At 35.2% G+C, this 72,089-nt stretch overlaps 3 protein-coding genes across 7 annotated transcripts; 1 reads left to right on the top strand and 2 right to left on the bottom strand.

Annotated features, from left to right (window-relative positions):
• The first annotated feature begins 28,568 nt into the window (after positions 1 to 28,568).
• LPXB (lipid-A-disaccharide synthase B) lies at positions 28,569 to 37,140 on the top strand. 5 transcript variants are annotated; one of them, XM_082883988.1, is made up of 11 exons: positions 32,180 to 32,274; positions 32,702 to 32,795; positions 33,530 to 33,776; positions 34,057 to 34,090; positions 34,245 to 34,344; positions 34,527 to 34,632; positions 34,728 to 34,951; positions 35,120 to 35,198; positions 35,726 to 35,964; positions 36,055 to 36,281; positions 36,830 to 37,140. In XM_082883988.1, coding segments are annotated over exons 4-11 (1,164 nt in total). In that variant the 5' UTR covers positions 32,180 to 32,274; positions 32,702 to 32,795; positions 33,530 to 33,776; positions 34,057 to 34,088; the 3' UTR covers positions 37,017 to 37,140. The 5 variants fall into 5 exon arrangements, with proteins under 5 accessions (XP_082740110.1, XP_082740114.1, XP_082740112.1 ...); XM_082883984.1 differs by lacking the exons at positions 32,702 to 32,795; positions 34,057 to 34,090 and adding an exon at positions 28,569 to 28,587 and having other exon boundaries at positions 32,184 to 32,274; XM_082883986.1 differs by lacking the exon at positions 34,057 to 34,090.
• Positions 37,141 to 37,872: 732 nt separating this feature from the next.
• LOC145798230 (uncharacterized) lies at positions 37,873 to 39,816 on the bottom strand. Its single transcript, XM_082885735.1, has 4 exons — positions 39,405 to 39,816; positions 39,029 to 39,274; positions 38,192 to 38,815; positions 37,873 to 38,069 (listed from the first exon to the last, which is right to left on the bottom strand). The coding sequence occupies exons 1-4, from the start codon at positions 39,814 to 39,816 to the stop codon at positions 37,873 to 37,875; spliced, it is 1,479 nt and encodes a 492-aa protein (XP_082741861.1).
• A 415-nt stretch (positions 39,817 to 40,231) lies between these two features.
• On the bottom strand, positions 40,232 to 41,542 carry LOC145798231 (uncharacterized). Its single transcript, XM_082885736.1, has one exon. It carries the CDS (start codon positions 41,540 to 41,542, stop codon positions 40,232 to 40,234), a length of 1,311 nt encoding a protein of 436 aa, XP_082741862.1.
• Positions 41,543 to 72,089: the final 30,547 nt, after the last annotated feature.

Raw genomic sequence — 72,089 nt, forward strand, 5'->3', positions numbered from 1 at the left:
CCCAATTCACAAAGTCCTGGATAAAATTCGGAACCAACCCTATTTCAGAGCGCTAGCGAGGGCACCAGGAGAGTTTATGGGAAGAAACCTTGGCAGACATTGTTCTTACCACAATGAAGATAGGCACATGACTCGGGGTTGTAGAGCCTTGAAAACACACTTAGAAGACCTGGTGAGGCAAGGCCATCTAAGAGACCTTGTCGATGAGGCCAGGACAAGAGAAGAACAGGCAAGACTGCCACAGGCACCAGCAGACCTGCCTCCCCCAGCACAGCAACCTCAGGCAGGAGGACCTCGGGTAATTAATGTAATTCACTCAAAGGTCAACGAGAATGAAATTAGGGGGGAGACTCAGAAAGTAAAGCACTTGCAGCATGTCTACCAAGTCGGGGAGAAGAGACATTGGGCAAAGGAGTGCCAGGGACCAGTAGTATCCTTTACAGAAGCCGATCTTAAGATGGTGCAGCATCCACATAACGATGCCTTGGTAATATCCCTCCAAGTTGGGGAATGCCAAGTGAAGCACATCTTGATTGACCAAGGCAGTTCTTGTGACATCATGTATGTCAGGTGTTACAAAGAGCTTGGCCTTCACCCAGACGATATGGATCAATCCAACGGCCCAATGGTCGGGTTTAATGGAACGCCGACATGGGTACTGGGAGCAGTAAGCTTAGATGTGCAAGCTGGCATGAAGAAAATAAAAACGGAGTTCACCGTAATCGACACACCATCCCCTTACAATATCATCTTGGGAAGGCCATGGTTGCATGCAATGGGGGTTGTTCCCTCAACATTGCATCAACTATTGCGGTTCCCAACAAAGCATGGGATTGAGGAGGTCAGAGGAGATCAGTTGCAGGCAAAGAATTCCTCTATGGCAGCAATGAAATCTACCTGTAGTATAAGAGAACCAGAGAAGGCAGAGATCGAAGACGAGGACATGGAGGTCCTAGAGGATGTCGGTAAGGAGCCAGCCAAGAAGAGTAAAGAAGCACTGAAGAAAATCCTCGTCCAAGAAGGGGATGAAGAACGCTTCTTCCTTCTCGGCTCGGGCTTAGCCGAAGAAGAGGAAAAAGAGTTGGAGGCTTTCCTGAGAACAAACATCGAAGTGTTTGCCTGGACGCCTTACGAAATGCATGGCATTGACCCCAAGGTCACTTGCCATAAACTGAATGTTGACAGGTCGGCCAAACCTGTAATCCAATGAGCAAGAAGACCGATGCTGATGCACGTCGAGGCAGTGAAAGAGGAAGTAGACAGACTTCTAGAGGCCAGGGCCATTCGAGAGGTAAACTACCCGATATGGCTATCGAACACAGTGGTGGTGAAGAAAAAGAATGGTAAATGAAGGGTCTGCGTTGACTTTACCAGCCTAAACAAGGCCTGTTCGAAAGACAGCTTTCCTTTACCTAAAATTGACCAGCTGGTAAATGCCACTTCAGGGCATGGAAGGATAAGCTTCCTGAATGCCTACAGGGGGTATCACCAGATAGCCATGTACCCCCCAGATGAAGAGAAGACTACGTTTATCACCCCAAAAGGGCTGTATTGCTACAGAGTGATGCCCTTTGGGTTGAAAAACGCAGGAGCAACTTACCAAAGATTGGTAACCAAGATGTTCAGACACTTGATTGGCCGAACGGTGGAAGTTTACATCGACGACATGGTCGTGAAGACCAAAGAACTTAAGGGACATCTGGCCAACCAAAAAAAGTCTTTGAAATCCTTAAAACATATTGGCTCCGACTTAATGCATCAAAGTGTGCATTTGGAGTTGAATCTGGTAAGTTCTTGGTGACCAGAAGGGGCATTGAGGCCAGCCTAGATCAGATCAAGGCCATCCTGGAATTGAAGAGCCCGGCGTCGGCAAAACAGGTACAAATGCTGACTGGAAGGGCCGCAGCCCTGAATAGGTTCATAAGCAAAAGTTCAGACAAGTGCAAACCTTTCTTCAATTTAGTGAAGAAAGCCACAGACTTCTTATGGATCGAGGAGTGCGAAGTCGCCTTGGCCGACTTGAAGAAGTATCTGACCACAGCTCCAGTTCTTTCAAATTCAAAACTTGGAGATGAGCTATTCCTGTACCTGGCAATTTCAGAACATGCGGTAAGTGCAGTGGTAATCCGAGAAGAAAAAGGGAAACAAAGGACTGTGTATTATGTAAGCAAAACCCTGGCTGATGCAGAAACCAGGTATTTACCCCTAGAGAAGTTGGCGCTGGCACTAGTAATGGCTTCAAAGAAGCTGAACCATTACTTTCAAGCCCACAAGATTGTGGTATTAACTGAACATCCATTGAAGTCCCTATTGCAGCAGGAGACCTAACAGAAAGAATAACCAGATGGGCAGTGACCTTGGGACAATATGACTTGGAGTACAGACCCAAAACAGCAATCAAAGGCCAAGTTTTGGCCGACTTCGTGGCCGAGTTCACACCAGAATCCATCGTACATCGGGCTCCGTTGAGCCGAGGTGAATGATGTCCAAGCAAGCAAGGAGAAGCTCAGTCGAATGCAACAGAACAAAGGAAGAAGGAAAAACTCAGACCCTGCAGCATTTATATCGGCAACTCCTTTCGACTGTTTGTCGATGCGAGCTCGAACCGACAAGGAGCGGGGGCAAGAGTAGTACTGGTATCTCCAGATGGACAAATAGTGGAACAGTCCATTCGCTTGGGGTTCAAGGCCTCAAACAATGAAACAGAGTATGAAGCATTGATTGCAGGACTGAAGTTGGCAGTAACAGCTGAAGCAGATGAAGTAATAGTCTTTTGCGACTCCCAGCTCATAGTCAACCAGACAACAAGCGAGTTTGCAGTCCGTGATGAAAGGATGTCGGCCTACGCAAAAGAGGTCAACAGGTTGGTGGCCTTGTTTCAGAATGGCCGACTACATCAAGTTAGCCGAGATAATAACAGTCACGCTGATGCATTGACCAACCTGGCTAGTGCAATACAACCTAGAAAAGCAAGGATGATAATGGTCAACTACTTGTCGGGCCCGAGCATCGAACCACTAACCACAGAGCGTGAAGCAATGTGTGTGGACATGGAACCAAGCTGGATGGATGCAATTATTACATTCCTGAAAGAAGGAAAGCTGCCAGATAACCACAAGGAGGCACACAAGATCAGATTGAAGTCGGCAAGATTCAGTCTGACAGCAAAATGACATCTTTACAGAAGATCCTTCACTAGACCCCTTTTAAGGTGTGTACATCCCTCACAAGTTGAAGATTTTTTATATGAAATACATGAAGGAGTTTGTGGAAGCCACGCTGGGGGCAGATCACTTGCCCATAGGGCCATTACGCAGGGGTATTGACGACCCTACATGTAGAGAGATGCAGAAGCCTATGTGAAGAAGTGTGAAAAGTGCCAAAGGTTTGCACCTCTGATACACCAACCTGCAGCAGACCTAAACCCAGTATCCAATCCTTGGCCGTTTGCCCAATGGGGCATGGATCTCGTTAGACAACTACCCCAAGTAACTGGACAAAGGAAATACCTGCTGGTAGCAACAGATTACTTCACCAAGTGGATAGAAGCTGAGCCCCTAGCCAAGATCCGAGATGTGGACGTGAAGAACTTCATATGGAGGAACATCATCACCAGATTAGGGATTCCAAGAGCAATAGTTGCCGACAATGGAACACAATTTGACAGTAAGCTAATCAAGAGCTTCTACGTAAAGTTCAAAATCAAGAATTACTTTTCTACCCCGAGTTTTCCTCAGAACAATGGACAAGCAAAAGCATCCAACAAAGTCATCTTGGATGGGATTAAGAAGAGGTTGCAAGCAGCAAAAGGAAAATGAGTGGATGAACTGCCAAATGTACTTTGGGCATATCGAACTACACCGAGAAGATCAACAGGAGAATCCCCCTTTGCCATGGCCTATGGCACAGAAGCTGTCATTCCGTTGGAGGTCGGCATACCAGGGATCAGAACCCAGGGAGTAGAGAACGGGACTAACGATGTACTCTTAGCCCGAGACCTGGATCTACTAGAAGAAAGAAGGGAGAAAGCTGCAATTCAGCTAGCAGCATACCAGCAGTAGCTTGCCAGGGCTTACAATAAAAATGTTAACCCAAGTGAGTTCCAAGTTGGCGACCTAGTCTTGAGAAAAGTCGTCGGCAACAAGAAGTGTAACGACCCAGAACCGTATACGATGATTACCAGTAATTAATTATGTGTTAGTATGATTTAATTGAAGATTATCTGTTGAACTTAGAAAATACCTGTTGAGATTACGACTTCAGGACTGAAATTGATGACCGTAATGGGTTCAGAAAACGAAATTGAGCACGCCTATGTGATACCGGGAATTTTTAGAGCCATTTGGGAAAATAAATTGAGAACTGAATTTCGTCTGATTCGTTAGGCCATGTTTGGCTCAAAGTTTGGCACAATTGTTTATAAATGATATATAGATAAGTATAAGGGCCTTTATTGACTCTTAGACTCAAAAACAAAAGAGAAGAAAAAAATCTGGAAAGGAGAGAGAGAGAGAGAATTCGTGAGAAAGGGGAAGAAGAGGAGGAAAGAGAGAGTCAAGCTAAATCTTCTACAATTAAGTGATTAAGGTAAGAATTCCTCTCTAATTTCCTGAAATAAGGTTGATACATCAATGATCTCGTGTTAAATAAGAGGATTGAAAGGGGAAATATGTTTAATTTGAGCATGCATGGCATGAATAGATGATTTGTGGTTATATTTGTCATATTTTGAGGAAGAACCTCCATGGATTTAAGAATGAAGCTTTTATGCTCAAGTTTATGATTTTCTTTTTTACTCCAAGATTTGATCTTCTATTGTTCCATATGGGTTTTGATTTGAAGTTTTGATGTTGATTTAAGATGGGTTTTAAGTATTTTGGGTCTTGGATTTCATAAATGTGGAAAGTGATTTTGTAAATAGGAGAATGAAGCTTGGAAGAAGAACCAGAAATTCGGATTTTTGCTCTGTACGCTCGAGCGGAGGGAAGCCCGCTCGAGCGGTGAAAACAGCCTCCCAGCAGTTTTGGGACTTTTTACAGTACGCTCGAGCGGGACGGCCTTTTTCAAGAAAACTTTGGGGAAGTTGCAGACTTGATTTTAACATGTTAATTGCATCATTTATCATCTTATGAACATGAAATGAGTATGAATCAAAGTAAAGAAAGATTAGAATGAACATGAAATGAAGTAAAGGAAAAAATGAAGTGCATGAATTACAGGATTTAATGATAACGTGTATTGAGAAATGTGTATATGTTGATATTTGCAGGTCAAGATTTGAAGACCGTGCATTCGGTTTCGGAAACCCTCTGTGAGTAACATTTCTGTAAAGATATGTTATTATGAACTATGTTTTAAATGTATTACGTTATGCTATGCTTTGAAATGAGAATGTTTTCCGTGAATGAATGTCCTGATTTGCGAATCTAGTATGGCATCCATAGATAGTTGGGTCATGGGGGCGGGAACATGCAGGCCCATACGTCATGAGTCATGGGGAACGGTATGGAAGGACAAGCCCATGACTAGTTACGAGATCTCGTAGACTGTTGACTGATAGACTGTTATGAAAGGTTCTGTGGAGTATGCCATTACGTATGTTCTTATGATGACTGATGACTGATGACTAATATATGTTTATGATTGATTTATTGTGGATTTATGAAAATGTCGGACTTCGTTCACTAACCTCTTTACTGTTATGTTACTTGCTGAGCTCTAGCTCATTGTTTGTAATTATGTATTATAGGTGAGCATTCTGGAAGTCAAGCCTAGGCGGAGTCCGAGCCGAGCCGCCGTTTTGAAGCCTACCCGGTGTTTTGGTGCCACCGAGTTGGGGCTAGGCCTAGGAAGGCCGTTAGGAAGCTTAGTTTTGGTTGTGCATATGGCGTGAGCCTATGTTTTGTACATGAATTTTGATAATATGTGATGTAATGTAGTGGGTAAATTAACATTTTTGGCATGTAATGTATGTTCATATAAATGCACAGCTCTTTGGACTATTAGTGGTTATTGTTTTCGCTTCCGCGAGCCCCTTTTATTTATGTTTTGTATAGCAGGGCCTGTGGTAATCTAGGATTACTGGCCGGTCTCGTTGCCAAACTTCTAGGGGCGAGTTTGGGGCGTGACAAGAAGGATCCTAAGGAGGGCAAGCTTGGCCCAAATTGGGAAGGACCCTACAGAATCAATTCGGTATTGGGCAATAGGGCATACCAGCTCAAACATAATGAGGGCAAAGAGTTGCTAAGACCCTGGAATACTTGTAATCTGAAAATTTTCTATTATTAGATTTTCCTTGTTTTTTGCCGACGTAATAAATAAAATTTTAGCAGAATTCTTCTACATTTATGACTGATAAGATACTTGCCGATGTTTCTAGAATACATGTGTAATGAGAACCCAAGTGGAACTTAAGTTCACATTAGGGGGTAGAGAGTTGGAAAACGGTTCTAACACTTGTTGAAACTTGAGAAAAGTTTACAAGTTGAAGTTAAACCGAGATCATGTTTAACACTTGTTGAAACTTGAGAAAAGTTTACAAGTTGAAGTTAAATCGAGATTATGTTTAACACTTGTTGAAACTTGAGAAAAGTTTACAAGTTGAAGTTAAACTGAGATTATGTTTAACACTTGTTGAAACTTAAAAAGTTTACAAGTCAAAGTTAAACCGAGATCATGTTTAAACACTTGTTGAAACTTGAGAAAAGTTTACAAGTTGAAGTTAAACCGAGATCATGTTTAACACTTGTCAAAACTTGAGAAAAGTTTACAAGTTGAAGTTAAACCGAGATCAAATGTTAAACTTGAGAAAAGTTTACAAGTTGAAGTTAAACCGAGATCATGTTTAACACTTGTTGAAACTTGAGAAAAGTTTACAAGTTAAAGTTAAACCGAGATTATGTTTAACACTTGTTGAAATTTGAGAAAAGTTTACAAGTTGAAGTTAAACCGAAATTATGTTTAACACTTATTGAAACTTGAGAAAAGTTTACAAGTTGAAGTTAAACCGAGATTATGTTTAACACTTGTTAAAACTTAAAAAGTTTACAAATTGAAGTTAAACCAAGGTTAAACACTTGTTAAAATTTTGTGAAAAAATTTACAAAGTTGAAACCAAGGTTGTGCCAAGAAAGGTACTTGGGTACTTGCCGAGATAAATCATTAGTTTGTATAACCGAGGTGTGTCACCTCGAGAAGGTTGCACAAGATTGAGGTGTATATTAAAGATATACAAAATATTCTAAGTATGGAATCATACAAGAGTAGTAAAGAGAAGGCAAACATACAAACGTTCAAAACAAAGAAGTTGTATTTATAAGAAGGCACTTCGACCATATAAAGAGCTTACACTGTTTCAAAAGAAAAACAAAAGTACAAAGCACAGAAGAAAGAGAAAAACATAAAATTAAGATTCTTCAGCATCATTAGCAGGCTGGGTTTGGACTTCAGAGGATTGCTAAGAAGACATCTCGGCAGCCTTCTCAGTCGCAAGCTCGGCGTCAATTTCTTGAAGGGTTAGATCGAGGATCTTGTCGGCAAGAGGCACGTCCAATGACACCTTCTCAGGAGTGGCATCCTTGGGGACTTCCTCACCCTCCTCATCTTGAGTCAAATCCAGGACTTGCTCATTCAAAGAAGGGGACTTGGTCCCAGCAGCCTCCTTTGATTTCCTCACCAAGGCTTCCTCTTCAGACTCTGATTCGTCGTCGGATTGACTTAGAGTTTGAGGGAATGGAAGAGGAATGATGTCGGTGTTCCTGAGGGGCGAGTCCTTGGGGACTTCAAGCTTTTTTAGAAGAGACATCCAACCAAGGGTGAAACCCTTGTTGCATGCCTGTTTCACCTGCTTTTCATAGTCTGCCGTGACATCAGCCACCCCCTCGTTATAGCCCTTCTCATCGGCGGCCTTGACTTTGGTCTCTTTTGTGGCCAGGGCTTCTTGAAGTTCCTTCTGGGCCTTGGTCATCTTTTCCTCGGCCTCTCTCTTTTCGGCCTCAAGAACCTTCTTGATTGCCTCGGCGGATTCTGCTTTTTTCTCGGCATCATCCTTAGCTTTGATAGCAGCCTCTTCCTGATCTTCCAAGGTCTTTATCTTTGATTGCAAATTTTTATTAGTCTTCTGTAGACTAGCAGCCTCCCTTTTCTTGTCGACCAGCTCCTTCCGATTCTCAAAAGCTTGCAGTGAGAAAGAATGAGCATGCTAGATGGCCTGAAAGTGAATAAAGCAGAAGTCATTAGAAAATTTTTATAAGAAAAGAAAGAAAGATGCCAAGTATGAAGACTTACTTGAACAGAGTGCTGGAGCATCAGGACAAAATTTTCATACTCAGTCATATCGGCGTTCCGGTTTAGATCGCCGGGAAGAAGCAGTGCGATACTAAGGGCGACGGCGACATTAACATCGTCGGTGCTATCGCCAGCTCTGACTGGCCTGTCTTCCAAAGTGATTTGGGGGGCCCAGGGGGAATCATGCTTCAAAGATCCCGAAGTGGTTGCAGAGGATGACGTCGGCCTCTTTGATCTAGCAGACTCGGATGGTTGGGTCTCAACAGGCCTCTTTTCAGCGGCAGAATTGGACATATCAATCTCAGCCAGTTTGGAGATTGGCAAGGTGTCTTCAGTGTCAATCTAAGTCACATTTGCCTTTGGCTAAGCCTTCTTAATTCTTTTTTATTTTGGCTTCGGAGGCTGGGTTTGTGCTGGTTGATCACCAACTTCATCAGGAATATTGGCCAAGAGGTCCTTTGCAACTACTTTCTGACGGCCCATCTCGGCAGCAAAAACCGTTCGTCGCCGGCGTTGGCGCTGGGATATTGGGATCAGATATGGAGCCGAAGTTGACAGCTGCTCTGCTGGATCAGAAGTTGATCCTTGGTCTGGCCGAGATATGGAGGCAGCTTGAGGAGTTATGGCGGAAGGAGGAGACAGACTCTTCTTCTTATTCTTTGGAACGTCGGGAAGAACCGACTTATAGGTCGGGATAAAGTTGAGTAACAAGGGAGCTTTGCCCTTGTGGACTGGAAGGTCCAATAGCTTCTTCAAACCTTTGCTGGGGAAAAAAGACTTTCGAAAGCCTTTTTCTGCTTTTGGAAGAGCTACAAGAAAAAACAGACATTAGAATAAACAAAGTATTGAAGACTTTAAAAACAAGTAAGTATGAGCACAAGACTCTTACCATTACCCTCTACAAAAACTGTTCGAGGAAGAGGGTAGAGGTGGAGGTCCTCGTCTGGAGCGAACTCCCAGTTTCCCGAGGTGATGAAGTAATCATCCCCAACTCCCTTGTTAGAATTTGGGAGGTCGGCAATAATTTTGTACTCTGTGGACCTCGGTTTGAGGTAGTAAACATAGCCTGTATCTTTTTTAAGGCCACACATGGTATAACAATATTGGATATCGGCTAAAGTAACCCTAACATTTTCTTGTTTGGCTAAGGCAATTATACCATTTATGACTCGGTAAGAATTGATGGCAAGCTGCATTGGGTTCAACTTATAATAATGGATTATCTCACGAAAAAAGGATATCGAGTGGGAGCCGAAGTCCTCACTCGATGAAAGCTACAACTAGGAGGGGCATAGAATTAGTTGTGGGCATGATAGAGTCATCCTCCCCAGCCAACCTCAGATTTACGTCGGCAGGGATGGAAAACTCTCGCCTAAAGTATTCTAACTTGGTCGGGGTGTCTACCCTATGCCTCCACATACCCATAATATCGACTTAAGTGAAAGGTGTGAGACTTCGGAAGGGAATGTTTTGTGATGATTTCGAATGACCTCGGCTAAAATTGACGACTGAATACGTTTCAGTTTTTCCTAAGAAATTGTGGGCTCTACAAACAAATTCCAAATCTAGATCTATGGAAACAAAGATTGGAGGCAAGAATCTGGAAAAGACACAGAAAATAGAAAACAAGAATGTGTTTCAGAATCAAGAACAAGGATGAATTACCAAGAACACTGTGACAGAGTGTGTGCAAGGATACAAGGCCAAGAACAGTGGCAATAATGAACAAATGTGTGTGCAGGTTATGAATACTCAAAAGATTGGGCAAAAACAGAATCGCGGGGCAACCATACTCAGATACATGAACAGATTAAACTAATCAAGGACATAAGCAAGTTCGGAAAAATGACAGCGATTCAAGATACCATCAAGAACTGAAATGAGAAGTTAAATCGAGAGGAAACAGTAACTCACCGAAGAAAAGAAGCCGGTGTTCAGTTTGCCGAGGTCAGACGAACAACAGCTTCGGAAAAGATTAGCAAGAACCTCGCCGGAGGAGGTAGACGGAGCAAGTTACAGAGCTTTGGAAGCTTGGAACAATGAAGGATTTGAGAAAGCTAGAGAGAGGGAGAGCTTCAGAAACGGTATAAAGTGAAGAGACGAAGAGAAGGGATATTGGTTTTGTCCAAAACGCGAAAAGGCGGCAAAAAGTAATTGATGAGCCTAGAAAAACAGATTTGTCAGACAGAGCATGCAGGCGCAAGACGACTTACAAGCTCGTACGGAGTACGATCTAGTAAAAAGAAGACACGTGGCTGAAACGGTTGAGTTATTTTGCATGACAGCTCATACGCGTGAAAGAGATCTTGGAATCTGTAATCCTTAAAGAGACATGTCGGCCTATATGATGATCTCGACTAAGAAACTTTAAGCTGATGCATTGGCAGGGAGTGCCGATATAGGTTCCATCACCTTAGAATGTCGAGGTAATAGAATCTAGGGGGCAGTTGTGGGGATACATTTTCAGAGTACCAACACGTGGCCAAGGTGATGCCGACGTGTCAGCCGAGGTGCCACGTGTCCTGGTCATGACGCCGAGATCATCTCGGCTAGGCCGAGGTTATCTCCGAAGATATCGAAATCCGAGATAAGCGAATAAGGCACAAGAGTCCTAGAATGAGGAAGGACTTTAGCTTGGATAAGGATAACACTCTTAGGGAGAGTGTATCTTTATTTCTTGGAGAGTCTAGGATAAGCACTGAGCAGAAGTCCATTGAAGTTAAGCTTCTATGGGGACTAGGATTGAGTTAACTATAAAAGAAAGGCACCCCCAATGGGTCTAAGGTACGCAATTTATACTGAGAACAGTGAGTTTAGCAATTGATTATCTTTGAGAGATATACTGATTTGATCGTCGGAGTGCCCCCGGGTGGATGAACCACCGTCGGAATCTTCTCTTTCTGTTGCAGGTCAGCCAGGTGTCATTTATTCTGCCAGTACTCTCCAGCTGAATACTAAGTTGGCAGTGTGATCGGAAATTCACTCACACAATTAGTAACTAAAAGTAAATTGTGAAGATTCAAACTCAAAACAAATACAAATTTTAATAGGCAATACTATATAAATAAAATTTATATCATAATTAAAATATAAAATGTTAAATTTAAAATTTTGGAAAAAGACATTTTAAAGGTATTCTTGTAACATATTTTGGTAAAATTTAACATTCAGTATAGAAAAATGTTACAAGAATATTCAATTTTCATTAGCAATACAAAAAACAAAACAAAATAAAAAAAAAAAGAATATTTAATTTCAGCTACCAAAAAATATGGCCAAGCGCAACTTGGTTTTATCAATTAATGTAAACATAACTCATGCATGTTTTTGAACAAATAATAATGACAAAGAAAAAAAATCACTGATTTTTAAAATTGGTAGTGCTACATGCACCAATTAGTACAACACTAATTATGACATTATTATTAATCACATTTATTATACAAATTACAAATATAAAAAAATCTTAAATTATATCACATTATCAATTGATATACTAATTGATATATATAACATTATTCTTTTAAAATACTTACTTTTGTCTACATTCAATTTTCAGCTACCAATACAAATATAGCCAAACATTATATGACACAAGGGCCATACTCAGGAATGAGATGTATTATTTGGTCCATATCCTTTTCAATTATTGTAAACATAACTCATGCATCTTTTGAACAATTAAAAAAGTAAAATAAAATCAACGTCTTGATTTTATTTTATTTTTTTAATTTCTTGAAAATTTTCTATCTACATCTCAACATCTCAAATAAATAAATAAAGGAATTGCTATGGTTAAGACAATAAATGGAAAACTCTATAAGACTAAATTAATCATTTTGTCATTATGTTGACCACATGATATGGTAATATGAATTAGAGATTTGGCAGGATTATAATTTCATATTTTTTGCTACAATTAATTGGTAAATAAAGAAGAGTATTTTTCAAGTATCCTACTTTGATGCGAAAGTAGAATCATTATTGAATATAGAAACTAGTCATCTTTCTACCTATAAAAAGACATTCAGACTACCCATCAAATGATTCTGAATTCAATATATTCTGAAGAGGGTCAAGAGAAAGACATTTTTCTACTAATATTGATATTAGATTGGGGGATTTGGTGATAGATCCCTCACTGTCTTATTTGTCTTTCAAAAGGACAAGAATTATATAAGTACTTTCAAAACCCCCTAATATTTTAAAACTTGTTTCTTTTACTATATTACCCTCATATCTATCAGCTCTCCTATTAAGCCATCTTCACAGTGTATTTCAGAGTAAAATTTTACTTTGAATCATTTTTACACTGAATCAGAGTAAAGTTTACTATGATTCAAAGTAAAATTTTATATCGTTAACCAAATCAACATGTTTTTAACTAGAGCAAAATTTCAGAGTAAAATTTTATTTTGAATTAATCATAGTAAACTTCACTCTGATTCAGAGTAAAATTTTACTCTGAAATTACAATTTTACTCTGAATCAGAGTAAAGTTTACTATGATTCAAAGTAAAATTTTATATTGTTAAGTAAATCAACATGTTTTTAAACCAGAGTAAAATTTTACTGTTATAAAAAATAAAATACATACTACATGAATGAACCAGAGTCAAATTTTACTCTAAGATCTATTAACCAAAAAAAAAAAAAAAAGAAGCCAATTGAAGACAAAGAATCAAAGACGGCATTTAGATTCACAATACAATTTGCAACAAATGCCTTACTACGTCCCCCTGTTCTTCTGTGCAAATAAAGATCACGACTCAATCAGGACACAACAAGCCACAGTCGACAAACAATTGTGCATGTGATTTGCGAAATCAGACTCGTTCAGTATGGATGACAATTTTCAAGAAAGGAGAACAAATCTTAACAAGTCGCAGCATTCCATGAAAATACAAGAAATCACAAAAATCAACTTCCAATTTCCAAACTAAGATCAGATTGCAGAAACAAATCTATAGCGATCCCGGTTTTTCCCCGTCATTTATTGTATTCCGGACTCGGGTTCCATGGTTGATTGTTGTTGTCTATATCTTGTTTCCATCCTTTAATTCTTTGTATTTGAGTTGTGGGATGTGTTGGGTAAGTTTGGAACCGGTTGGTTGTGAGTTGAAACAAATGGTTGCTGCCCAGGATTTGGCTTCTTCGCACAAGCAAGGCTTTTTGCATTCAAACGAGCCTTTTTGAGCTCGAGCGAGCCTTGGGTATTTGCTTCTTCGGTCAAGCGAAGGTTCTTGCACTCGATCGAGCTTAGTGAGGTGTGTTTATTCGCTCGAGCGACACTTTTACGCTCGAGCGTGCGTCTGCATCTCTTTTAGACTTGAAGGATGGCATTCTTCTCTCGGGCGAGCTTTCTTGCGCTCGAGCGAGCCCTTTGTTGTTTGTTTCTTCGCTCAAGTAGGAACTCTTGTGCTCGAGCGTGCGTCTGCGTTGGGTCAGACTTGAAGCTTCGCATTGTTCGCTCGAGCGACTCTTCTTGCGCTCAAACGAGGTTGTTATTGTGTCTGGTTGCTCGAGCGACCAGTCCTTCGCTCGAGTGAGCCTCGCTTATATCAGATCGCAGCATGGGTCTTCTTCTTCACTTTGTGATCCTCTTTTCACTAAAAACCCTAGATCTGGCTGTCCCTCTCCCTAAACTTTCTCTCTCTCTACAAATACACCTTGTTTTAGAGGTTTGCTACCCTAGTCTTTTTGTATAAAAGTTAGAGGTTGGCTTGGGCTATCTATTGATCCGAAAAAGTTTGGTTTTGGAGCATCTTCAACTTTCTTTTCCTTCTCCTTTGAGCTCTCCATTTGAGGTAGGGATAAACTACTCATTTTTATGAGCTTTAACATAAGTATTAGTCATTTTATATAAATGGTGTGATTTGGAGATTTTTGGGAAGTTAGGATTTGAAATTTGTAATGTTTGAAAGAGGGGTTTTCTTTTTGGACTCCATTGTGTACGGGAGGTTTTGAAATGGGGTTATCTATGTATAATTGGTGAAATTTGGCCTTGGGAGCAATATTTGCGAAAATGGGGAAAATGCCTTAAATTGAATTATGTACATTATTTGTACAAAGGATAAAATTTATGTGGAAACATGAAATTGGTTTGGGAATTATGAAATTGAAGGAAATTGTGATTAAATGGTGTAGTTGGATTGATATATCGCTCACCAATGGAAAAATTGATGAATTATCTGTTTGATAGATTTATTTATCTGTTTAGAAATAACTGTTTGGGACTATCGATGGAGGAAAGTCATGATTGTTGTAGAAACTGCATGTTAATTAGGTAAATTGAAACTAATCAATTGGTTTATGTCATTGAATATGACGGTTGGATATAAACATTGTAATTGTGATTGAATTGGTCATTGTATATGAAAACTTATGTAAATATATTGTATATGTATATTGTTTGGGAGGAAATAGGGGATGCACTCCATTGTTTGGAAGGAGATAGGGGATGGACTCCATGAATAACTAAGTTGGCCAGAGTGTCCAGGGTGAAAGTCTCGAAATCTTGTATATTTTCGGTGCCGGTTCCCTCGGATGTAGTTCCGTAAAATGGCAAGTGAATGGAAGTGTTGAATGATGTCTTTTATTGAAGTGTTGATACATGAGTTGTAGTTTCATTTTTAAACTGTTTGGATAATATTGAGATATATCAATGAATTGATTGAATTGAATATGATGTAAATGTTGATTGGTTATGGAAATGGTATAAGTTGGTTTACGGATGTTAAACATTTATCGAATACTAATGTTTTAGTTAATTCTCATATACTGTTTAGCATATCTTTACTGAGCTGTGGCTCACCTTACTTAGGACACCATTTTCAGGTACAGGTGATATGCCGCCTCCAAGGACATAGCTTGGGAGGTTTTGGGGCTGTAGTCCCCATTTTGTTGTTTCATTTTATGTTTATATGTTTTCCTTTTTCAAGCCGAGAGCTTTAATTGTAAAGGGCTTTTGACCCTCTTTTGTTGTAACCAAGTGTTGACTTGGAAAGTTGTAAGCCTGTGGGGCAACTATTTTGTCGTTAACATATAATATCTTATGTAAAGAACACTCTGATGAATGAAAATACAATGTTTCTTTTCTGATTATTGATCTCATGTATGATTTAATTATGTTGTATTTTGAGGGCGTTACAAAATCTCAGTTGCAAATCAGAATATCAAAAGCAGATGTCAATTTCCAAAATCGAAGCATAACTTCAGATCTCTGTCGAAGATCAAATAGCAACATTGAACCAAAGGTGAGGGTCAAGTCATCAATCCAGATCTTAGGCAAAATTTTGAGCTACAAGGTCGACTCCAAATCAAAACTCAAAATCGAATTCGTAATGGAGAAATCACACCAAATTCGAAATGCCACAAACCAGATCTGAGATGTTATTAGTCAAATCCAGATCTAAGTTGAATCAACCTTACCCAAACCTCTTAAGCATAGATCACAAACTCAAATTAGGGCTCCTCTCATATCACAAATTGAACTGAGGACTGAAGGAAGAGAGAGAACCTTTGTTAGAATTTCAGTCCAGTAAACAAGTGAATGGAGTATGGTAGAGGTGCATGAAGCCTCTGGTTTCTATTCTAGTGTTTCCAGAAGAGAAATAGAAGGCTTGACTAACATTGGATACAGGGGAGGGGGTGGCACCGGGAATCATGGCGGTTGGTGGCCGAAATACATTGGCGAACGGTGTTCTAGCGGCTGAGGTGGCCTCTGACATGGCTATGAAGAGAAGTTGTGTTTAGAGGGGGACGAGAGGGATGGAGAAGGTGGGGAGAGAGTGGGGGAAGAAGGTGGGAAGATTTAGTTAAGGGTACAATAGTCTGATAAAATATTTAAATAATAAATTTTGTCCTTTATGCAAGACTTTATAATTATGAGGTGGTTTAGAAAGTATAATTTTTTTTCTTAGTCCTTTTAACAATGAAAGGAAGGTAAGGGGGTTTATAGCCAAATTTCCCTATTAGATTTACATTTAATCAATTATGGATCACTCGAAGGTTTCACATAACTGATCCGAGTATGTTACTTATTTTTCGCATTATGTTATTATTTGTGAAAATCATGATAGTTCACAATTTTAGATTATGAAGGTTGTTATACACATAACACCATAAAAGTATTTACATGTGGTATTAGAGCTCATATTTCATAACATTATGATTTTTCGATAAATATTAATTTTGATTACAATTATGATTGCCTCGATCCAAAATTTTCAATTTGCTAAACATGATATGAAATTTAATATGCAACTCTTATGTTTCTACTTTAGATTGGATTGCATATTATATAAATAATATTTATTTAATGAGTGCTAATTCTTTGATGATAAACCGAATGTATCAATATTTTGATAATTGAATACTATGAATGATTTAATTAACTTTATTATGAAGAAATGTTTAGTGGATAATGACCATTGTATTGTTTCATTTAGTAATGCCTACAAATATTCGTATTACATAATGAATCATTATTATTCATGTTTTGCTGAAGTTTATATTATCTATTTTTTTGTGAGACACATTAAAGTGTTATTAAATTTTAGTTTGAGAAAACATATTAAAATTTTATTGTGATTTTTATAGTATCAAGCAGATTGCTATTTAAGGATCTAATTGCAACATCTAAAATTATTTCAATATGATGTTATTACCACAATTATGTACGATTTTGATTTTTGTGGGTGGTTTGATGAGGTACAAAAGTGTACGAGCACGAAATAATTCTTCTCGTATAATCCTATTGATCAAGTCTGCGCTCCTCCAAACGTCGTCGCTTTATTCTCTGAAAACACAAACGTGAGCTAGCCGGCGGGTGTGTGCCGGATACCTCTCCGATGCCTAAGTCAGCAAAATAGATAAATAGACAAAAGCTCTGTGTATTCTAGAATCAAAGTTGTGTTGCCTCTCCATAGGTGATGTTATGAGCTTTTATAGGTTTCGCGTGGCACGATCCTAGTAAGACTCTTATTCCTCTATGTAGAGTCCTTTTAGGAATCACACTCCTAAAAGATAATGCTTATCCTTCAACACCCCCCTTACTGCTTAAACCAAGTAAGATGGTTTTACCTCGGTAGTATGACAAAACGACCGAGCTAACATGGCCATGCTAAACTGGCAACAACGACCGAGATCTAACTAGCTTGGTTCTTTCCTTCATAGCTTATACCTCGAATTGACCTGTTGAGACCGAGCTAACCATAGCAAGCTTGGGCCGAACTAATCTAGAGCTAGGCCCTGAGGAAAGCTCAATATATCTCGGCTCAGAATGGTATGACCGAGCTAACTATTACTACTCTGAACGTGATGACCGAGCTAACTTCAAGGCTCTCTTTAGACTGAGCTAACTACAAGGCTCTTTTACTCAGCCCTTTCTTACTGCGGCCCACAGAACGGCCCATTACACAGCTCGGCCCAATTTACTTATAAATTACCCTCTCAAAAAGTATATATATTCTTATGTAACATAGAATATGAATTGTGTTAATATTTGTTGTCTTAATATTATTCTTATGATTTAGTAATATGCATTATGATTATGATGATGAATAGTTGTGAACAAATTATTATTTATTCCATAATGTCTATGTAAAGTTTTTATTTTGATTTGAAATCTAAATTATGATACGATTGATAGTTGCCAAGTGACCTAATCGGGATGACACATAGATATCAAATCAAATAATTGAAATTTAATACCCTTCCCAAGTATTAAAAAATGACTTTGCAAATCACAATTCTTTAATTATAAAGATATTAGGTTGGCCCACAGGTGCACACCACTTCTAAGTAATTGTTGAATTAAAATAGGATAGTTGATGGGTATTCATAATTGATATTGAAATGAATACCCAAGGGTAACAGACTTACTAAATTATGAATATTTTATCAACTAGTTCTATTAGTAAACGGAATCACCATAATTGTTAAATAGTATGCCATTAGATTTTCCCAAAAGTAGATCACAATGATACTATTTGTTATTGTTTAAACATGTGTTTATCTTGACTAATTGTCAATTATTGATTACTCTTAGCATTAATGTAGTAAGCATGAATTATTGATTAAAGTTTTATTCCGCTATATTTTTTATACCTTGTTTGTTTCGATTTTAAATGGAAATTTTTTTTCTCAAAATGAATAGATCAAGTTCAGTTTTATCTTGATATTCTAAATTTTGACTTAGTGTTACTATTTGAAAATTTTACTGCTATTATGATTCAAGCAATATAAAAGAAAGAAAAGACTTTTCATAAAGTATAAAAGGATCGTACAAATAAAGTTTATGTTTTTATGCGAGTGAGTATAGAAAACATTAAGTTTTAACTTTTTTAAATTGATAATGCTATATAATGTGAAAGAACATTTCTGAACTGTTAATAAGTTTTTTTGCTGGGACACTTATGGGTAAGTTTACCAACATAAAGTTTGATGGTATGCATGAGATGTATGAGCATGTTATTAAATGGTCTAACTTGACTACTCAATTAAAGAATTTAAGAATATTTGTGAATGACTTTATTTTTGTGCAATTTATTTTGAGTTATTTATCTTTTCAGTATGGGTCATTTATATTAACTATAATTCTATGAATAATAAGCAGAAAGTTAATAAATTGACTAGTATGTTTATTTAAGAAGAGACAAAACTTAAGTAATTGAGATATCATTTGTTGATCTTGTAATTCAAGGAGTCAAAAAAAAAGTAGAATGCGTAGAAAATGACATAAGGAAATAGCCAAATAAAGAAAATGAGTCTGTTCAAGATTTTCAGTCTCATAAGAAAGAAAAATGGCCACTCTTGTTTTTAATACAGTGTAAAATTATTTTTAAACCAATTATATTAAAACTCCAATTGAAATTATTGGGTTTTATCGTTTATTTTTTGGGCATTGATCATTATTTAGACTTTGTTCAAAAAAAATTATGTTCATTCTATTTTTGGAAAAAAAAAAATTATTTATTAATTTGCCTAAACTTAATTAACCTTGATGGTTATTTTCAAAATTTAGAATAAAAGTTTAATTTATTGAAAATACCTCTTTTGCTAATTTTTGTATTATTTATGATGGTTTGTATAAATTAAAATTTAATGATTTCTCAAAAATTTAATTTAACTTGCATCATTATGTTGGTCCTAAATATAGCTTGATAAATGAAAACTCCTCAAACTTGTGACATAAAAGATTGTACTATTTTTGTGAAAGAAAAAAAAAAAAGAAGTTATAAAGACTAGTAAATATGAGATTCTTTTGAATTTAGATTTTATTGCTTTTAGTGGGAGTGTGGGTTGCATTAAGGAAAAGCAGGGTTTCTTCATATTATCCAAATAAACATTAACGTGCCCTTTTGCTACTTCATGTTTAGTAAATAAAGTTATTTTATCACTTTTATTTTATTACATAACAGATCTCGAGTAAATGGACATCATTGATGTGTACATTATTAAGGAAGAAAGGCAATTAAACAAAAAATGTGAAAAACATAAAGATAGTGCAAAGCACAAGTCTATTTGCTAAACTCACTACGCCAAAACAGGGCATTAACGACGGTTTTTTTAACGACGGTAACGAAAACCATCGTTAAAGGTACTATTAACGGCGGTAACGAAAACCGTCGTTAAAGGTATCATTAACGGCGGTTTTGTTACCGCCGTTAAAAAAACCGCCGTTAATGCCCACTTCTAACAGCGGTAACAAAATCGCCGCTAATGCCCAATCATTACCGCCATTAATGACGGCGGTCTTTGCCGGCGAAACTCTGGCGTGCTTCGGCGACACTCCGGCGAGCTCCGGCGAAACCATCTACAATAAAGTAAAAGTAATGTTTAAATATTTATTTAGGGAATATATTTCATGAAGAGTGGCTATGGTAGAGTGGTTAGTGTGGATGGATGAGAGGTTGAGGGTTCAAGACTTGGGAAGTACAAGAAGAAAGAATTATTTTTGAAAAATTTGAACCTATTTACAGCGGTAAAAAACCGCCATTTTTGATCCTATGTTACCGCCGTTTTTGGTCGACTTTTAACGACGGTAATTTACCTTTTTACGACGGTTGTACTTTTTCCGACACACGCATAAACGGCGGTAACAAAACCGTCGTTAATACCGCCGTTAAAGGCTTTAACGGCGGTTTTACAGCCTTTAACGGCGGTAAAAAACCGCCGCTAAAGCCCAATTTTGGCGTAGTGACTTTATGAAAGGCGTAATGCATCAGCAGAATGATATAGTTGAGAAACATTATTGTACTTTAATGAATATGACTATGTTAAATAATTTCTAAATACCCATAATATTGTGGTTTATTATTTTCATATAGAATCTGGTTCTTAATAAGGCTATTCCAAGCACTCACTTTGAACTGTGAACATGAAGGAAATCGAAGTTAAGACACCTGCATATTTGGGATTCTCTACAAAATTAAAATTATTGATCTACATTAAAAGAAATTGAATTTTAGAATAATCATTGGTTATTTTGTTGATTATTTTGAAAATTCAAAGAGTATTAGTTTTACTATCTTGGTCATAGTACAAGAATTGCAGAAACTGATAATATCAAATTTAATAAGAATGGTGAAATTAGTGGAAGTGATAAATCATGAAATGTGATTATTTAATAAGTTTGTGTATAAGTATCATTACCCATAATTTGCAGGAAATTGTCGTTCATATAATTGTTAAACAACTTAATGTCTTGGAACAACAAATGAATAATTAATTACTCCATAATATAAATATCACCAATGAAAAGTTATTGAAGAACCACAAGAAATAATATTAAGAAGTTATCATAAAATAAAGAGATTTGTCATTTCGAATAATTATGCAGTATATCTATAACAATTTTATTATAATATTGGGATAAGTAAAGACTCGGTTTTATTGTCACAAGCCATAGAGAAAGTATTGATTCTACCACATGAATTGATGTCATGAATGATGAGTCAAAATCAATAGACCAGAATGAAATTTGGGATTTCATTGAATTTCCTAAGGGTACAAAAATATTTATAGTTCTAAAGGCAATATAAAATGATATAGTGCTAGATATGTGGCCAAAGATTTTACTCATAACGTAGACATTGATTACAATGATATATTCTTTTTTCACTTGTATCTTAAAGAGTTGATTTAAAATCATTATGGCATTAGTAACTCATTATGATATTAAGTTGCATAAAATGTATGTGAAAATTAATTTTCTAAAAGATAATTTAAAGAAGAATTTTGTGTAGATCAACTCAAAGGTTTCTCTATTGAGGAAAATGAAAATGTGATTTGCAAACTTAAGAAATCAATTAATGAACTTAAACAAGCTTTTTACAAATTATATCTTAAGTTTTATGACACTATTTTTCCTTTGGATTTAAAAAAGATATTTTTTTTATTAGTATACAAATCCAAAGATTAATAAGAGCAAGTTTATACTTATGATTTTGTATGTTGATGATATTTTGATTGTCAATAATGTACGTGATTTATTGTACGAGTTAAGAAATTTCTCCTTAAGAACTTTGAAATGAAATATATCAGTAAGATAACCTATGCGATAGAAATTGAAATATTTCTGAATAAATCACATTAATTGTTGAGATTGTCTCAAAAGGTATATATTAAAAGTTCTATAGAGATTCAGAATGAAAGAATATTCACATAAAGTCATCCATGTTTTGAAAGGAAATAAATCCAGTCTTATGCAAAAAAAAATTTATAAAATGAATTGGAATGAAAACGATTCTTGATACCTTTATTGTAAGAAGTGTAATACTCAAATAAGGAAGTGATAAGGTAATCATAAGGAATAAAAGATTACTTGCTCACATTTATGAGGTCTAATAATCTTGAATTGATTGGTTACTTAAATTTAAACTTTGGAAGATGCATTGATAGTAAAAAATTCACTTTTGATTATTTGTTCTTACTATGTAAAGAAGAATTTCATGAAAAATGTGAAATGAACTATAATAAATATCTCCTATGAAAGTTGAATTTGTGGTGTGCTTTGAGACCACAATTCATGAATTGTTATTGCTGAATTTTATCTCAAGACTTGGGATTGTTGATTTTTGTTGCCAAATCGTTGAGAATTTATTGTGATAATATCGCAATTATTTTATTTTCTTAAAATAACAAGTATTCTAATAATGCAAAATACATAGAATTGAAATACCTTGTCGTTAAAGAAGAATTTTAGAAACAAAAAGTGTCAATAAAACACATAAGTACATAATTTTTAAGTGCACATCATCGTTAGATCTCTTTATACTCTTCTGTCATGACCCAAACCCACCTTATCATCGTAACCGGCCAGTAATCCGTGATTATCCAAGGCCTGCTTAACAGTATTTGCAGTAATACGGTATAAAGGGGGCTGGCGGAAGCCAATCAATAATAAGATGATGTCCAATGAGCTGTGGGGACCTGGATGAAAATAAACTTTCATGCACATAGCCGTATTCACAACCATTAGTACCAAAAATAGATATGTAAGCCATTATGCAAGTTAGGGACATAATCCCATCATCAAAAGCTGTATAAACAGGAGTCTTAAACATTCTTTACATTAGCAAAGACAAAAGGGCGAATTTGAGTCACTCAAAAAAGCGTTGACTCGTGCAAGTTCGGAACCTCGTTATGAGGTACAACGGCTGGTTGACAAAACGTGAGCTCGAGTCAACACCTCTAGCTTTGATCTGGTGCCTGGCCACCTATATATATATATACAATAAACTGTGAGCTAAAGCCTAGTGAATAACGAATGTGTAAAGGGGTTAAGAATGAATGTCATTTTAGTATTTAAAACAGTCAATTACATCTGTAGATCAGTTATTCAATCAATGTCTCATATTTCATGTCATATCATTCATTTAGAAATCATAGCAGTCATACGTGGTACATCCAATAGCAGAACAGTACAGTAGGTCTTAATAGACCAAACAGTCAGTTGATGGCCATCAATACAGTAGCAGTAGTTCCAAGAATAGGAACTGACAGAGATCTCTTTAACAGTAGCAGTAACAGTAACAGTAACAATAGCAGTAACAGCAACAGTAACAGTCAGTTGCTATGGATGCCACGAGTACAGTTCATAAAATAAGACAAACATTCATCCGGTAAACAATATCATTTTAGAAAACAGTACAGTCAATCGTTCAAAAAATAATTATAATTGAACATAGCTTTACAACATTGTTACTCACAGATAACAAGGCTGTAAGTAGGCTATTCAATTTCCTTGAGGTGCGTAACCTACACAGTTACAGAACGAACGTATACTAAATTACACACCCGAAGTTAATAACTTAGTCCTCTCTACTTGTTTTGGTGTGGTTCTACTTCATTAACCTCATTATGATGCCTTAATCATTGCCTAGGATGCCTAGGATGGAAAGAAGATACAAAAATATACTTGAAAATGTTTGTCAAAACTTGCTGAAAATAGGGGTCTCGCTCGAGTGTAGCTTTCTTCGCTTGAGCGGACATACCGCATGTGATTGGTCGCTCGAGCGCACACTCCCTCGCTGCGAGCGGTCTGCAAAATGTGAAAAAGTTCTTGTTGCGGGCAATTTTCGATCGACGCTCGCTCGAGCATGAGGCACGGGACCTCGCTCGAGCGCAAGTCTTGTCGCTCAAGCATGCTTCCAAACACGCAAACTTCTGAGAGCATGCAATTTACACTCGAGCCAACCTTTCGTCGCTCGAGCGGAAGTGTGAAAATAAATGTGATCGCTCGAGCGTGGAAGCAAAATTTTGGGTTTTCCAGATCTACTCCCAAAGTTCAAAACATGAATTTAACACTCCAAAACTCATCATTTTGGGCCAAAATTCTGGAAAACACTTAGAAACTCATAACACGTCATGATTTAAAGATCATTTCATAAAATCAAAGCCTAAAAGCACGCCAATTGTACACAAATTCAACTTAAACTTTATGAATGTTTCAAGAACAAAACATGCATGAATTTTCTTGAACTCCACTGCTTCAAAACATGATCAAACTTGGCAAATTGATAGAAAACATGATGACTTCCTACAATTAAGCTCAATCTAGGACATGCATGAGAGAATTCTAAGCAAACATGCTCCAAATATAATGAAATGAGCATACATGCATGGATTAATCTTCCTTCCTACTTCTTAAGCTTAATTCTTACATCTCATAGCTCAATTCACTTGAATTCATAGATGAGTCAACTTAATTTCAAGACTAGGGACTTGACTTCTTACCTTAGATGTTCAATTGGGTCCTTGATGCCAAATTCTTAAGCTAGATGATCAATCTCCAAGGTCCCTTCTTCTATTCTAGCAATTCTTTTCAATTGAGTTCAATTCTCATGCCTAAGACTAAATCTCCCTACTCTCTCTCTTTCTCACGTTTTTTAGCATCAAAGAGTAGGAAATGAGAGTGTAAAGCCAATTAAAGGAGTTAAAGTAGCTTTATATAGGCTTAATTATAGTGACTTAATTAAATTGACTTATGTTAATCACATTGGCACTAATTATTCTAATTTTATTCGTTCCGAATCAAATTTTAATCAAACCTACTATAAAATTCTATAAATCTTAATTAACATATAAATCAAGGCAATTTTTGAATCGGATGCCGATAGGGCCTCCAATTCGCAAATCGAAACCAAAACAGGGACAGGTCTTTCTATATCAAACAGATAAAATTGCATTTAAGGCAACACACTCATGTAATTAATTTAGGATTTCTTCTTAATCATTTACTTAACATGCTTAATCATGAATTAGCATCAATCATGGGTCAGGGTTGTCACATTTTCACTTAAAAGGGCTATGTTGAACTAGCTGCTAGCGTTATACTATATGGAAGAGATTATATTGCACTATTGGTGTAGAACCGCCATGACTGACATTAATGAACTATTTAATTATATTATTATGATGATGACCAAATAAAATGTAATATTGAATATAGTTTATTGTGTGCCTAATGTTAACCTTGTTAAATCTTGACGCAAGTTGTCATATGAGCCAAATGGGAGAATGCAGGACTAAATTAATTATTTATTATGTTGACTCACATGATATAGTAATATGAATTAGAGATTTGACAGGATTATGATTCCATATTTTTTGCTACAATTAATTGGTAAATAAAGAAAAGTGTTTTCGAAATATCTTACTTTGATGGGAAAGTGAAATCATTCTTGAATAAGAAAACTAGTCGTCTGTCTATCTATAAAAAGATATTTAGACTACCCATCAAATGATTCTGAATTCAATGTATTCTAAAGAGGGTCAAGAGAGAGAAATCTTTTCCCACTAATATTGATATTAGATTTACGTTCAATCAATTATGGATCACTCGAAGGTTTCGCATAACTGATCCGGATATGTTACTTATTTTTCGTATTATATTATTATTTGTGAAAATCATGATAGTTTACAATTTTAAATTATGAAAGTTATTTTATGTATAATACCATAAAATATTTACAAACTTTTCATGGATAAATCCATTAAAGGTAATATTTATTCTGAACTCTTTATATTTAAGAATTCATAGAAAATAAAATATTACGATTCAGGTAGTAAATGGAAAACAATTCACAAGTAACGGCCTATTTTAAAAAGTGGGTTAAAAGTTACTTTTAGACTTTTAACCTACTTTTCTTTCTCACAAAAAAATTAAAAAAAAAAAATCAAAAAATAACTTTTAACCATCCCTCAAAAAACACTCCATAATTGAAGAGATTCAAGAGACCACTCTTCTGAAATAACACAATTTCTTCTAAAATCCTAGTTGACTAAACGGTACTATTTGGACTTATAGAGCTCCCACTTTGCTAATTTGAATTATTTATTTTTAAAAATTATAATTTATAGATTATTTATTAAAAGAATTAGATTAATTTAGTAACTATATAAAAACGTATTTTATTACATTTATCGTCCAAAATATAAATGGTATAACTTTTAAATAATATTTATCATTTATTTTTTTTAAAAAGGGCCTCGTTTTAGAACAAGTTATTTTAGTAACTTTTGACTTTTTACGAAAAAATATGTAGAAAAATAAAGAGAGCGATGTAATAACTTATAGTAACTTTTTAATTTTTTTGTTAAAATAGTTACTCCCCAAACGAGGTATAAATGTCATAAATTAACGTGTTTACAGTTATCGAATCGATCTAATTTTTTTCATTATCATTTAAAAAATAAAAAATTTAAATTATCAAAATAAGGGGTTGTTTGGGATGACCTAAATAAGTGTACTTTTTGTCTTTTTACGAAAAGATGTGTAGAAAAATGAGAGGTAATGTGATGAAAAAAAGATAAAAAGATAAAAAAATAAAAAGATGAATTATTTTATGTATGTCAAACTTGACCTTATGATAGATCTCACCGTCCAAAATAATATTATGGAAGGGAGAGAAGCGGCCTCTCTTCCGTAATTTCTTTTCATTTCATCCAATTTGTTTTCTTATTTATTTTTATTAATTAAAAAAAGCCATGTGAATGCTATTTAAAAAAAAAATCAATTATGAAAATTATTTATTTTTTGTAACATCACTTTTTAACTTAAAAATTAAAACCTTTGTTTGAGATGTGAGTTGACTTTTTAACTTTTTGATTTTTTGACTTTTAACTATTTTAGCCTGGGGCTAAAAAGTTTCTTTTGTGATGAACTTTTTGATTTTTTTGATTTTTGTGAGAAGAAAAATAAAATGATTATGATTTGAATGTGATATTTTGTCTTATTGAGTTAAAAAGTCTATTTTGTCTTTTTGTAACTAAAATAGCCCAAATCCAACCCAAATCTTCATGCCAAACGAATCCAAAAAGTGGCCTCATTTGGAAAGTAGTAATTTTAGTCTAAGGCTTGGTTTAGCATAATCAAAAAAAGTCATAAAGTCAAAAAGTCACTATCCTATTTAAGTCACATCATCTTATTTAAGTCACATCACTTTTCTATTACATCACTTCAAACCCAACCCATACGCAACCCATATTTCATAAAAAGACAAAGGGCATGTTTGATTGGAAGGATTAAAGCATGGGATTAAGATTATTAATCCGTGGGCCCAATCATCCTATGTTTGTTTTGACATTTTGGTTTAGGACTATTAATCCAATGGATAATTAATCCAACAAATTTGTAGGATTATTAGTAATGGGCTAGGGGTGGGATAGTTAATACCACATTAATTTGATAGGATTATTAATACCTCACTATTAGCATTGTGAATCAAACATGACCAAAAAGCACACTTATTTAGGACACCCCAAACAACCCCTAAAAGTCAAAAAACCTATAATCTATACCAAAACGTCAAAAATTTATTTTCTCTCTACTTTTTACACATCTTTTCGTAAAAAATCAAAAAGTCATTTCAAATATACAAGTTTTTTTTTAAAAAAATGCTATAAGCCCTAAATTTTATTCCAAATGGGTTGTTTGGGAAGTGCTAAATTAGTATATTTTTTGACTTTTTAAAAAAAAATATGAAATATAAATTGGGTTTGAAGTGATGTTGTAGAGAGTTGATGTGACTCAAATAAGAAGTGAGGTAACCAAAATAAGATGATTGTAACTCAAATAAGATGATATGCTAAAATAGCACATGCCAAACAACTACTAAGGCTTGGTTTGGGAAGTGGGTTGGCTTTTTAGTTTTTTTGGTTTTTTTGACTATTTTAGCCTGGGCTAAAAAGCTTGGTTTGGGAAGGACTTTTTGGCTTTTTGACTTTTTTGACATTTTTTGCGAAAGAATAGTGTAATGATTATGGGTTGGATGTGATGTTTTGTTTTTTGTGGCTAAAATAGCCTATTTTGTCTTTTGTGGCTAAAATAGCCAAAAAAGCCCCTAACCCAACTTGCCAAACGGAGCCTAAATGTTTCATGGGTGTGTGGTCAATAAAATTATGAACCCCACATCCATATGAGATATTTAGTCATTTATTTGGTAAAATTTTTTGTATCCCTTGCATTACTCATTTTTTTATCTCATATTTTAATAAAAAAAGTTACTGAAATAGTCTCAAATGACCAAAAAGCCAACAACTTATACTAAAAAATCAAATATTTCATTTTTTCTTTATTTTTTACACATCTTTTCGTAAAAAATTTAAAAATTATACTAAACATACTAATTTTTTTACATCATATTTGAATCAAAAAAATTATTAAAAAAAATACGTTTCCAAACGAAGTTTAAAAATAAAAATAAAAATCAGCCGATCCAAACCGACTTTTAGAATAAAACAAAATAAATTGAAAGGAAGGTTCCTTGCCCTAAATCAAACACAAACATATCCAGCAAGGTGAAGGCTTTCGTTGTGTTCAAGCTCTCCACCTATAATCGATTACTCTCTATGCCTCTCGTCTTTGACCGTAAGTTCTTACTCTTCCCCTCTTCTTCTTTTTCGCTTCTTGGGGTTTTTTTTTTTCTGTTTTTTTTTTTTTGTTCTTCCTTTAATCTTAAACCATACTGTGATTCACTGTTGACTCAAACATTAATGGGTTTCACTTGGAACACCCACTTCATTGTTTGATTTAATTTGGACTTTGGTGATTGAATGGGTTTGCATAGACAATTTAATTTATATAAACCCTCTTGCTAATGGAATGGAATGGGATGATTCTATTTGCAATAGTATTATGATGATGACCAAATCAAATGTAATATTGAATATGGTTTATTATGCGCCTAATGTTAACCTTATTAAATCTTAACGTAAGTTATCATATGAGCAAAATGGGAGAATCTATGACTAAATTAATTATTTAGTTATTATGTTGACGCACGTGATATAGTAATATAAATTAGAGATTTGACAGGATTATGATTTTATATTTTTTGCTACAATTAATTGGTAAATAAAGTAAAATGTTTTCCAAATATCCTACTTTGATGGGAAAGTGAAATCATTCTTGAATCAGAAAGCTGGTTGTCTGTCTACCTATTAAAAGGACCTTCAAACTATCCATCAAATGATTCTGAATTCGATGTATTGTAAAGAGGGTCAAGAAAGAGAAATATTTTCCCACTAACATTGATATTAGGTTTACGTTCAATCAATTATGGATCACTCGAAGGTTTCGCATAACTAATCCGGATATGTTACTTATTTTTCGTATTATATTATAATTTGTGAAAATCATGATAGTTTATGAAAGCTATTATGTGTATAACACCATAAAATATTTACAAACTCTTCATAGATAAGTCCATTAAAAGTAATATTTATTCTGAAGTCTTCATATTTAAGAATTCATTGAAAATAAAATATTACGATTCTGGTAATAAATGGAAAACAATTCACAAGTAACGGTCTATTTTGGGAAGTGGGTTAAAAGCCAGTTTTCAACTTTTAACCCACTTTCCTTCCTCACAAAAAAGTAAAAAAATAAAATTCAAAAAATAGTTTTCAAGTAACACAATTTCTTCTAAAGTCCTAGTTGACTAAACGGTACTGTTTAGACTTATAGAGCTCTCAACTTTGATAATTTGAATTATTTATTTTTAAAAATTATAATTGATAGATTATTTATTAAAAGAATTAGATTGATTTAGTAACTATATAAACACGTTATTTTATTACATTTATCTTTCAAAATATGAATGGTATAACTTTTAAATAATATTTATCGTTTATTTTTTTTTAAAAGGGTCTCGTTTTAGAATAAGTTATTTTAGTAACTTTTTGACTTTTTAACTTTTTATGAAAAAATGTGTAGAAAAATAGAAATAGTGATATGATAACTTATAGTGATTTTTTAAATTTTTTGTTAAAATAGTTACTCCCCAAACGAGACATAAATGTCATAAATTAACGTGTTTACGGTGATCAAATCGATCTGATTTTTTTTCATATATATACAGTATCATTTAAAAAATGAAAGATTCAAATTATCAAAATAAGACTTGTGATGATCTCACAGTCCAAAATATTATTATGGAAGGCAGAGAAGCGGCATCTCTTTCGTAATTTCTTTTCATTTCATCCAATTTGTATTTTTATTTATTTTTATTAATTAAAAAAAGCCATGTGAATGCTAAAAAAAAAAATCAATTATGAAAATTATTTATTTTTTGCAACATCCCTTTTTTAGCTTAAGTATCAAAGCCTTCTTTTGGGATATAGATTGACTTTTTGACTTTTTAGCTTTTAACTAAGTTTAGGAAGACTAAATAAGTGCACTTTTTGACTTTTTATGAAATATGGGTTAGATTTTGATTGGGTTTGAAGTGATGTGTTAGATAGGTGATGTGACTTAAATAAGATGATGTGACTTAAATAGGATAGTGACTTTTTGACTTTTTAGATTTTTTTTGAGGATGCCAAACTTGGACTAAAAAGTCTCTTTTGGGATGAATTTTTTTACTTTTTTGATTTTTATGAGAGAAAAAATGAAATGATTATAGTTTGACTATGATATTTTGTCTTATTAAACTAAAAAACTTATTTTGTCTTTTTTGTAACTAAAATAATCCCAATCCAACCCAAATCTTCATGCTAAAAGAATCCAAAAAGTGGCCTTGTTTGGGAAGTAGTAATTTTAGCTTAAAAGTCAAAAAGTTATTAAAAAAATCAAAAAGCCTATAACCTATACTAAAAAGTCAAAAATTCATTTTTCTCTTTATTTTTTGCATATCTTTTTGTAAAAAATCAAAAATTCATTCCAAACATACAATTTTTTTTTTTTTGAAAAATGCTATAAGATCTAAACTTTATTCCAAATAAATGACTAAGGAGTTGTTTGGGAAGTGTTAAATTAGTATATTTTTTGATTTTTTTTGAAAAAATGTGAAATATGGGTTGAGTTTGAAGTGACGTTGTAAAGAGGTGATGCGACTCAAATAAAAAAGGATGTGACTCAAATAAGATGATATGTTAAAATAACATGTGCTATTTTAGCACATGCCAAACAACTACTAAATGTTTCACATGATGTAGGATCGACAAAATTGCGGACCCCATAGATATTTGGTTATTTATTTGATAAAATTTTTTGTATCCCCAACATTACTCATTTTTTTTTACCTCATATTTTAGTCAAAAAGTTAGGCCAAGTTTGGGAACTTGTAAAAAAGTCAAAAAGGTACTCAAAAAGTTAAAAAGTTAACACTATTCACCAAAAGTCAACAATTACGGCTGCACAACTCCCAATTCGAATTTTTCCCTACAAATCAATTTTTACAATTTTTTATTACACATTTTTCTATAAAAAGTCAAAAAGTTAACCCAAACATCCATATTTTCAACCTCAATTTTTTAGTTCAAAAAGACAAAAAACGTACTTATTTAGGACACCTCAAACATCCCTTTAGTACTAAAATAGTCCCAAACAACCAAAAAGTCAAAACCTATACTAAAAAATTAAGGCTTTGTTTGGTTTGTTTTCCAGAAAAAATTTTGGGAAAAATTCTTTACAAATAAATTTTCAAGAGTAATCAAACTAAACAAGTTTTTTCAAAAAAAATTCAAAATTTTGTTTGGTTACCAACTTTCCAAAATCACTCTCTCTCTCATACACATCAAATCAATCACTTTTTTTTAAAACTCTTTCCTCAAAACAATTTTTCAATACCATTTCTAAAAAAATGCAAACCAAACAAGTTTTCGTACTTTTTATCTCAAAAAATTACTCTACAAACACAAATCAAACACACTCTAAATATTTCATTTTCTCTTTATTTTTTACACATTTTTTTTCGTAAAAAATTAAAAATTCATTCCAAATATAATAATTTTTTATATCATAATTTAATCAAAAAAATTCAAAAAAAAAAAATCTAAAAAAACATGTTGCCAAATGAATTTTAAAAAAAATAAAAATCAGCCGATCCAAACCGACTTTTAGAATAAAACAAAATAAATTGAAAGGAAGGTTCCTTGCCCTAAAATCAAACACAAACATATCCAGCAAGGTGAAGGCTTTCGTCGTGTTCAAGATCTCCACCTATAATCTATTGCTCTCTATGCCCCTCGTCTTTGACTGTAAGCTCTTACTCTTCCCCTCTTCTTCTTTTACACTTCTCGGTTTCTTTCCTTTTTTTTTTTTTTTTGTTGGTTCTTCCTTTAATCTTAAACCATACTGTGATTCACTCTTGACTCAAACATTAATGGGTTTCACTTGGAACACCCACTTCATTGTTTGATTTAATTTGGACTTTGGTGATTGAATGGGTTTGCATAGACAATTTAATTTATATAAACCCTCTTGCTAATGGAATGGAATGGGATGTTTATGATGATTCTATTTGCAATGTATTTTTCATCATTGAATTGAACCAAGCACTATCTTTGAGACATTGAACTTGATTGCTTAGTGAATTAGGTTTAAATGGCTGCTGAATTAGAAAGTTCTATTAGTTGGGATGGTTTTAGTCATTGTTTTCTCCTTGGTTTGGATTATCTGCAACAGCATTGGATAACTTGATGTGTACGGGCAGTCCCAGTACACGAGGCTCCTGCTACCAGAGGCAGAGGCAGAACCAGGTTTGGGATATAAGATTTAGGTTTGTGAAAAAAATCAGTTATCAATATTTCATAAATATTCCAATATCATACATACCACTACGATAAAATTATCTTAATAATTAAATCTAGAGAACTCTCAACCAATATGAAATGAAAAATACCAATAAAATACACATAACAAAAAGGAAATGATTTCTTTGAAGAAATGAGGAACTAATCTATGTTTCTATTCTAATGGATGGTATGTCGAGTTTGTCAGAAAAATAATAAGAAAAATTTAAGGAACATGAATAATTTTAGAGCGGAAAAATTGAAAGCATTTTCAAAACTTTAGACTAAAAGGTAATTTTTAAAAGTTGAGGAGGGGCCTTTCCTGGTCCTATAATGGCTTCGTCATTGCCTTCCACTGCATGGTCTAGTGAGGGTCAGAGGTACGCAGGCTTACCCCGCACGTAGAGAGACTGTTTTTGTGGTTTGAACCTACAATGCCCAAGTCACAATGTGTAATGATACATTGTTGACTGTAGCTGGGTATGCAAACAAAAGTAAATTTTAAGTCCTAGAGAACTCATCTCAAGCATCGGGCAATACCTTGTTTCATAGTGATTATACATATGGGTAATACTAATGTGTAAATGTGCCTGTCAATACATAACTGATATACATAGCATGATAGAACAGCATGTAGATTTACCATGAGTCATTTATTTCCGATGTTAATTACATTTGCAACTCTTGATGGACCAAGTTTGTCATGTGCTCATATGCTCAGGATTTTTGGGGATGTTGTTTAGAACACTCCGGAGTTTGAAGAGTGGAGATAATGGGGGTTTCTTGTGGTTAGCAAGAAGATTTGTCTCAGTTTCAAGTATAGCTGCTATAGATATGGCTGCAAAAGATGGGGAACTCAAGGTCTTTATAGTTGCAGGAGAGGTTTCTGGGGACACTATTGGTTCTCGTCTCATGGTTTCTTTGAAAAAGCTCTCTCCTTTTCCCGTCCATTTTGCTGGTGTTGGCGGGTTAGCTCTATCTCTCTTTTCTGGCTATCATGTGAGATTAAATAAGATCATAATATATTTATGTTTAACAATTATTTTGCCGGTGTGCCTGTTTTGTCAACTGTTGTTATGAACTGCTTACTGGATGGATGTTTTGTTTGTTTTCCCATTATTTTGGTATTCTAATTGCCAGTTTCTAACTCTATCTCTGTCTCTGTCTCTCTATTGAATGATTGGCTAAGTAAGTGGTCGAGATCTTAAATTTTAATTAATTTTTTTTTTTGGGTCTCTGTTTTCTCAGCAACCAAATATGTGACACTAATATTTACAAGAATGTGAGTACTTGTTATGTAACATTTTTGTTCTCTCTAAGCATTGAACTATAACATGAGATACTTCTTTTTCTTTTTTCCTTTTTCAAAGATATTTAATTTTTTGGATTAATTGTGGATTTTCTATCTGTAATATTATTTTGCTGCCTTTGTTCAGGTCCATGATGTCCAAGCAAGGATTGAAATCTCTGTTCCCTATGGAGGACATTGCAGTAATGGGGATCTGGGAGTTATTGCCACATCTGAATAAGTTCAGAGTGAGTACTGAGCAAGAGTAATATTATATAATTTATATTCACTTCTGCACATACAAATTAATGTGATATTCTTCCTTCCAGGTTTTTGTGTTGTAGTTAAGAACTCATAGTTTGGTTAAATAGGAAGCACCAATGCACGTCTGATTTTGACCTGACTCTTGCATTGAACTTTGGAATGAAAGGTTAAGTTGAAGGAAACAACAGAGGCTGCACTTCTGTTCCAGCCTCACGTTGTTGTAACTGTGGACTCCAAGGGGTTCTCGTTCCGTCTCCTAAAGCAGCTACGCGGTAATTTCAAAACACTGCCTTCTGAGTTTAATGCTAGCATTTTGCTTGTGTAAACAAAAGCATGGTGTAGGAAAATGGGGATACACTTTTTGCAGCAAAATATGGTCAGCAAGGATTGGTTAGCCCTTCATACTTCCACTATGTAGCACCATCATTTTGGGCATGGAAAGGGGGTGAAGCAAGGCTCAAAGGACTCTCTGAGTTTGTGGACCATATCTTATGTATACTTCCATTTGAGGGAGAAGTTTGCAGATTGAATGGATTGGCTGCAACCTTTGTGGGCCACCCCATACTTGAAGATGTTTTCAAGTTAAATTTGGTACAACTACATGTTCCAATGATAAGATTATTTTTGTTCTATCCATTCAATTTCTTTGTTAAGAAAAATAATCATGTTATCTATAAAGTTTGGATTTTAATGTCCTATCATTTCCATTCACCTGTGTAGTAATTTAATTACTTACATTCTGAGGGATTTCATATTCAGGGAAAGGGTAACATAGAAAATGGATGGAAGGTGCAAAGACACAGTGAAGAATTTCAAAGTCAATTTGGAATACCTTCAGGTAATGTAATTCTAATAATATAGTTATCACAGCTCTTGCTTGCAAAAGAACAACTTTCTGTTTTTTTTTTTTCTTTTTTTCTGAAGGGTGGGCAACGTTACAATTGGAGATTCTTCACTACTTGTTGTATTGGTATTTCTTGTAGCAAGGTTGTGCAAAAGAACTTATTGGATATGAACTTCAGAATTTTAGTAGCCATAAAAGTATATTCTCAATCCACAATGTACATTCACCTTAACAGTGTCTGAGTGGTATTTTGCAATTTACTTGGCCTCCATTTTACCCACTGAGGATTTTTTCCCTCCTTAACGGTGTCCGTGTATATATATATGTATATGCAAATTACATGGCCTCCAACTGTGGAATTTTTTCCTTTCATGTAGTCTCTCCATTTTCAACTGGCTAGAATTTTTTTATTTTTCTTATTTTATGGAATGTCTCATGGTTTAAAAATTCAGTAATATTCACTTAATTTTCTATCTAATCCTAATTTCACCTTCTTGATTCATGGATATTACCTCTGAAAGGAGCCACAATCATTACTTTGCTTCCTGGAAGCAGATTACAAGAGGTAACCCGCATGCTTCCGATCTTCTCGAACACTATGAAGCTATTAAAAAATTACTTCTCAGAGTTGGTTACTGTGATCCATGTGGCACCTAATAAGCATGTGGAAGACTATATCAGCAGAGTTATTCATAAGTGGCCTGTACCTGTCATTCTGATTCCAGGAGGATCACCACAGATGAAATATGATGCATATGGTGTAAGACCTCACAATCTCCTTTCTCCAATGTCCAATGCCATTGACAGATTAGACTTTGACAATTATTATTCTGAATTAAATCTGATACAGGCGAGCAGGGTTGCGTTGTGTACTTCCGGGACAGCAGCTGTGGAGTTGCAACTTGCACAGCTGCCATGTATTGTTGCCTATCGAGCCCATTTCCTAACTGAATGGTTGATATGTTACAAAGCAAAAGTACCATACATTTCCCTCCCCAATATTCTTTTGGATTCATCCATAATTCCTGAAGCACTCTTTCAAGCATGCACTCCTACAAAACTGGCATCATTGCTCATGTAAGATCTTCTGGCAATACTTACACGTGGATTATTTTCTTTATTTAGTTTTGAATTTGAGTAACTACAAAAGTGCAACGCTTTGAACACAAAAACATGTGAGATTGAAATATGATTATTATTTTTATTACCAATAACTACATATAATGTAATCCAATAATCAAAGATGGTAGATATGCATATTATATCCCAAATGTTAAACCATTGTGCATGTGCATCTTTTTTGTGCTTTTGTTTCAAAAAAATTGAAATTACTGGTTTTGTTTTAATTTTTTGAAGCTGTTTTTGAAGTATTGCTCCAAAACAAAAAAACACACACCCAAAAAAAAAGAAAAAGAAAACAAGCATATGTTTTTTCGCTTGTTACCAAAACAAGTTAAAATAGTGGATGAACAGTAAATAGGAAGCCCATTCCCATCTCGGGCTATATTGGCAAAAGAACAAGAACCTCTTCCTGTTTTTGAAAAACAAGAAACATGCAAATACTCATGTAATGCGATTCACTTTCATTCTTCTTTTGAGTAACTCAATTGTTACTGATATTGCAGGGAATTGATACAGAGTGACGCCCTGCGAGCAGAACAGGTCTTTGCTGCTGAAAAGGTCATTGAATTACTACGACCTTCAGAAAGGACCATTGGCAATTCAACACTGCAGGAATTCAAACCCATGTTGCCTGATTACACCCCAAGTATGATTGCAGCATTTACTGTACTATACTCTGTAAAGAGATAATGACGATTTTTTAAAAAATGTAAGCTATATTTAAATTCTAATGTCCTTGTGATACCCAATTATATTTTGATGATAATTACGTTCTATGTGAATGGAGAAGAGGAGGGAAAAGTGAATTGAAGAAGTTAATTGTCTTTTTTTTCTTCCCTTCTTTTGCTTTCTCTACAAATTTAAATCCAGAAATTGCAGAAAGGCTACAACTTGAAACAGTCAGTCTTAGGTGAATTAGCCAGAGAATCAAGGATGATTGAGAAACTAATTTTGTGCCAATCGTGTACCTTTGAATTGCAGTTTGCTCAAGGAAAAGTAGTTGCTTGCCCTTTGCCTAGCTTAAAGTTGTGCTTCTCAGTATGGTTCCTCTGGGCCTACTTCTATGATTCAAAATGTTTATCTTGTAGTATTGCTTGTCATTAGGGTCAACTCAAGGCCTACTTCTATGATTTAAAAGGTTCATTTTGTAAGATCTATTAACAAGATCTTTTTTTTTTTTTTTTTTGATGGGGAAACTGATTTGCATTAAAATTACAAGGCCAAAGCCTTACACAAACCAACAGGGGGATTACAAACCCAACTGGGTGGAAGAACACTGCTAAGAATGGCCCTCGCTACCCAATTGGCAGCTCTGTTAGCCTCACGGGGAGTCCAAAAAAAAGAAAAACTACATTGAATTGCCAAGCTTCGGGTATCTTCAATGATGGGAGCACATTCCTACGGGGGGACCACCTCGGAGAGACACACAGATATCACAGATTGGTTATCTCCAGCAATTTCCACCTGTGAAAGATTGAGAGACCTTGCCATGAGGCATGCCCATCGAATCACCAGAGCTTCACCCTGCATTACTGACTTAACTTCCTCAAAACGAGCATCCGTCCACCAGCAGGCCACTGCTATCCCGAAAAACCACAGCTATGGATGCATTAGCAGCTCCAGGCTTCATAGCCACATTGCAATTAGCTTTCAATCTGCCATACTGAGGGGGAATCCACACCGTCACCATAGATCTCAAAGAATTCCGTGGAGTGGGAGTAGGTTGGGTAGAGGACAACACAACTGCAAACTCACTAAAATCTTTATCAGCTTTAAAAATAACCGAGCGGGGTCGGGGGGCTGATGGGTGAAAACCATGGCATTCCGACTTTTCCAAATGTGCCAAGCTAGCCAAATCATCCTACAGAAAATTTCCCTTCTAACATTCTTGTCCTGGATCTTGTGAAACAGATCACAGGTCCACTGTTGGGTTGATGCAATTGGGCTAGATTTGCGAGAGATGTGTAAAGAGCTTCCAAACCACACAGCCCTTGTCCAGTCACACCCACAAAGCATATGCTCCACTGTTTCAGACCCCTTACAGCAGAGGAGACAGATGTCATCTTTGGCATGTCGACGCTGATGAAGGGTTGATTTAGATGCCAAAAAATTGTTACATTCCTGCCACCAGAAGTGTTTAAGCTTAGGAGGGAGTGGGAGAGTCCACAGGAATTTCCAAACTAGAGTTGGAATTTGAAAGGAGGAGGATGGTCTGTCCTCACTTTGACGCAGATGATGTGTAGCCTCCACATGGTAGCCAGACTTAACTGAGTAGTTTTCTTTAGGGTCGGAATGCCAGATTAAACGATCCTCTTGATCTTCAACCGCAATGGGGATCGAACAAATCTGATTAAACTCCTCCGGAGAGACCATACGGTGCAGCACAGCTTTCCTCCAACATTTGGAATTAGGATTAATAACATCGCTAATAGTGACTAAATGGCAATCTGTGGGTCTCCGAGAGTGAACCTTGAAATCTTTAGACGTATCTACCCATTTGTTTTCCCAGAAATTTATGGATTTCCCGCTATAGACCTGCCACCGAGTTCCTCGGTTGAACACCTCACGACCCTCCAAAATGCTGGTCCAAGCCTATGATGCCCGAGGTCCTTTCCTAGCACTCCAAAAATTTGAGTTGGGGTAGTACCTGCCTTTAAGAATTTGAGCACAAAAGGATTGAGGATTTTTGCATAGCCGCCAACCTTGACGGGCTAGTAAGGCTTTGTTAAAAGATCGGAAATCCCAAAATCCCATGCCACCATGTAGTTTGGACATAGTCAGCTTCTCCCACGAGGCCCAATGAATTCCTTTGCTCGCCGGATCTCCCTTCCACCAGAAGTTGCTCAATAGTGCATTTAATTTATCACATAAGTTCTTTGGAAAAAGAAAACAGGCCATTGCATAGGATGGAATAGCTTGGGCAATTGATTTGAGAAGAATTTCCCGTCCTGCATGAGATAGCAATTTATGTTTCCAACCTTGAAGTTTGTCACGCACTTTCTCAACAATAAAATTATAGGTCTCGCGTTTGGACCTCCCCCACTGAGTTGGCAAACCCAAGTATCTAGAACCACGCACGCCCATAAACCCCTAAAACTCTGAGGATTTCATCATAGTGACCCGCATCTGCTTTGTGAAACAGGAGAACATCATCGGCAAATAATAGATGAGAGAGCACTGGACATCCTCTGCTGAGCTTGATGCCTGAGAAAATTTTGTTCTCCACGCTCTTGTGGAGGAGCTTAGATAAAACTTCTGCCACCAGGAGGAAAAGGTAAGGAGGGAGATGATCTCCTTGCCGTATGCCCCGAGTGGGAGTAAAAGTTGTTCGCACAGCTCCATTTACGACCACTGCAAAGGAAACCGTTGAGACACATTGCATAACCCAGTTAATCCAAATCTCATGAAAGCCCATCCGTTGCAAAACCGCTTCTAGGAAATCCCATTGGACCCGATCGTAGGCTTTGTTGAAATCAAGCTTGGCGGCCATGTCCGCATGAGTATCCCTTTTGCGTAACTTAAGATAATGAAAGGCTTTATGGGCCACCAAAATGTTGTCATGGATCATTCTCCCGGGAACAAAAGCCGATTGGTTTGGAGATATAATCGCCCCCAAAACTTTTTTCAAGCGAGTGGCCAGAATTTTGGTGATGATTTTGAGGGTGAAATTGCATAAACTAATAGGTCTAAACTGCGAAAGCATCTCAGGTGCGGGAACCTTCGGGATGAGGACCAAGTTAGTATGGTTTACCTCCGGCAATAAAACTCCAGTCGCAAAGAAACTCCGGACTGCCTTACACACATCCGCCCCAATCATATCCCAATATTGGTGATAAAATAAACCGGGGTACCCATCTGGTCCAAGAGCTTTAAGCGACCCTAATTGGTACACCGCAGATTTGATTTCACTGTCCACCGCTTCTATATATGGTTAACTGGGAGTTCATTTCTGCAGTGATCACGAAGTCCACCACACTTAGAGCTTCTGTCAGATCCCGATTCTCAGTAGTGGAAAACAAGGTATTAAAGTATTCGTGTATATGTGCATTAATGTGCTCATCCGATTCCAACCACTCCCCATTAGCATCTTTGAGGCGAATCAACTGGTTTCTCTGTCTTCGTTGGTGGAGTGTGACATGAAAGAAAGTCGTGTTCCGATCTCCGTATGACAACCAATTGACCCGTGACCGCTGGTGTATATACATTTCTTCTCGTAGCAAATATTCCTCCAAGAGGAATTGGAGGTCATGTTGAGCCTGACAGTTCTGAGGAGTGGGAGCAAGACGTTGGAGATGAGCCAATTTGCGCTTGCAATCTGCAATGTGCTTCTTGTTACTACCAAATTCGCTGCATCTCCAGGATAATAACTCATTGCTACATGAGTTCAAGTGATGGACTAACTGAATCATCGGGGCTCCTGGAGTTGGAGAGGTCCACGCCCTCTTGATGACTTCCCCGCACTGTGAACTAGATGCCCACATAGATTCAAATTTGAACAAACGAGGAACTTTTTTTGGCGGGACACAACATTTAACAACAAGTGGACAATGATCAGAACCAATAATGCTCTCATGGAAGACTTGGGCATGAGAAAATCTAACACGCCAAGCCACTGAGGCAAAGGCCTTGTCCAACCTTTCCCGAATATTAGCTTCGCCACCTTGATGATTTGTCCAGGTATAGGCACAACCTTTAAAACCAAGATCCATCAACTCGCACTCAAAGATCACAGCTTGAAAACCATCAATTTGAGATCTACTACATTCCGCGCCCCCCAGTTTTTCCCACATAGAGCCTATTTGATTAAAATCTCCCACACAAATCCAAGGGTAATTACTGTTCTTGGCTTGGTCGATCAAGAGTTTCCAAAATTCTCGGCGTTTCGATCTATTAGGAGGAGCATATATGAAAGAGATCACCCACGACTGATCGGGATGGACATGATCAACAATACACCTCATGATATGCTTTGATTTAAATAGAACATCCAGGTTTACCTCATCCACCCACCACAGAGCGAGTCCACCAGAAGCTCCAATAGGGTTAACATAATTGCTATTCGAGAAATTAAGCCTTTTACGAATCCTCTCTAGCTTGGCAATTTTATTCTTTGTTTCAATCAGAAACACCACAGAGGGACGATGGGTTGAAAACAACCCTCGGAGGATCTGGGCTGTAAGAGGTCGCCCCAACCCCTGACAGTTCCAGCTGAGCATCAACATGGAGCTCGTGGCTGTTGAGGGTCAGCCACCAAAGCCCTAACCATATCATCTGAATTTTCGGTCGGTAAACTGCTAGGAACTTGAGACCAAAAAACTCCACCTTCCTGGCTCCAAGAGATAGGAATCTGTACCAGAGTTCCATCACTAGCCTTTCCTTCCAAACTGGCCACAGAACCAGCTCCCACACCTTGTTGTGAACTACGTCCAGAGGTTCTTCGCTTGGAGTATTTCCTTTCCCTATCTTCCCGATTGTCTTTTCCAGTCTTGGATGGACTCACTGCACGCTGCTCACGGTTAGTGCTATCTGGTGTTGGTTTGAGCCGCTTGAGTGGTTTCTCATCACATATATAAACATGGGCCTTTCTTTTGATGGTCAGGTCTTGAAAACTATTAGCCATATTCTTGACAAGAGTTTGATCCAGAAAAGAAAGTTTGGTAGGGCTAGAGGATGGGCTAATTTCCTCAATCCCAATATCAAGGATTGGCCCAATGCCACTCCACAACTATAAGATGGCCTACTGATAATACTGTTATCTATAGGCTCGGTGACAAAATACCTGGGTCCAAGCCCATCTGACGATCGGGCTAGAAGTGGAGCATCCTGACCTAGAGTAGCTTCCATAACAGCTTCTGTACCCTTCAAATTGCTGTCTGTTGCCCCCAGGTGAGGGGTGCATGTGACCACCTCCGCAACCTCAATAGTTGGGACAGACACTTCACTCGAGCCAAGATGTCTTCCGTCAGCTGACACCTCATCTTGCCGCAGAGACTTTTCCTGATTCTCATGGTCAGCCACAAGGGTGTCTGCCGTACGCGTGGTGTCCTTGTGGGCCAGCATACATGCAGCTACTCGCCTCTCCGTCTCTAGCCGATTGAGGACCAGATTTCGCACCCGTTCTTCCGCCTTGTCTACCCAATAGCGAACCTCCTTAATCGGTATATCCAGCCTAAGGGCTCTATTTGTTCGCAGTTCTGGTGCATACCCAGATTTCTCACCTTCCTCGCAGGAGACAAAGTTGCATGAAGACTTGTCGTGGCCTAACCGACCACAGTCATAACAAAAATCTGATAGTTTTTCATATTTGTAGGAGACCCATGTATCCTTTGCTTGTGACCCTTTCTACTGTAAAATAAACCCCAGCGGCAATGGCTTAGTCACATCTACTTCGACTCTGATGCGCAGGAAGCTCCTCTCTAACAGGAGACCATCATGCAGGGCTTCAACCCCAAGAAGGTTTCCAATTCTTCGCCCAATGATTTCCCCATTTTGTCTTGTCAATTTGGCCACCGGGATACCATGAGCTTGCACCCAGAAGGGGCTCCATCTGAACTCCATTTCTTCAACCGGCTTGCCAAGTGCTAGAGGTTGCAAGACCAAAAGAAAACCCATAACTGACCAAGGAGACTCCAGCAGGACTTTCCGTCGGTCATCCGCATCAGCAAATTGGAACAAGAAAACATTATCCGGCCATGGTGAAATTGTCATGTTGGCCCGCGGTTTCCATGCTCCCCTAATAATATTTGCCACAGCAGATCTATTGAGTGATTTGGGAGCCAAAACCTTCCCTACCAAACAGAGGTTCGAAACATCTACACTTTCATCAAATCCCTCTTGAAGTTCCACCGAATCCAATCCCTCCGAGGTGACCGTGAAAGTGTCCATGGAAATTCAAGGCGACAAAATCAGAAAGAGAACTAGAAGGGAAAAACGCGAAAAAGAAATAGGGGAAAAGGATTTCAGAAGAAAACTGCACTAGGGCAGTGAAACTCTCATTTTAGAGAGAAGGGCTCTCATTCTAGGTATATAATTGGATCATGTCTTCAAAAAAATGATTTTTTTTAAAAGACAAATATAATTCAATTGTGTGACTATCGATATGCAATTAACCTGATTTATTTATTTGGATGCTCTTATTATGGGTCCAAGATAGATCTTACTTAAAAGCACAACAATCACTGTTATGCCCAACGATATGTAATTAACTTGATTTATTTATTAGGATGTTTTTATTGCGGATCCAAGATAGATCCTACTTGCCAGGGGCAACAAAGAAACCCATCCCAATTTGTCTCCATATGTGTCTCAGCCACATGGAAGCCCTGTTTTCAAACATGAAAAAATAACCACCTTTCTAATTTTGGTTTTAGAGCTTGAGCAGCAATGTCCAACATGCAATTCAAAGGGACTCAAAAAGGGTCAATCTCAACCTCACGTTGTCAAAACTCTGTTTTTAGTATGTGACTGAGTTTATTCCGATATACCCAAAAAAAAGATAAAAAAAAAAAAAAAATAGTAGGTGGCTGAGCGAGGTTACCAGATCGGCCCACGGCTATACATGCCTTATAATAGTAACAACAAGGCCTATAAATTCTCATTTCTATCCCTTCATTACCCACACATAAATTTATCATCACAAGCAATTGAGAGCTCTCGCATTCTATTATTGTCTTGTCTGAAAGCAACATTCTTAGAAGATGGCCATGTCCAGAAGGATGATGATTCTGGTTTGCCTCGTGGCGCTCACCGTGTGCTCGCTTCTGATTGGATCGACAGAAGCGATGGACATGAGCTTCAGTGGCTCTGCTTCTTTTGGAAAGGACAACAATGATGAGAATGATTTTTCATGCAGCAGCAAGCATCCTGAACAATGCGTAGGACCACAAAAGCCTAGCGGTGGCAATGGAGATCAACCGGAGACGAAATTGGTTGATGACAATGATGACCTTGACGGAGAAGTAGAGAATAATTATGACGATCTCCATCAAGATTTGATTGTCATGGGTCATTAGCTGGTCGGTCTAGTAGATGAGATGCCTTTTTAGTGAACGACGTGATGTTCAAGCTCACCAGCCATGCAACTTTTCCTTATTTCTTATTATTATTATTTTTTTTTTTTTTGAATTTTTTTTGGGTTGTTTACAAATCTATCTTTAGAAAGGATGAAGGCATTCTAGGCATATTTGCCCATCTAGTGGAATTGCACGATAATAAAGATCAGTTGTCCAAATTTTTTGTGCATTGAAACAATTTTTTTAATAATAATAATCAGTATGTTTTATTTGAGTTTTTTGAAAATTAAATTTTTTTATTTTTTATATATATATTTTTTGTTTTTAGTGAATATTTTTAAAATTTTAAGCATTTTTTTTATTTTTTAAATGCATCTTACTTAAATGTATCTAAAAAATAAGATATTTGTGAAAAAATATTTTAAAAAATTAATAAATACAAAAAAATATGAAAAAATATATTGAATTTTTGATTTTTTTTTTTTGTATTTTTGGTATTTAGTAAATTTTTTAAAAAAAATTTTCAAAAAAGTACTTTTTAAGTGTATTTATGTTAGGTGTGCCTAAAAATTAAAAAAATTACTTAAAACATTAAAAAAAATTAATAAAAAAACACGAAAAATAAGAAAATAAAATTTTCTGAAAATTATTTTTAAAAAATCTAAATCAAGCCAAGTGAATAATATTTATTATTATTATTTTTTGGGCTCTAATGGTAAGAATTACAACCCACATCTAATTTGGATGTTTCCACTAGGATGCCAGGATCCAACTGGGAAACCTGAGTATGTAATCAAATATTTTCAAAAATTATTTATGTTGCGAAAAAGTGAAAATCATAAGAAACTGATGAGTCTTTTTTTTTTTTTTTTTTTTAATTTTTGTTGCCATACCAGTTTGTAGTCTTCTTTAAAGGAGAAAAAAAGTAGCATTTAAGCTGTTTAGACTTGGATGGGAGTGTAAATCTGGTTCGGCCAATCCGGGCTCGGACTGGCCCATGTCAGGTCTCACGAGCTCTCTCCAAAATTCTAGCCGAGTCGGCCCACCGGCAAAAAAATTAGGCCCAAGTCTAAGCCTAGGAGTATTTGGGCCTTGGGCTAGGCCTCGGGCGGGCCGGTGACAATCTTAGGCCAAGCTTGGGTGGGCTTGACATATTTTTTTTGTTTTTTTAATTTTTTTTATCAAAATTTTATTATTTTTCATTAAAAAATATATTGGGCCTCGGGCTGGACCTTGAGTAGGCCTTAAGTTAGCTGATAGGCTGGGCCAGGAGACTGGGCTTCAAAATGATGGCTCAGGCCTAAGCCTAGGCCCAAATAGACCTAAATGGGCCGAGCCCACCCCGAACCGCGAGCAGACTTCGAGCCGCCCATGGGCCGCAAGTAATTTTTACACTCCTAGACTTGGACTGATGTAATTAAATAAAAAGATGGGGAAAAATAAGAAGAAAATTAGTAAGTAATAAAAAAAATTAAGGCAACGTTTGGTAGAATTTTCTAAATATGATTTGAGAATAGAGATATATTTTGAGTTTGTGAGTATTGGAATTATGATTTGAGTGTAAGAATTTATTTGGTTATGAGTTTTGAAAAGAATTGTGAATTGAGTGTTGAATTGAGTTTTTAATGTTTGATGTGATATGTGAAATAAGAAAATTTGTTTTGTTATGAATTTTGGAAAGAGTTTTCAAAACTTAATTCAAATTGTTATAACTCATAACCAAACACACTTCTCAAAACTCTGTTAAAAATTTTGATCAACACTCATAAGTAAACTTTTTTTAAAATTCAATTAAAAAAATTAATTATTAACAGAAAAATAACAGTAATCAATTTTTTTAATTGAAAATATTACAAAGGAAATAATTTTTTTTTTCAAAATAATATTCAATTACTGATTTAAAATAACTTTTGATTGTATATTTGGTTCGAATTTTTTTAAAAATATTTTTCAGTTAGAATATTTTTATATTTTTTATGCAGTTTGTTAAAAAAACTGCGTAAAAAAATAGAATATCATTTTGTTAGCATCTACATAATTTACCACACATAATTCAATTTTATTTGAATTTTTTTATTTGCTGATTTTCATTAATTCTGTGGGAAATGCATCCTTCATGTACTTCGTCATTTATATCATCTGTTCAACCACCAACTTTCATATCAAAGGCTGAACAACCAACAACTTTACCATCTTCATAATTAATTTCTTCGTTTTTTGTTGGCAATTCCCCCCCCCCCCACACAAACAAAAATCACTGTAGCAGTCAATTAGCTGGACATCCGAGGAGATGATTAGGTAGACTCAAAAATTCAAAAATTATATGAAAAATTGAGAGCTTTGGCTTGGAAGTTTGTTTTAGAAAGAGCTCTGTCAAACGTGAAACAGAAATGTGTTTTGACATGTGTGGTAAAATTAATTTTTGAAAACTCCATCTAAACGCTTTGTTCACATAAAAGGATGTAATTGTAATTAGACAATTTTATTGAACACAGCCTAAAATTATTCTTTTATATTCTCTCATGATAAATTTAAAATTTAAATACAACATACCAAAAGTCATGATAAGCACCCTGGTGAGTCTGAGACTTTAAGGCCTAGTTTGGGAAGACTAAATAAGTACACTTTTTGACTTTTTATGAAATATGGATTGGGTTTGGATCGGGTTTGAAGTGATGTGTTAGAGAGGTGATGTGACTTAAATAAGATGATGTAACTTAAATAGGATAGTGACTTTTTAACTTTTTATCTTTTTTCAATCATGTCAAACTTGGCCTAAATACCATATTGTTTGGAATTTATTGTCATTTACAAATTTAAACTCATAAAAAGAGAGCGATGGATAGAGTGGTGGTGTTTTGAAAAGTTAGTAAAAAATTAATTTTTTAATTTTTTAATTTTTTAGTGATTTTTTTTACTTAAAAAAATTGATTCTTTTTTTTATAATTTTTTTGTATAAAAAATTAAAAAACCAAAAAATTTATTTTTTCAGCTTCTTTCCAAAATACCCCAGAGTTTTGAGACTCGTTTCTTCGATGTCTTGCCTCGATGCACCCGTCAACTTGCTTTGAAAAGCTCTAGTCGCACTCTGTCAATTCATTACATTATTTGTATAGTTTTGCACATCAACTCAGTTCTAACAGAGTTTAAAAAAGCAATCACCTTGCTTGTTTTTATTTTTTAAAAAATATTTTTTTTAAAAATTTACTTTTTTATTTTCTATTTTTTTTTATTTTTACTGAATTATTTGAATATTTTAAATAATTTTTTTACTTTTTAGACACACATAATATAAGTACACTTAAAAAGTAAAAAAATATAAAAAAAAATCTTTTAAAAATTCACGAAATACCAAAAATATAAAAAAAAATACAAGAATTTAGTATATTATTTATATTTTTATGTATTTATTAATTTTTTAAAATATTTTTTCACAAATTTTTTACTTTTTAGATACATCTAAGTAAGGTGCATCTAAAAAAATAAAAAGAATGTTTAAAATTTAAAAAATATTCACTAAAAACAAAAAAACACAAAAATCAAAAAAGTTAGTTTTCAAAAAACTTAATCCAGAAAACTCAAACCAAACACACTGAATAATGTTAGGTAGCTCAAATTTTTGTGGTTTAAATGACTCAAATCACTTAAAACGATATCATTTTAAATGTAAAACGATGTCGTTTTGACAGAATTGAGCCATTTGAGCCACAAAATTTTAGACTACCAAACATTTTCCTTAAAAAAATTATTAGTTAGACATTTTCAATGTTGCATTAAATTCATCATTAAATTTAAATTTGATATTTTTATTTTATTTTATTTTAATGGTTTCATCAAACTTATATTAAGGCCTCGTTTGGGAACAGGCTAATTTAGTAACTTTTTGGCTATTTGGCTAAAAAGGTAGGTAAAAAAAACTTGTATGTTTGGGATGACTTTTTGGCTAATTACGAAAAAATGTACAAAAAGTAGAGAGAAAAAAGAATCTTTGACTTTTTGGTATGGATTTTTGACTTTTTGGCTAATTTAGTAACTTTTTGGCTAATTGACTAAAATAGCCTCTTGCCAAACGAGGCCTAAATTGAAAAAATAATAAATATTTTATTAAACTGATGATTTGGGGCACTTTTTACTAGTTTATTGTGTAGGACCGTTGCAGATGGGACACAATGGACGACTAGCCGGTTGTCCGGTCGATTGTCTCTCCGGGCATCCTGTTACTTGAACAATTTCCAGAATAGAGCAATGGTTTGGACTGTCAACATGCTTTCAAAGTTGTTTGCTTTTTGCGGCACCAAGACTAAATTCCTTATCAACATTGATGTATGAATAGCAAAGGCAAATGCATTGTATGTAAATTCAAATTTATATGCGCATTAGCATTCATTTAACAGGGTGCAACTCCAATAAGGTTGCCGTTGGTTTTGCAGAGGATTTCACAAAGTTACCGTTGTTATGGTCGATAAAATAAGATTGATTTATTTTTGAATTTCACAATATCATTACAACGTTGTTTGCTGGGTTTATATAGTACATGGTTTAATCTGTTTATATCTATTTTTTGAAAGAAATAATTAAGGGAGGCAAAAAGAAATAGAAGATATTTAATGAAGGGAAAAAAAATGGCAAAGGAATTGAGGGAAACAGAAATGGAGGGAAATTTTTTTTTTTTTTTTCATTTGCTTTTGTCGGTCGACCCCTCAGACAACCTGTGTTTTGTTGACAACTACAAATTCACCATTGGAGTGGCTGATATCAGATAGAAAAATTCGTCATATTTTTACTCAGATTTGATAAAATATTTGGTGAACCGTTAGAGATACCCTGATATAGAGTATTACTTTAAAAGGGAAAAAAAATGTATACCCAATATAAATAATTTTTGAATAAATTACAAATACACACCTCTTGAGGTTTTATTAAAATATGAATTATTCTTTGTGATTTTAGAAATTACATTCCACCCTTTGAGATTTCTAATTTTATAACAAATTGTCACTTTTATTAATAAATTATTAAATCAATTAATAGTTTTTAATGATATTACAAATATATTTCAATTAATAATTTATGTAATTTTATTATTGTATAGGAGAGTAATTATGAATTTCATTTTTTTAGTTAATTTTGTTAAATTAAATTTTTTGACAATGGGATATTTATAATTTTCTAAATCACAAGAGACAATCTATATTTTAAGCAAATCTCAAATAGTATATTTGTAATTTATCCTATATTTTTTAATAATTTCTTCTCGTCTAAAATTATGTATTCAAATGTAGGGCATACTTGTCCGTTGGAGTTTTGCCATTTTGCCTCTTGCTTTTGTAATGTTTATATTACATCAAGGAAACCTGTATGAATAATCAAGTGGTTAAAAAGTTTAATATGAGAGTTTTATTTTGGTCGGTAGATTGGCCTTCTCCGTCATTAAATAATAATAATAATAATAATAATTTTAAATTTGAAAAAAATTATATTCAATAATTATTTTAGATTTTTTTAAAACTTAATTTGTATAGTAGTCAATTATTTAAAAAAAAACAATCTATCTATACTATATATATAAACAAATGTAGTGGAGTATGAAAATTCTCCAAACTCTTAATACTAAATTCTTATGGATTCTCTCTCCTACGTGTCACTTCTCAAGTCTCCCCTTCCACTTTTCTTAATTTTTAATTATTTGTCAATTATCTAAATCTCAAAAGCCAAAAGGATTATATATATTTAAGTAAAATGATAAATATTTAAATATGAACAACAAAGAGGTAGAGATAAAAATATAAAATAAATAAAATAAAAAGATAACTATTCAAATTTCAACTACAAAATAATATTTCAACTACAAAATAATATAAAGAGTCAAATAAAAGATAAAAAAAATAACTAAATAAAAAATATTACAAGTCAATTAATTATAAAAATAAAAAGTTAACTATTTATATATGAACAATTAAAAAAAATTTAAATAAAAAAATATTACGAGTCAAATGATTTTTAAAATAAAAAGGTAATTATGTATATATGAATAACAAATAAATATAGATGAAAAAATATACAAAAATAAAAATATCACTATTTAATGAAAATTCAAATAAAAGATAACAAAATATTTAAATAAAAAAAAGAATAAGATTAGGATATAAATATCCCAAAAAGACGATAATTTTTTTAACGATCTATATTTATCTTTATCTTTTGTTAGTTTGTTATAGAATTTCTATATATTTCAACTTAATCTTTTTAAAGTTTATCTTTAAGTGGAACTTAATATTTTATCACAAAAAAATATTACAAGTCAATTAATTATAAAAATAAAAAGTTAACTATTTATATATGAACAATTAAAAAAAATTAAATAAAAAAAATTACGAGTCAAATGATTTTTAAAATAAAAAGGTAATCTATACTATATATATAAACAAATGTAGTGGAGTATGAAAATTCTCCAAACTCTTAATACTAAATTCTTATGGATTCTCTCTCCTACATGTCACTTCTCAAGTCTCCCCTCCCACTTTTCTTAATTTTTAATTATTTGTCAATTATCTAAATCTCAAAAGCCAAAAGGATTATATATATTTAAGTAAAATGATAAATATTTAAATATGAACAACAAAGAGGTAGAGATAAAAATATAAAATAAATAAAATAAAAAGATAACTATTCAAATTTCAACTACAAAATAATATTTCAGCTACAAAATAATATAAAGAGTCAAATAAAAGATAAAAAAAATAACTAAATAAAAAATATTACAAGTCAATTAATTATAAAAATAAAAAGTTAACTATTTATATATGAACATTTAAAAAAAAATTTAAATAAAAAAATATTACGAGTCAAATGATTTTTAAAATAAAAAGGTAATTATGTATATATGAATAACAAATAAATATAGATGAAAAAATATACAAAAATAAAAATATCACTATTTAATGAAAATTCAAATAAAAGATAACAAAATATTTAAATAAAAAAAAGAATAAGATTGGGATATAAATATCCCAAAAAGACGATAATTTTTTAACGATCTATATTTATCTTTTGTTAGTTTGTTATAGAATTTCTATATATTTCAACTTAATCTTTTTAAATTTTATCTTTAAGTGGAACTTAATATTTTATCACAAAAAAATATTACAAGTCAATTAATTATAAAAATAAAAAGTTAACTATTTATATATGAACAATTAAAAAAATTAAATAAAAAAAATTACGAGTCAAATGATTTTTAAAATAAAAAGGTAATTATGTATATATGAATAACAAATAAATGTAGATGAAAAAATATACAAAACTAAAAATATAACTATTGAATCAAAATTCAAATAAAAGATAACAAAATATTTAAATAAAAAAAAGAATATGATTGGGATATAAAATATCCCAAAAAGATGATAATTTTTTTAACGATCTATATTTATCTTTTGTTAGTTTGTTATAGAATTTCTATATATTTCAACTTAGTCTTTTTAAAGTTTATCTTTAAGTGGAACTTAATATTTTATCTTTTAAAATTATCAATTATTTATCCATACAAATTTTAAACATGATAGAATTCTATATATATCTTTTGTTTAAGCATAATTTTTTTAATATAAAAACAAGTTCCTGCAAAAGAAACCATGAATAAAAAATTGAGGGGAAAACAATCAACATTGAGCCATTTATGATCCCTTTTCTCAAAAGCCAAAAGGATTATATATATTTAAGTAAAATGATAAATATTTAAATATGAACAACAAAGAGGTAGAGATAAAAATATAAAATAAATAAAATAAAAAGATAACTATTCAAATTTCAACTACAAAATAATATTTCAACTACAAAATAATATAAAGAGTCAAATAAAAGATAAAAAAAATAACTAAATAAAAAATATTACAAGTCAATTAATTATAAAAATAAAAAGTTAACTATTTATATATGAACATTTAAAAAAAAAATTAAATAAAAAATATTACGAGTCAAATGATTTTTAAAATAAAAAGGTAATTATGTATATATGAATAACAAATAAATATAGATGAAAAAATATACAAAAATAAAAATATCACTATTTAATGAAAATTCAAATAAAAGATAACAAAATATTTAAATAAAAAAAAGAATAAGATTGGGATATAAATATCCCAAAAAGACGATAATTTTTTTAACGATCTATATTTATCTTTTGTTAGTTTGTTATAGAATTTCTATATATTTCAACTTAATCTTTTTAAATTTTATCTTTAAGTGGAACTTAATATTTTATCACAAAAAAATATTACAAGTCAATTAATTATAAAAATAAAAAGTTAACTATTTATATATAAACAATTAAAAAAAATTAAATAAAAAAAATTACGAGTCAAATGATTTTTAAAATAAAAAGGTAATTATGTATATATGAATAACAAATAAATGTAGATGAAAAAATATACAAAAATAAAAATATAACTATTGAATCAAAATTCAAATAAAAGATAACAAAATATTTAAATAAAAAAAAGAATATGATTGGGATATAAAATATCCCAAAAAGATGATAATTTTTTTAACGATCTATATTTATCTTTTGTTAGTTTGTTATAGAATTTCTATATATTTCAACTTAGTCTTTTTAAAGTTTATCTTTAAGTGGAACTTAATATTTTATCTTTTAAAATTATCAATTATTTATCCATACAAATTTTAAACATGATAGAATTCTATATATATCTTTTGTTTAAGCATAATTTTTTTAATATAAAAACAAGTTCCTGCAAAAGAAACCATGAATAAAAAATTGAGGGGAAAACAATCAACATTGAGCCATTTATGATCCCTTTTCGGTGCTTAAAAATCTTAAATATTTGCTTTACATTTGAAATGTGTATTTGCATGAGTTTTTACATTTGTATGAAAGTGAGTTAATATAAATGAATATTATTATTATTATTAATTTTTTTTTGTTACAATCTGTATTTTTTCTTATTTCTTTCTTTTTGTTAATAATGTGTCATTTAATTGAGATTTTATTCTTTTTTTATATTTATAAAGCCACTGCAATTATCAATTTGTAACTCTCTCACTTATTGATTATTTGTGTTTAATTTTTTTTTGGTGTAGATGTTAGATTGAAAATGAAGAACACATCAAAATTTATTGGATATGGGTTATACTTTAAATGTATTCATCAGTTGATTTTTTATTGTTGATTATCCTATTGAAATAATTCATGATTAAATTTATTTTTAGTAACTCATTTCATTTGAGAACTAAATCACAAATTTCTTCTTTGTTTAAATTTTTTATTTATTTATTTAGATTCAAAGTTTGAGCAAATAGAAGATATCTCATATTTAAAATGTTAATTTTTTTTTGAATAATTTAAATATTTATATTCTTTATGTTTGTCAATTCAAGTATAATGCATTTTCAAACATTTTTTTTTAATTTTTTTTATAATCATTCCAAATCTATTTGTGTTTAATGAATCAATATGACGAAAAAACAAATAGCATGTACTAACTAAATATAGTGGGAATTAAAATTAATTTTATTTTAATTTATTATATTATATGAGATGATTAATGTAATATCTACTATTGATTAAGTAAAATTAGTGTTACTTAAATTTAATATATTAGTCATTTTGATTAATTATAATATGCCTTTATTACTCTATTTTTGGTTGTCTGAAGTAATTCTTAGATAAATTAGCTATTATATATGTGATGATTTACTAATGTATGATAGTTTTTTAAAATTTTCAATAATGTGAAATATTAAATATTTTTAATGATGTGAAATAAGATTTATATACACAAACCAAATAAAAATGTTAAGAAATATAAACAAATAGTAAATTTTTTTTTAGTAATTATTGACTTTCTAAAAACCTGTGCATCGTACGGGTGACCACTAGTAATTCATTAAATGTATGTATAAAAAAATGATGGTATCATCTTTTTTTTTAATATATTAAAAAATATATTTTATTTTATTTATCCTAATATCTGTACACTATCTATATTAATTTTGGTTACTTAAACCGAGCCAAAGAAAAATGTTAAGCATGTGTGATTATTGTATTTTTTTTAAGGATAAATTACGTTGACCTTCCTTACAATTGTAAAAAAAAGGATAATAAGTTCCACAGTAATGATATAATTAACACTAAATTCTTTTTTCATCAATACTTTATTTAATAGATAAAAAAATAATATTATCATCTCTTTTATATAAAAATGTATATTTTATGTTATTAATATATTTTTATAAATACTTTTACAACATTTATATTAGTTTTGATTTATTTAATCTTACTAAAAAATTGGCTCTATTTGACACGATTTTGGAAATATAATTCTACCAAGATATTCTAACTTCATGTTTGGTTCCTACTCTCAAATTGTATTTCCACAGTCAAGAGAAAACTCTGCAGAAAAATCTTGTCTTAGGCACGATTTTCAAAAATTTTGTTTTTCAAATTTGGCCTAACCGGTCGTCTAGCCGGTTGACCGGAACAGCGCAAATTTTTTTTTTTTTGACATATGCTAATTTTTATATATTCGAAAAAAATATTTTCCAAATTTTTAAATTTTTTTTATGTGCTTTAATAGAATTTTGAGTTGTATGTTTGGTTATGAGTTGTAAGTTTTTGTATCAAATATCATATGTCACATCAAAAATTCCCCACTCAATTCAAAACTATTTTCAAAACTCTTTTACCAAACAAATTTTTCACACTCAAATCATAATTCCAAAAACTCACAAACTCAAAATACAACTTATACTCTCAAAACTTGTTTACAAAACTCTACCAAACGCAATCAGAATTTTTTTTTTTTTGTATTTTTTAGAACCCTGAGAGAGGTTAGGGTACTTTTTCCTTTTTTTAAACATTAAAAATGGTTTGTATAATAGCTCCTAACTAAACGTCTGTGTTGGATTGGGCTAGATAAATTATTCAATGCTTTTGGAGTAAAATTCTATTTTATTTACAAATTGACATGTAAATTAGGAGTGTAAAGATAGCCTGCGGTCCGTAAGTGGCTAGGAATGGCAACGGGGCGGGGCGGGGCCGGGGATCACACTCCCCGTCCCCGATCCCTGATGGTAGGAATTTCCCCGTCCCCAGCCCCGATCCTCGACGGGGAGCCTATTACCACCCCCACCCCCGTCCCCCAACGGAGATCGGGTTTCCCCGACCCCGATAATTCCCCGGCTAAAATTTAAAAAAAAAAAAAAACAACTTCATAAGCATCCATCAGATCTGATCTGAGCACACACACTCATCAACATGTTGACAACAACAAGAACTTCATCAACAGATCTGCATAAAAAATAAAAATAAAAAATCTGCCTTTTTTTTATTTATCTTTGGATGAAAGGCAGATCTGATCTGAGCTATGTAAAAAATAAAAATAAAAAATAAAATACATAACACATCATTTTCTTCATCTTGATCTTCATCAGATCCGAGCTCTGATGGATGAGGCGGTAGAAGCGACGGAATGGAGGGCGATCTGAGGGAGGCAGAGAGTTGGTGTGAGGCAGATCGGAGGGAGGGAGAGAGATCGGCGTGAGATCGGTGGAAGGGAGAGAGATCGGGGCGTGAAGCAGTGAGGTCGGAAGGAGGGAGGTCGGCGTGGGAGGGAGGGAGATCGGCGTCGGACGGAGGTCGTCGTGGGAGGGAGGGAGATCGGCACGGGACGGGGAAGCTGCTGCCAACACCATCGGTGAGATCGGAGGGAACACCATTGATCTTCAATCAACACAGGAGAGAGAGAGAGAGAGAGAGGGAGAGAGGCTGAGAGTGTGATTTGAGTGAGAGAGAGCACCTAAACAAATAATATATATATATATATATAGTAACCCTAAACAAATAATATAATATATATATATATGTATATATATTATAATTACTCAGCGGGGACAGTCGGGGATTAGTCAGGCTGGGGCCGGGGCCGGGGCCGGAATCCCCGTCCCCGACCTGAATCTGTTTGGGGATTAAGTTTTAAATACCATCCCCATCCTCGCGGGGATATTTTTCGGGAAAAACCCGCTTAAATCGGGGTCGGGATCGGGGATCCCCGTCGGGCCGGTTTCAAATTGCCATCCCTATAAGTGGCTTGAAGCCTACCCGCGGCTTAGGGTGGGCCTTGCCCGTTTGAGCCCATGCCCGAGCCCGTCCCGAGTCTCTAAGTCTAACCTATCATTTTGAAGCCCAGTCGGTGGCCCAGTCCATTGGCCCACTTAAGGCCCGGTTTACCTGAGGCCCAGTGTATTTTTTAGTAGAAAATAATAAATTTTAGTAGAAAGGATTTAAAAAAACAAAAACAATGGTCAGCCCTGTCCAAGCCTGAGGCGTAGCCCACCGGCCCGTCTAGGCTCAAATACCCCCGGGCCTGGGTCTAATTTTTTGGCCCGTGGGCCAGCCTAAATTTTAACGAGAGCCCGCGAGGTCCAATATGGGTCGGACTGGGCCAGAATTAGACCCCTACATGTAATATTTTATCTCAAAAAATTTTAATACAAAAATAATGGATCCTATGATTTAAACTAGGGCAAATTACACAATTAGTCCATGTAGTTTGCCTCATGTGTCATTTTGGTCATTGTTATTTCAATTTGCTCGATTTTGATCTTAAATTTTGAATTCTGCATCATTTTGGTCCAATTGAAAACGAAAGTTAAGAAATTGGACAGAAAATTTGCATGTGAATGACATGTGATTGGTTTCCAAAGGCAAAATAGACATTTTGCTTTCCCTTTCCCTTTCAGCTTCTTCCTACACCTCTCTCTCTCTCCCTCTCTCTCTCTCTTTCAAAACCCTAGTAGCTCCACTGCCTTGAAGAAGTTGAGACCGAGCACCGGCGGTGAAGGAACGTTGCAGGGTTCACCACTACCACTACATCCTTCGCTTTCGCCTCCGCCACTAATCTTTCTTCTTCTCTCACACCTTCTTCGATCGTCTCTCGCTACTCTCTGTCATTAGTGCCGACTCTCGTTGACGCGAAAAGATGATATAGAAGTAAAGGATTTGAAGAAAAGTGGAGTGGGTTTTCATCATCATCAACCACATGTGTCTGAAACCAATTCACCAGATCAAATTCACATGTCAATGATGCAAAGATTGAGCGCCACAAATCCTCTCAGACTTGTCATCAACAGTGGAACTAGAGTTCCCCAAGTACCCCAAGTCCCTCTCTCTCATTTTCAGCCTTGCCTCACTCCCTCTCAATCTCGCTCTACCCTTACCCCAATCTCACAGGTACTCAATTAATCCTCATATCTAACTAATCAAATTTCACATTTTTTGGTGTGAATTTTTGGAAATTTGATTTGAATTTTTAATTTTTCTTTCTGGGTTTTTCTTGTTTTAACCAGCCATCTTTAACAACATTGAATTCAAGATCTTATACCAACAAATTCTCTCTGTTTCTGTTCCTTTTGCACTTGGTGGCTACTATTAAGCTAGTTGGTTTTCTTGTGTTTAAGGGGGTTCAAGGCCTATTACAAGCTGGTTCAACTCAAAAAAATGAGAATGGTATATTGGAATTTTTTCTAGCTCAAGTTGAAGCTACTTCTCTTTTGAGCATCACACTAGCATTTTCATGGAAAAAGGTTGTTAGAGTGTGGCCTACATTCATGGTTCATCTCATAATTTGGAGTAGTTTCATCATGTCCTTATCTGCTGGAATTCTCCTTATTTGCTTCCAAAAAGCCCCCACCGATGGCGTTGGTGTTATGACCCTAACCCGCCTCTATGAATTAAGGTCATAATCGGGCAATAATCGAGAGATTACCTACGGCCTCAATCAATTATCAGACTTATCTCAACAGAAGCAAACGGAAGCAAACTTACAAATTGTCCATAGAGCTGTGCTTACATGATATAGCAAAATCATTCCAAAAGTATTCCATAATAACTCACACATTCTAATAAAGTTAATCTATATCCAGGCACTTTCAATTATGCAGTCAGCCAAACAAAACTTATATACAAAGGTGATTCAACGTTTTCGCCAACAAAGCAAAAATATAACCAAAGAACAAAAGGGTAAAAACAAGTCTCGTGCGTTAGACATTAAGGCTGACTACTCAAAACTTTGACTGTTCATCACATACTTCACTGAGGCTGGGTTTGGACATCTCTTGGCTCACCTACAGACACATGAATGAGAGTGAGCAAAAGCCCAGTGAATAATATCAAATAAAGAGAGTACATGAATGAAATTCGAAACAGATATATCAAACGGTCTTAGACCCATTCATGTTTCCAATTGGTGTTCTACACGGCTTTGATCCTGAACATATCAAACGGCCTCGGCCCCAATTCATTCATATCGAACGGCCTCTGGCCCAATCATTCATGTCCAACAGCCTTTGGCCCAATCATTCATGTCAAACGACTTTTAGCCCAATCATTCATGTCCAACGGCCTTTGGCCTAATCATTCATGTCAAACGGCCTTTGGTCTAATCATTTATGTCAGACGGCCTTTGGCCCAATCATTCATCTCCAACGGCCTTTCGCCCAATCATTCATGTCAAATGGCCTTTGGCCCAATCATTCAGCATGGCGAATATTGTCCACCTTTCAAATTAACAAACTCATGAAACTCGAATAAGAGTAGACAATTGGACAAATGAAATACTTCGAATATCTTTACTAAGATATTACTCACAGTGTTCTGCCGGTGGATTTGCCCTTGAGCTTGACCCTACACATTACATAACACATATGGGTCACAAATGATTCAATCCGTTCTTAATTCACATATTCTTCTTAAGCCTCTTTCTTATCTTCTACATCCATTTATAATACTTAATGCATGCCTAAGAATGCTTAGAAATGAAAGGGAACGGAAAATGAATCACAAAACATCCTTTCAAAGTTTCAGAAACAGGGCTCCCCACTCGAGTGTAGCTTTTGACGCTCGAGCGGACCATTTTGGTCTGCAAAAGTACTGGTTGCCTCATTTTTACGCTCAAACGTGACTTCAGACGCTCGAGCTGGAATTCAAACTACGTGGCTGGCGCTCGAGTGCGACTCTTCTTGCTCGAGCGGACATCGATGTCTACAAAGGTTCTAGGAACTAATATTTCACGCTCGAGCGGACCTTACCACACTCAAGCGGACATACCAAATTTTGGAATTTCCATAATTGTTCTTGAAGCTCAAACTTGACATTCAAAGGCCCAAAACTCATGTTTTTGGTTCAAGAACGTGGGGGCATATTATATATCATGAGGACATAAGTAATATGAGGCCAATTGTTCAAAATCATGATTTAACTCTCAAATCATTTAACATTCTTCTTGACATGGTTAAAAACTCATGCATTCTAACTTCATACAACTCCATATCTCCATGGATCATTCATGCATGCCAATTATTGACTCCAATTCCACTTTAAATGGCACAAATGATGTTCAAAAACATGGAATCTATTAGGAATATGCATGCATGTATGATTTGGTGTTCAATTCATCATATTCAACATGCCTCATGCTTGATTATGCAAAATCATGGCAATTCATGGCAATTCTATGCATGCATGTACATATAGACTTCAATCTCATCATGATCAATTCAATTCATGTTCTTGATTGCTATTTAATCTTGAATTCACAAAATTACAAACTCAAACTTTTAAGTCTATGCTCAAATACTTACCTAGAGGCTTAAATCTTCCAAATTATAGTTAATTCTTGAGTTAATCTTCAAGATCACCAAGCTCCTTGACCAATTCTCTATCTTGAGCTCCCTATCTCTCTAAATTTGGCACTCTCTCTCTCTCTCTCTCGAGTGCATAACCAGATTTTTGAGTTCAAAATGAAGAGTTTAAGTGTGTTTGGCCTTTATATACACACCGTTAATCAAGTCTCATTAACACTAGTTAATTAAGCACAATTAAATCAATTTAAATCTAATTAATTCGATCCGAAGTAATTTTCAATTAAATTTCACCATAGGCTCTAAAAATTATGTCAATCACAACGGTGTAGTCAATTTCGGTTTCTGATGCCTCTACGGCCTTTAATTAAAATTCTAAAGCAGAAATTCAAATAGATTTTCCTACGATGAACAGATAGAAATACAAACACACATGTAATCATGTGACTATCACACAAAACCATATCAAGCATATAATCACAATCATAATTAAGATCAATTAGCATAATACGGAACAGGGTTATCACAATCTTCCCTCATTTAGGAAGTTTGGTCCTCCAAACTTATTTTACCTTCGTCGGGAAACAAATGCGGATATCGTAATCGCATTTCATTCTCTTTTTCCCATGTAGCATCCGTCCCATAGTGTTCTTTCCATTCCACTTTCACCAATATGATGGACTGGATTCTCAATTGTTTCACTTGCCGGTCAATGATTCGCTCCAGCCATTTCGCGTATTCCATATTTTCATCAAAAGCTATCCGGTGATAATTAATCACATCAAACGGATCTCGAAGATAACTCCTCAACATTGATACATAAAATACGTTATGGATTTTCTCGAATCTGGGTGGTAAAGCAACTCTATAAGCAACAGGACCAAGTTTTTCCAGAATTTGAAATGCCTAATATAGCGGGGCGACAATTTTCCTTTCTTACCGAATCTTACCTGGCCCTTCATCGGCGTCACACAAATAAACACATGGTCACCAACCTTATACTCAAAAGGTTTCCTTCGAACATCTGCATAATTCTTTTGTTGACTCTGAGCTATCTTGAGCCTTTGCCGAATAATTTTGATCTTCTCAAAAGTGTCTTGCACAATTTCAGACCCAAGTAAAGCCCTATCCCCGACTTCTGTCCAACAAATTGGTGATCTACACCTTCTATCATACAAGGCTTCGTAAGGTGCCATACCGATGCTGGAGTGGAAGCTATTATTGTATGCAAACTCTGCTAGTGGCAAATAATCTTCTCAACTCCCTTGAAAATCCAAGGCACACATTCTTAGCATATCTTCCAAGGTCTGTATTGTCCGTTCTGATTGCCCGTCAGTTTATGGGCAGAATGCGGTACTAAACCTCAATTCTATCCTCATAGCTCTTTGCAAACTTTTCCATAATCTAGATACAAATTTCAAATCTCTATCCGAGACAATAGATACTGGGACCCCGTGTAAACGAACAATCTCGTCAACATATATGGTAGTCAGTCTATAAGCATCAAATGTAGTTCTAACAGGTAGAAAATGTGTAGAATTAGTCAGTCTATCAACTACAACCCAAATAAAGTCCATACCTCGAGAAGTTCGAGGTAGACTAACAACAAAGTCCATAGTCAAATGCTCCAATTTCCATTCAGGAATAGGGAGAAGTTGAATTATACCGCTTGGTTCTGATGTTCAGCCTTAACTTGCTGACATTGAAGACACTTGGACACATACTCCGCAATTTATTTCTTCATTTTGGGCCATCAATAGCTTTGTTTCAAATCCCGATACATTTTATTATTACCCGGATGCATAGCAAATACTAACTTATGAGCTTCATCGAGAATCCTCCTCTTTAACTTGGGAATATTTGGAGCGCACAATCTGTTTTGGAATTTCAGCACCTCAATTACCACACTATATCCCAGTCTCGGATTCATTTCAAATTCATCAACTATCTTTTTAAGGAATTCATCCTCATTCTGCTTCTGTTTCATCTAGTCAATGATTGCTGGTTCAGCTGAAATGGCGGCTATTAATCCGCTCTGTTCATACAATACCACTTCTATCTCGAATTTCTCAAAATCTTGCAAGATCTCCTTCTGTTCAGTAAGTAAACAAGCCAAACTCCCCATCGATTTTCTGCTCAAGGCATCAGTAACTGTATTGGCTTTCCCAAGGTGATACTAAATCTCAAGGTTGTAGTCTTTTATCAATTCGAGCCATCTTCTATGACGCATATTTAACTCTTTCTGTGTAAATAAGTACTTCAGACTTTTGTGATCCGTGTAGACTTCGCGTTTCGCCCCATACAAATAATGCTGCCAGATTTTTAAAGCAAATACAACTGTGGCCAATTCTAAGTCATGCGTTGGGTAATTCTTCTCGTGTGGCCTCAACTGCCGGGAGGCGTAGGCAATTATCCTTCCATTCTACATTAATACACAGCCCAAACCTTTATAAGATGCATCACTGAAAATCACAAAGTTTTCTGTACCTAATGGTAATGTCAAAACTGGCGCAATGGTCAGTCTCGTTTTTAGTTCATAAAAGACAAATTCTCTTTCGTTATTCCATTCAAATGGTTGCCCTTTGCGTATTAGTTGGGTAAGAGGCACAACTATTTTCGAAAAGTATTTCACAAACCTCCTGTAGTACCCGGCTAAACCCATGAAGCTGCGGACTTTTGTTACATTTGTCGGTGTAGGCCAATTCACAATTGCCTCTATCTTCTGTGGGTCCACTGAAATCCCCTCTTTATTGATAACATGCCCTAAGAAAATAACTTCATCCAACCAAATTCACACTTCTTTAGTTTGGCAAATAATTTCTTTTCCCTATGTGTTTGCACAACAGTCCTCAGATGTTGTTCATGTTCAAGTTTATTCTTTAAGTATATCAAAATGTCATCAATAAAAACTACAACAAATTCATCACGGTAGGTCTTAAAAATTCGGTTCATTAGGTCCATAAATGCTGCAGGGGCATTAGTCACCCCAAATGGCATAACAAGAAATTCATAATGGTCGTACCTTGTTCGAAACGCAGTTTTCTCAACGTCTGTTGCCTTTATTTTTAACTAGTGATACCCAGATCTCAAATCAATTTTGGAAAACACTTGTGATCCCTGTAACTGGTCAAACAAGTCATCAATACGAGGTAAGGGATATTTATTCTTTATTGTCACCTTGTTCAATTCTCAGTAGTCAATACACAAGCGTAAGGTTCTGTCTTTCTTTTTCATAAATAACACCGGTGCACCCCATAGTGAAGTACTGGGTCGTATAAATCCTTTATCAAGTAAGTCTTGCAACTGTTCTTTTAATTCCTTTATTTCAGCAGTAGCCATTCTGTAAGGAGTTTTAAAAATAAACTGCGTGTCTTGCACAATTTCAATAGTAAACTCTATCTCCATGTCCAATAATTCCCTTGGTAATTCATTTGGAAACACATCTGGAAATTCTCTAACAATAGGGATACTGTTCAATTCAACATTCTCAGATTATTCAGATAGCACACAACACAAATAACCTTGGCACCCTTTCCTGATCAATTTACATGCTTTTGTTGCAGATATCAAATAAGGTGGAAGCACTAACCCATTACCCACAAACACAATTTCTTCTTGTTCCGATGGTTTAAATACAACCCGTTTCATTACACAATCAATGGTGGCACAGTATTTAGTTAACCAACCCATGCCCAGAATTACATCAAAGTGTCTAAAGTCCAAGGGCAACAAATCTACATACAGAATAGCACTCCCAATACACATGTCACAAAATCGATATATAGACATACACAACACAGATTCCCCAGATGGAGCAGATATACATAGAAAATATGGCAATGATTCTAGAAGTCTACTCAGTCTAGGTGCAAATACATAAGTTACGAAAGAATGTGTTGATCCGGAGTCAATTAATACAAAAGCATCCTGATTACATATAGAGATAGTACCTAAGACAACGGCTTCAGCATTCCGTGTATCGCCCGGAACAAATGTAAAAACTCTCCCTTGCCTCACGGTATCTCTAATGGTAGTAGATCTCGTAGTATTTCCTGGTTTCCGGATTGATGAAGTGGAGCTAGCAGCTAATTTTTCGCTATTCTGATTACAATCTCTGGCCATATGCCTCGTTTTTTCACACTTAAAACAAGCTCCTGACACACGGTAACAAACCCCATGATGCCTTTTACTATAAATATTGCACATTTGAGATGTATCTCGGGAAGAACTCGAAGTGCTCGAGGAGCCCATTTTCTGTTTCTTTGAAAATTTCTTCTTCAAAAATAAGCCCTGCATTTTACCACCTTTCCAGTCAGTTGTTGATTGGGTCTATCTGGCTATGTTAGCCTCTGATATTATGGCCCGGTCCAGCACCCCAATATAGGTTTCCAGCTTGAAGACGTTCACTCTCTCTAAGATATCATCGCGAAGCCCACCTTCAAAATGCCTCGCTTTCTTGTAGTCGGTGTCGACCACATATGGTGCAAACCTGGCCAACTCAGTGAACTTGGCCTCATACTCAGCTACTGTCATGCTGTTTTGCTTGAGTTCCATGAACTTCGACACTTTCCTGTCACGGACACACAGTGGAAAGTACTTGTCATAGAAAATTTTCAAGAATTGTGTCCAGCCAATGTCTTTATGATTCTCATCAATTAACATCCACCATCTTCCTACATCATCTTCTAGCATAAAGGTGGCTAGAAGTACTTTCTGTGTCTCTGAACAAGAAAACACTTCAAATAGTTTTTCGATGCCGAGAACCCATGCTTCGCCCTTCAACGGATCTAATCTCCCATGAAACTGTGGCGGTTTCATTTTCTTAAACTCTTTAGTGAGAGCTAGTATTCGGTCATTGTTCTGTAAGTCTGGCACAGGTGGTGCCAGAAGTGGAGGTGGAAGATGTGGTTGCTGTCACTGTTGTTGTTACCTCAATGTTTCTGCCATTTCCTGAATCAATCTTTCCATCCTATCCATTCTGGCAATAGAGGACGCATCTATCTCATCACCTCTCGTTCTCACCATCTGATTAGACTTGCATTATTCCTTATATAAAAGTTTCACAAGTATGCATACACCAAGGAGCATACATATTCACATATTTCACAATGCAAGTAAATCACAAACATATAGCACATAATCATTTATCTCGAAGCATTTAAGCACATTCTTAATGTTTACAGATTCCTACTTATCACATGAATGCATCCTAGATCTTTTCTAGATGTTTATTTCTCTTTTAGACAAGTGTGTGAGTTACTGACTCGTGCTATGATACCACTCTGTCATGACCCGAACCCGCCCCTATGGATTAAGGTCATAACCGGCCAGTAATTGAGAGATTACCTACAGCCTCAATCAATTATCAAACTTATCTCAACAGAGTTAAGGGGCCAAAATGAAAGCAAACTTACAAATTGTCTGTAGAGCTGTGCTTACATGATATAGCAAAATCATTCCAAAAGTATTTCATAATAACTCACACATTCTCATAGAGTTAATCTATATCCAGGAACTTTCAATTATCCAGTCAGCCAAACAAAACTTATATACAAAGGTGATTCAACGTTTTCGCCCACAAAGCAAAAATATAACAAAGAATAAAAGGGTAAAAACAAGTCTCATGCGTGAGACGTTAAGGCTGATTCCTCAAAACTTTGACTGTTCCTCACTGTCACGACCCAAACCCGCCCTTATAAGTTTGGCGTCGTAACCGGCCAGTAATCCTTGGATTACCTAAGGCCTTTGAACTTATTAACAAAATGAAGGGGGCTAGCGGAAGCAAATACATAAATACAGTTGTCCATTGAGCTGTGCAGACTTATATGAGACAGAATATTTAAAACTTTATATACATATCCAAAAGTCATTTATACGTTATCCACACACATTATAGCATCTTAAGTATGGCCAATAAAAACAAACAAGTCTCACATACAAAAACAACCCGAACTTTAACATGACACTTCCGGAAGCTCCATGTGAGGCACGATGGTTGGTTGACAAAAGATCACTGATCTTGACAAGAGTCTTCAGGACTGATCTTTAAAACGTCCACCTATACATATATATACACACAGTAAGCTACAGCCCAGTGAATAACATTAAGGTAAAGGCGTTAGTGAACGAATTCCGAACATTTCGTAATCATAAGGCAAATCATAACATAATCATTCTCATATCTGAACATACTAATGGTACATCCCATAGAACACATCACATATCGTCTTTCGACCAGAGTAATCGGTTCCGGATACCGATTAAACACATATCACTACAATGAAGTGGCTAACGAGATCTCGTAATCACATGTATGTCATGGACCCGCATTGTCATGCCGTCCCTCATGACTTGGGACTATCTATGGATGCCATAATAGATTTCAAACATGGAGCATTCGTTCACGTAAATAGATATCATGTCAGAAATCATAACTTAACGTATAACATTTGGAACATAATTCATATAAACATATCTTTACAGAAATGTTACTCACAGCGATTCTCATAAGTGGTCAATCAATCTTCGAGTCTTGACCTACAACCACAAGGTACATAACACAAACATATCTTATCATTACACACTCATGTGGCCATCATGGCTTAACTTTCATTATATTGATTCTTGTTCTTTCTTAACACATTGCTTAAAACACACACTTGTAACTTCTTAACTTAGTACATTCCTTTCTAAGTGTGTTTCTACTTCATAACCTCATTACCATGGCTTAATTAAGGCTTAGGGATGCTAAAGATGCAATGAGGATGCCAAAATATGAGTTGAAACATTTGGTAAAATTTATGAAAACAAGGTCCCTGCTCGAGCGTAACTTTCCTTGCTCGAGCGGACATGCAAACATGCGAGGGGTTGCTTGAGCAAGACGTCCTTCGCTCGAGCGGTCTGCAAACTTGGAAAAAGTGCTGGTTGGTCTCAATCTACGCTCGAGCTACAACTTCCACGCTCGAGCGGATCAACAATATGCAAAGGGTTCGCTCAAGCGTCCAAGTGGTCGCTCGAGTGGGCTGTAATAGCCTGCAAAAACTACTGGATGCACGAGATGTCCGCTCGAGTGACAAATCCCTCGCTCGAGCGACCTTCAAAATTCTAGGTTTCCAAAACAGGGTTTTGAGCTTCCAAATGCAAATTCAATGGCAAATTTGTGGATGGCTCGTTCAAAACACTTGGGAAACTTTTCTAAATCACAAATATATGATCATTTACAAAGCTTTAGCTCAAAACTCATGGATTTAGCTAAAATTAAGTTCAAAACTCCCATGCATGTATGTTTCATAAACTTTCATCCTCAAAGTCCATGTTCATAGTAAAATTGAGCTCCAAGACTTCCACATATGTACAAAACTCTTTCTCAAAACATGATTTAAAAGGTAATAAGTGATGATTCAGACATGCATAAGCCAATTATCCATAATTTCTACATGAAGGATCAAAATTAAACTTGATATGACAAAACCCAACATGCATGTAAACTTCTTCCAAAACTCATTAAACATGGAATTTACTTACAAAACTTGATCTAATATGCATGTATGTTAATTTCATGGCCTAAACCCCCCATGAATGACAAAGCTTGTGATCAAAATGATGATTTCCTACTCACATATGCATGTATGCATGAATTGCAACTCAAATCTTCATTCTAAGCTCAATATACACATTTAAACTTATAATCTTGATGAAATCGCATGCTAGATGACTTAGATTCACAATTTAGAGATTGCATTCTTACCTAGAGTCTTCAAATTCTCTTGTCCTTACACAATCTTGATGAACTTAACACAAAACCTTCAATTTCTCTTCAATCTCTTCCTCTCTCTCTAGAATTGCACTCTCTCTCTCTCTATCTCTAAAATGAATCTCAGATTTTTGCACTCAAAATGGACAAGGATGAGCTCAAATGAGCTTAAGAGCTCATATATAAAGTTGTGATGCTAGAATACATTAATTAGAACATAAGGCTTGCCAAACGCGACTTAATAAATTAGACTGAATTAATTTTTAATAAATTTTTTCATATGGTTCTAAAAATTCCGAATAACACATTCATGTAACCAATTTCGATTCCGGACGCCGATAAGTCTTTCAATTTTTATATTAAAGCAGAATCCTAGACACATATGTCACGCCCCAAACCCGGCCCTATGGGTTTAGCACCATAACCGGCCAGTAATCCGAGATTACCGAAGGCCTGCTTAACAGTAATACAGTAAAACAGAGTACAGGGCCTGGCGGAAGCCAATACAGTAATTAAACAATGTCCAATGAGCTGTGACAGTCTGTATGCCAAAAAGATTTTTCATGCATTCATACATACACAAACAGTACAGTCTATACAGAATTTACAGTCACACAGTACAGGGACCTAATCCCTTGATAACAGTACGGTAAACATTCAGTCTATACAGAACAGTTAGACAGTATGAAGATAGGCGGGGGAAAACAAACAAAACACCCCCAAGCCATAGCATGGCAACTCGGAACCTCGTAGTGAGGCACAAAGGCTGGCTTGACAAAACTGGAGTTACCATGACGCTCCTAGCTTAGATCTGGTGCCTATACACCTACATATATATATGAGCAGTGAGCTAAAGCCCAGTGAATAACATAAAGCGTAAAGGGGTTAAGAATGAATGTCCTTACAGTAATGAAAACAGTTCAATTCAATCAGTATTTCAGTTGTTCAGTACAGTAAACAGTCATATGTGGTACATCCATTAGCATAACAGTAACAGTAGGTTTTAAAAGACCGAACAGTAATGATGGCCATCAGTCAGTAAACAGTAGTGGTTCCACGAGGGAACCGACAGAGATTTCTGTAACAGTAACAGTAACAGTAAACAGTAGATACTAAGGATGCCACAGTACAGTTCAGAAATAAAGGACATACATTCATTCAGTAATACCAGTTCAGTAAACAGTTCAGTTCAGTATTCAAAAGATATCAGTTGAACATATCTTTACACAATTGTTACTCACAGAGTTTGGGCTACAGTATGCTAGAGCGTGTCTCCCCAGTCGCCAACCCTACACAGTTAACAGATTGAACACACACTAAGCTACCCAATTGGGAATGGTAATAACTTAATTCCTAATGCCTCGGTGTGTTCTACATCTATATCCTCAACAAGATGCCCTAAACTAGGCCTAAGAATGCCTAGAATGGGATGAGGATGCAAAGATGTACATTTAAAAGCATTTTCAGAAAAACAGAGTTCCGCTCGAGCTCAGGTTTCCCCGCTCGAGCGGATATGCAACAAAGGTACACGCTCGAGCGTAAACTTTCCCGCTCGAGCTTACTGTAAAAGTACTGGATGGGTGAAATCTCCGCTCGATGCCCGCTCGAGCGTGAGACATGACTCCGCTCGAGCGCCCAATCCTCCGCTCGAGCGGACTGCAAAACAGTGCAGAAATACTGGATGCTCGAATTCTACGCTCGAGCGGCACTTCTTCCGCTCGAGCGGAAGTGCAGAATCTGGAAATTCCAGATTGCACCTCCTAGCCAAAAACCAAGTTCAAAAGCATTAAAACCGGTCCTCTTGGGCCCATTTTCTGGAAAACATTTATAGACACATAGAATAACATGATTCAAAACTCAATTTGGGAAATCAAAGCCCAAGGGTGTTTTATTCAAACCCAATTTCAAACAATTTTCAAGAAGAAGAAGAACATGCAAACATGCATGAATTCAAACCATTTTGAAGCTCCAAAGTGATGCTCTAAGGAGCCAATTCTTGTCAAAACATGGTGAAAACATGGACCTTTACAAAATTATGAACATGCATGTAACCTTTTGCCATGAACTCAACTCAAAATCCAACAATACTAACATGCATGCAAAGATTGAGCTTCAATTCACCATTAATGGACCAATTCATGACTTAGCTCTACAACTAAACATGAACCATGCAAGAACCAGTTCAAACACAAGAATGAGAAGATGAAATCCTTACCTAGAGCTTGTATTCAAGGTTTAGGAGTCCAATTAGGCAAATCTCCTATGATCTCTTCAAGCCTTTCAAGCCAATTCTCTAGAACAATTCCACTCTCTCACTTCCTCTCTCTCTAATTCGGTGGTGTGCTCAAAATATGGCTGAAGAAATGTTTTGATAAAGCATACACAAGGCTCAAATATGAGTAAACAAAGGCCCCACTAGATGGCAAAAGTGTAATTACGTCAAACTCTTTAATTGGCTTATTTTAATCTAATTAAATCATACCTAATCGGTTTTTCAGATAATTATACCATAAAATTACATTAATTATGAGGATCATAAAACACTGACCAATTCCGGATTCGGCCGCCGATAAGGCCTTCAATTAGCAGTTTAAACATATAAGCATGAACAGATAATCATACAGTCAAACAGATAGAATGCAATTCAAACAGATGTATTCATTTAATTCAGTTTAAATTTCGGTCAGTCAGTTCAGTACTTTAATCAGTTCAATTATCAGTCAGTTATCAGTCATTATCAGTTCCGTTTAGCAGTAATCGGTGATTATCGGTAATCAATCAGTCATTAATCAGTAAACAGCATGAGGGTTGTTACAGTCTCCCCTCCTTATAAAGAGTTTGGTCCTCTAAACTCGAGTTACCTTCCTTCTGGAAGAGAACAGGATTCAGTGGAAACAGTTCAGGATATCTTTTGGCCATGTCATCTTCCCTTTCCCAAGTGGCATACACGCCACCGTGGTTCTGCCAGTCAACTTTTACTAGCGGGATCTCTTTGTTCCTCAGTTTCTTGATCCGTCGGTTTACAATCTGTATAGGCCGTTCCTCGTAAGTGTAGTCATCACTCAACACTATCCGAGTAGGCTCAATCACATGGAAGGGATCCCGGAGGTAGTCTCTCAACATGGAAATGTGGAAGACGTTATGCATATGCTCCATTTCAGGAGGGAGCGCAACTTGATACGCCACCGGATTAATTTTCTCAATAATCTCATACGGTCCGACGTATCTTGGTGCTAACTTGCCTTTGATTCCAAAACGAGTCTGGCCTTTCATTGGTGTCACTTTCACAAACACGTGATCACCCACTTCATACTCTCTGTCTCGTCTTCTAACATCTGCATAACTTTTCTGTCTACTCTGTGCAGTTTTCAGTCTTTGCTGTATCAGTTTCACTTTTTCAGTTGTTTCATACAAATCGGAGATCTACATTTTCTGCCATACAATGCCTCGAAGGGCGCCATACTAATACTCGAATGGTAGCTGTTATTGTAGGCGAATTCAACTAATGGCAGATGACTTTCCCAGTCTCCCTGAAAATCAAGGACACACATTCTCAGTAAATCCTCCAGAGTTTTGATGGTCCTTTCTGATTGGCCATCTGTCTGAGGATGATAGGCACTACTCAGTCTCAGTTCAGTACCCAGTGCAGTTTGTAGGCTTTGCCAAAACCTCGATGTAAACTTCGAATCCCTGTCAGAAACAATAGACACAGGCACTCCATGCAGTCTAACAATTTCATCAATATAGATAATAGCCAATTTGTCCGCATTATAAATCGTCTTGACAGGTAAGAAGTGAGCAGATTTGGTTAGTCTATCAACAATAACCCAAATTGAATCCATACCTTTTCTGGAGCGAGGTAATCCCACAATAAAATCCATGGTGATATGCTCCCATTTCCACTCTGGTATGGATAAGGGCTGCAATAAGCCTGTGGGTCGTTGATGTTCAGCTTTGACCTGTTGGCAATAAAGACATTTGGATACAAAATCAGCAATTTCTTTCTTCATTCCCGGCCACCAAAAATTTTGTTTCAGATCTTGGTACATTTTCGTATTCCCCGGATGGATAGACAATTTCGAATTGTGGCCTTCTTGCAGAACTCTTCTTTTCAGTTCAGTATCATTTGGTACACACAGTCTTTCTTGAAATTTCAGTACATTATTCTCAAATTTGAATCCCGGTCTCGGTTTAGATTCTCTTTCTTCGATGATCTTTTTCAAGAAGTCATCCAATTGCTGTTTCTCTTTAATCTCCTCAATCAGCGTCGGTTGAACAGAAATAGCAGCTAGGATTCCACCCTGTTCTCGTAAAACAATTTCGATTTCAGATTTTTCAAGGTCA

Source organism: Camellia sinensis, chromosome 8 (genome assembly GCF_055761805.1).
Source record: "Camellia sinensis isolate YWXY chromosome 8, ASM5576180v1, whole genome shotgun sequence".
Taxonomy (NCBI): Eukaryota; Viridiplantae; Streptophyta; class Magnoliopsida; order Ericales; family Theaceae; genus Camellia; species Camellia sinensis.

Coding starts and splice junctions, on each gene's coding strand:
- LPXB (XM_082883984.1), top strand. CDS start 33,541: ATGTTGTTTAGAACACTCCGGAGTTTGAAGAGTGGAGATAATGGGGGT. Junction 34,345..34,526: donor CACATCTGAATAAGTTCAGA/GTGAGTACTGAG, acceptor TTGGAATGAAAG/GTTAAGTTGAAGGAAACAAC. Junction 35,965..36,054: donor TGAAATATGATGCATATGGT/GTAAGACCTCAC, acceptor AATCTGATACAG/GCGAGCAGGGTTGCGTTGTG.
- LOC145798230 (XM_082885735.1), bottom strand. CDS start 39,816: ATGGCCGCCAAGCTTGATTTCAACAAAGCCTACGATCGGGTCCAATGG. Junction 39,275..39,404: donor AGTTTTAGGGGTTTATGGGC/GTGCGTGGTTCT, acceptor TATCTCATGCAG/GACGGGAAATTCTTCTCAAA. Junction 38,816..39,028: donor AGCCTTACTAGCCCGTCAAG/GTTGGCGGCTAT, acceptor ACAAATGGGTAG/ATACGTCTAAAGATTTCAAG.
- LOC145798231 (XM_082885736.1), bottom strand. CDS start 41,542: ATGCTCAGCTGGAACTGTCAGGGGTTGGGGCGACCTCTTACAGCCCAG.